This window comes from Spea bombifrons, chromosome 8, assembly GCF_027358695.1.
Source record: "Spea bombifrons isolate aSpeBom1 chromosome 8, aSpeBom1.2.pri, whole genome shotgun sequence".
NCBI lineage: Eukaryota > Metazoa > Chordata > Amphibia > Anura > Pelobatidae > Spea > Spea bombifrons.
Window position 1 is genome coordinate 45,001,056 of NC_071094.1, and position 66,028 is coordinate 45,067,083.

At 48.3% G+C, this 66,028-nt stretch overlaps 3 protein-coding genes across 4 annotated transcripts in view; all 3 read right to left on the bottom strand.

Annotated features, from left to right (window-relative positions):
* Positions 1 to 5,103: 5,103 nt before the first annotated feature.
* AKT2 (AKT serine/threonine kinase 2) lies at positions 5,104 to 16,758 on the bottom strand. Of its 2 annotated transcripts, XM_053473057.1 has the most exons (15): positions 16,628 to 16,747; positions 16,002 to 16,164; positions 13,843 to 13,949; positions 12,396 to 12,530; positions 12,115 to 12,226; positions 11,705 to 11,861; positions 11,475 to 11,606; positions 10,296 to 10,361; positions 9,828 to 9,896; positions 9,595 to 9,717; positions 8,700 to 8,828; positions 8,403 to 8,617; positions 7,971 to 8,058; positions 7,115 to 7,217; positions 5,104 to 6,686 (listed from the first exon to the last, which is right to left on the bottom strand). In XM_053473057.1, exons 3-15 carry the CDS (start codon positions 13,886 to 13,888, stop codon positions 6,607 to 6,609), a joined length of 1,455 nt encoding a protein of 484 aa, XP_053329032.1. In that variant the 5' UTR covers positions 13,889 to 13,949; positions 16,002 to 16,164; positions 16,628 to 16,747; the 3' UTR covers positions 5,104 to 6,606. The 2 variants fall into 2 exon arrangements, with proteins under 2 accessions (XP_053329032.1, XP_053329031.1); XM_053473056.1 differs by lacking the exon at positions 16,002 to 16,164 and having other exon boundaries at positions 16,628 to 16,758.
* Positions 16,759 to 21,105: 4,347 nt separating this feature from the next.
* LTBP4 (latent transforming growth factor beta binding protein 4) lies at positions 21,106 to 54,300 on the bottom strand. The gene is made up of 30 exons (XM_053473561.1): positions 54,022 to 54,300; positions 39,556 to 39,771; positions 38,953 to 39,197; positions 37,849 to 37,951; positions 36,594 to 36,659; positions 35,776 to 35,898; positions 34,947 to 35,111; positions 34,592 to 34,765; positions 34,236 to 34,433; positions 33,828 to 33,953; positions 30,324 to 30,449; positions 29,607 to 29,732; positions 29,354 to 29,482; positions 29,137 to 29,262; positions 28,927 to 29,046; positions 28,638 to 28,763; positions 28,211 to 28,336; positions 27,922 to 28,044; positions 27,654 to 27,785; positions 27,141 to 27,266; positions 26,748 to 26,879; positions 26,167 to 26,310; positions 25,883 to 26,083; positions 25,741 to 25,803; positions 25,526 to 25,654; positions 25,292 to 25,435; positions 22,835 to 22,987; positions 22,160 to 22,696; positions 21,497 to 21,646; positions 21,106 to 21,319 (listed from the first exon to the last, which is right to left on the bottom strand). The coding sequence occupies exons 1-30, from the start codon at positions 54,239 to 54,241 to the stop codon at positions 21,171 to 21,173; spliced, it is 4,698 nt and encodes a 1,565-aa protein (XP_053329536.1). The 5' UTR covers positions 54,242 to 54,300; the 3' UTR covers positions 21,106 to 21,170.
* Positions 54,301 to 61,220: 6,920 nt separating this feature from the next.
* LOC128503944 (latent-transforming growth factor beta-binding protein 2-like) overlaps positions 61,221 to 66,028 on the bottom strand; it is a 10,409-nt gene continuing 5,601 nt past the window's right edge. The window contains exons 2-4 of the mRNA XM_053474139.1: positions 63,408 to 63,478; positions 62,931 to 63,306; positions 61,221 to 61,416 (exon numbers count right to left, since the gene is read on the bottom strand). Of these exons, the coding sequence (XP_053330114.1) occupies positions 61,221 to 61,416; positions 62,931 to 63,306; positions 63,408 to 63,478 (643 nt within the window). The remainder of the gene's footprint in view (positions 61,417 to 62,930; positions 63,307 to 63,407; positions 63,479 to 66,028) is intronic.

A 66,028-nucleotide genomic window follows, 5' to 3' on the forward strand; every position in this document is an offset into this window, starting at 1 on the left:
GGCACTTTATTATGTTTTACTTATATAGCGCCAGCAGTTCCCGCAGCTCCTCTTACAGTCCCTACATTTAAACGGTCTGAGAAAACTAGAAGGGTAAGAGGGCTCGGCTTGTGAGCTTACAATCTATATAAATGCAGGTTTTTACTGATTTCCCCTTTTCTTGCTGAAATGGTGGAAAATGCTTAGTTTGGGCCAAAGCCCAAGATAATCCTCAAAATACCAAAAAGTTGCATTTTTTTCACCTCATTAATTCAGCTTCATACACAGAAGTCAGACATTGAGGCGCGTGATTTACCCCCCCCCGCTCATCGCTCCAATAAAACGCATGAATAACGGTTTCTAGAGATTTGCCCCAAACGCAGAGTCTCTCACCTGAGCCGGAGCCAAACACTTCGTTCACCGGGTTCCACGCATCGGGGATTGTGGGTAATCACCGGCTCCGGGTAAAACGAGGAGCGGATCGCGGATCCTATCACGCCCTATAGGCCCTCCCATTACTCCCTATAGCCCCTCCTACTACTCCATATAGCCCTCCCTTTAACCCCTCCTATTACGCCCAATAATGTGTATAGAAACTGCAGGAAATGGCTTATTTAATTAAATTGGGTAAAAAACAAGAGAATCCAATCAGAATTCAGCTTTTATTACTTAGTAATAAACAGCGTATACATTAACCCCTTAATGACAAAGCCCGTACATGTACGGGCTCAAAATGCATTGTTTTCAATGGGTTTAGGGACCGCCTGTTGTCCTTAAGGGGTTAAACCTACAGATACCCCAGGTGATGTCGATTTGATTTGTATATTTCTTGCTCATAGGTAGGTGGCGCCAGCATACCGGCAATTACCCCCCCATAACATACCAGCCCTGTATAATGTATAGATAAATCAGTGACCAGCCCCTGTATAATGTATAGATAAATCAGTGACCGGCCCCCTGTATAATGTATAGATAAATCAGTGACCGGCCCCCTGTATAATGTATAGATAAATCAGTGACCGGCCCCCTGTATAATGTATAGATAAATCAGTGACCGGCCCCTGTATAATGTATAGATAAATCAGCGAGCCGGCCCCCTGTATAATGTATAGATAAATCGGTGACCGGCCCCCTGTATAATGTATAGATAAATCGGTGACCGGCCCCTGTATAATGTATAGATAAATCAGTGACCGGCCCCCTGTATAATGTATAGATAAATCAGTGACCGGCCCCCTGTATAATGTATAGATAAATCAGTGACCGGCCCCCTGTATAATGTATAGATAAATCAGTGACCGGCCCCTCTATAATGTATAGATAAATCAGTGACCGGCCCCCTGTATAATGTATGGATAAATCAGTGACCGGCCTCCTGTATAATGTATAGATAAATCAGTGACCGGCCCTGTATAATGTATAGATAAATCAGTGACCGGCCCCTGTATAATGTATAGATAAATCAGAGACCGGCCCCTGTATAATGTATAGATAAATCAGTGACCGGCCCCTGTATAATGTATAGATAAATCAGTGACCGGCCCCTGTATAATGTATAGATAAATCAGTGAGCCGGCCCCCTGTATAATGTATAGATAAATCAGTGACCGGCCCCTGTATAATGTATAGATAAATCAGTGACCGGCCCCTGTATAATGTATAGATAAATCAGTGAGCCGGCCCCCTGTATAATGTATAGATAAATCAGTGAGCCGGCCCCCTGTATAATGTATAGTATAGATAAATCAGTGACCGGCCCCTGTATAATGTATAGATAAATCAGTGACCGGCCCCCTGTATAATGTATAGATAAATCAGTGACCGGCCCCTGTATAATGTATAGATAAATCAGTGACCGGCCCCCTGTATAATGTATAGATAAATCAGTGACCGGCCCCCTGTATAATGTATAGATAAATCAGTGACTGGCCCCTGTATAATGTATAGATAAATCAGTGACCGGCCCCCTGTTGTTGCTTTATGTGTTTGTTAACCCCGCCCTCTCCCCCGCTGCAGGTCACCCCAGGAAGCGGCCGTTGGATGTAAAGTCGCTTGGTTTTTCTTTCCTAAATGCAGATATAAAAAATCGTTTAATTACCACGCAAAATATTTATTGCCGGACTTTTGGGGCCGGAGAAATCACAGAGGAGGAGCCGGGAATTTCACTCCTTTTTCTGCCTCCTGCAGTTTTTCTTCCTTCTGTTTTATTCTCTCACTGTCACTTTTCATCTTCTCGCTTATCTTCTGCTCCCCATATATATATTTATACACCCATACCCCACCCCCCAGCGCTGTATACAGTAATATAACCCCCCAGCGCTGTATACAGTAATATAACCCCCAGCGCTGTATACAGTAATATAACCCCCAGCGCTGTATACAGTAATATAACCCCCAGCGCTGTATACAGTAATATAACCCCCCAGCGCTGTATACAGTAATATAACCCCCCAGCGCTGTATACAGTAATATAACCCCCCAGTGCTGTATACAGTAATATACCCCCCAGCGCTGTATACAGTAATATAACCCCCAGCGCTGTATACAGTAATATACCCCCCAGCGCTGTATACAGTAATATAACCCCCAGCGCTGTATACAGTAATATAACCCCCAGCGCTGTATACAGTAATATAACCCCCAGCGCTGTATACAGTAATATAACCCCCCAGCGCTGTATACAGTAATATAACCCCCAGCGCTGTATACAGTAATATAACCCCCAGCGCTGTATACAGTAATATAACCCCCCAGCGCTGTATACAGTAATATAACCCCCAGCGCTGTATACAGTAATATACCCCCCAGCGCTGTATACAGTAATATACCCCCCAGCGCTGTATACAGTAATATAACCCCCAGCGCTGTATACAGTAATATAACCCCCAGCGCTGTATAGAGTAATATAACCCCCAGCGCTGTATACAGTAATATAACCCCCCAGCGCTGTATACAGTAATATAAGCCCCCAGCGCTGTATACAGTAATATAACCCCCAGCGCTGTATACAGTAATATAACCCCCAGCGCTGTATACAGTAATATACCCCCCAGCGCTGTATACAGTAATATAACCCCCAACGCTGTATACAGTAATATAACCCCCCAGCGCTGTATACAGTAATATAACCCCCAGCGCTGTATACAGTAATATAACCCCCAGCGCTGTATACAGTAATATAACCCCCAGCGCTGTATACAGTAATATAACCCCCAGAGCTGTATACAGTAATATAACCCCCCAGCGCTGTATACAGTAATATAACCCCCAGCGCTTTATACAGTAATATAACCCCCAGCGCTGTATACAGTAATATAACCCCCAGCGCTGTATACAGTAATATAACCCCCCAGCGCTGTATACAGTAATATAACCCCCAGCGCTGTATACAGTAATATAACCCCCAACGCTGTATACAGTAATATAACCCCCAGCGCTGTATACAGTAATATAACCCCCCAGCGCTGTATACAGTAATATAACCCCCAGCGCTGTATACAGTAATATAACCCCCAGCGCTGTATACAGTAATATAACCCCCAGCGCTGTATACAGTAATATCACCCCCAGCGCTGTATACAGTGATATAACTCCCAGCGCTGTATACAGTAATATAACCCCCAGCGCTGTATACAGTAATATACCCCCCCAGCGCTGTATACAGTAATATACCCCCCCAGCGCTGTATACAGTAATATAACCCCCAGCGCTGTATACAGTAATATAACCCCCCAGCACTGTGTACAGTAATATAACCCCCAGCGCTGTATACAGTAATATAACCCCCTGCGCTGTATACAGTAATATACCCCCCAGCGCTGTATACAGTAATATACCCCCCAGCGCTGTATACAGTAATATACCCCCCAGCGCTGTATACAGTAATATAACCCCCCAGCACTGTATACAGTAATGTAACCCCCCCAGCGCTGTATACAGTAATATACCCCCCCAGCGCTGTATACAGTAATATACCCCCCCAGCGCTGTATACAGTAATATACCCCCCAGCGCTGTATACAGTGATATAACTCCCAGCGCTGTATACAGTAATATAACCCCCAGCGCTGTATACAGTAATATACCCCCCCAGCGCTGTATACAGTAATATACCCCCCCAGCGCTGTATACAGTAATATAACCCCCAGCGCTGTATACAGTAATATAACCCCCCAGCACTGTGTACAGTAATATAACCCCCAGCGCTGTATACAGTAATATAACCCCCTGCGCTGTATACAGTAATATACCCCCCAGCGCTGTATACAGTAATATACCCCCCAGCGCTGTATACAGTAATATACCCCCCAGCGCTGTATACAGTAATATAACCCCCCAGCACTGTATACAGTAATGTAACCCCCCCAGCGCTGTATACAGTAATATACCCCCCCAGCGCTGTATACAGTAATATACCCCCCCAGCGCTGTATACAGTAATATACCCCCCAGCGCTGTATACAGTGATATAACTCCCAGCGCTGTATACAGTGATATAACTCCCAGCGCTGTATACAGTGATATAACCCCCCAACAGTAAGGTCTGGTTTTTATCTCATTTTGCCCCAATAACCCCCCTTTATCTGCAGACCTGGGGGCCGCCGTCGCTGTCAGTCATGTGATATTTTGGGTGATTTTCCCGGCTCAAACACCGCACTGAGCTGATGCTTTATGGCGACGCTAATGAAGTCCGTTCCTCCATAGCCTTTCATTAGTCAGAGAGTCGGACGGGGTCATTAAGACTGAGCCATTCTATTGTTTCCCACAGGCAGTATGATATGGGGGGGGGTTGTCTAGTAATTCGGGATCGGATAAATGAGCGAGAATCATACAAATAGCGGATATGCAGCTGCCTCAAAATATATTATGGGGCAAAAACTAAAAACATGGGGTGTAAGCCGGTGGATTGGATGATAAGGACTCGGACCCCTTGCACCCGGTTAGGAGAGGGGTTATAGTCCTGGTGCGGAGCGCTGGGGATTTTAATTTTATTTTTTATTTAATTAAGAAATCTATTGCTTGGTCACTCACATCAATCACAGCACGAGGAACCCATTTCATAGCAAATGTCACAACAAGGCAATTCTTAAAATATCGTTTGTTTTTTTATATCCACAAAGACAGCGTAGTGAGGAAAAGCCGTGTATTCATTCAAAACATTTACAAAAAAGAGAATTTCTGACAAAAGAGCGAGGTTCGCCCGCTAAACAGCGCCGGGCATTCTTTAAAGGGCCAGTCCCGGTACAATAATAGCTGTTTTTTATATATTTTTTTTCTCTGTACAATCAGAAGCTGTTTTTTCGTGTTTCGTTTTTGGTTATAAGACTATGTCAGTCTATCCAGGCACAGGTTAAAAGTGTTTTTTTTTCCCTTCCCTTTCATATTTGAACGTTAACTACGAATCTGGAGTACATGATATGCTGAAATTAAGCAAAAAAAGGGTTAAAGGAGAAATTCAAAAAAACTATTAAATTAAATAACAAAAACAAGTTATTTTGAGGAGAGGACACACCTAAGCATATACTAAAAACATAGGTATATATTTCGACCCACTATAGTGGGACTGCCCCTTTAAACACGAACGTCTACATAAAAAGCTGAAACTCCTAGAAATCCCTTAAATTGAAAAAATATATATATTGCTTCAGAAGTAGTTGAGTTGCGCTACGGCCGCCCAGCATGTTTAAAACGATACTGAACGCGAAGAATGAGCATTACCGGGTAATACACTAACGCATGCCCCCCCCCCAACCAGTCAATGGTATGATCCACAGACGACTAAGACTGGTTGGCGGGCGTTATATATCGAGCCACAGCCAATCAGAATACTTTATTTCTTAAAGTCACAAGCCCGAGCTAAGCCGCCGAGCGACAAGTCGGAGTCCTCGAAGCGCAGAATTCATTCTGATTGGTTTAACTAAAATACCCCAGGCTGGGGGCTCAAAAAGGGGGGGGGGCAGGGGCAATAGATAATAGAATGAAAGAAAGAAAAAAAATTGCCTTTTTAATTCCAAAAATCCGGCGTGGGGTCGAAGGTGAAAAGATTCCGTCATTTTCATACCCAAGATCCTGTGGGTGGGGGGCGGATTTTCCGGTTGCACCGCTGTAGTAAAGGAACCATAGAGCTTTATATTATAGCACGGCACTGCAAATAGTACGGGACGCTTTAATTCTCAAACGGGGGCAAAAAAAGGGGAGAAAAAAAGAATTCATTGTTGCCGTGATGTACCAACCGTGGCAGTATTTTTTTTTACTGTACTTCCTCCCCAGTCAGCGAGCGGAGAATCGTTACCCTCCCCGGGGTATCTCAGTACCGTTACAGTCTCTGGCGAGACGGCCCGGGGGAAGGAGAGGCAGACGTTGCAGAGGATTGTGGGATGGCTGGCGTTGCTCGCCCTCCATTGCTATGGCTTACGATCCCGATGACTGCACCAGCAGTAAGAAGGCAAAGAGAAAACATGTTTATCCGCCCCGTGGGGACGCGCTGAGGGCCCGGGGCCCCACGGCAAACAGTCAGAGACGTGCGCAGGATTTCCCCCGCCGGAGGAAAAACGTTTCTACCCCACGGGGGGCGACTCTTTCAGCGGAAAGTCTGTGACGTCCCCTCCGGCTTCTCTTCAGATGGGAAGTTATTCCCGAATGCTGGCCGAGTACGAGAACTGCGGGAAGTGAGCGCGCTGCTCCGAGTCCAACGCGTCCATTTCATCATCTGCCGGGGAAAGGACCGGGGTGAGACGGAAACCGATACATGCACGGATTAACAGCGAGGCGTTTAACGGGTTAAAGAGACAGTCCCGTGTAATGTGATCTAATGACAGCGACGTGTTTAATGGGTTAAAGAGACAGTCCCGTGTAAAGTGACCTAATGACAGCGGCGTGTTTAATGGGTTAAAGAGACAGTCCGTGTAAAGTGACCTAATGACAGCGCCGCGTTTAATGGGTTAAAGAGACAGTCCGTGTAAAGTGACCTAATGACAGCGCTGTGTTTAATGGGTTAAAGAGACAGTCCCGTGTAAAGTGACTGTATGACATCACCGTGTTTAATGGGTTAAAGAGACAGTCCCGTGTAAAGTGACCGTATGACAGCGCCGTGTCTAATGGGTTAAAGAGACAGTCCCGTGTTTAGCGGTTACTCACATCGGTCCGGCGGGGTAACGGTTATCGTTTGAGCCGTGAACTCGTCGTCGAAGTATCTCGTGTCTATCTCCGAGGTGACTTGAGGTTTGAAGGGCGGCGTTAGCTGCGAGAAGTCGGAGAGAAGAGGATTTTAATGAGCGAAACAAACGGCCCACGGAGGGGCCGGAGCCCGGTGACAGACGATTCAAGGAGCTCAAACACGTTTAGAAAGTAAAGATTCTCTCTCATCCTGATTGGCCGGATCTTGTGGATTTTTTTTATATTTTGTTTATCGGTGTAAGGGGTTTGGGGGTAGTTTTATGATTTATATAATTTTATGATTTTTTAGTGGTAGTGGTAGGGCTAAGGGGCACTTTTTAAAATGTGCCTTTTTTTATTGTTTTTGCACGGTTGGCAGTGTGGCTCGAGACCCCCTGAGATTTTTTGATGCCAGTGATCTCTGAGTGTGCAGATTCCTCATTCTGGTTATTCAGTGATGTCATGGTGACATCACTGGCCCCTGATAAATTTCACTTTTTTTATTATTCAATTTAATATTGATCGTTTTTTTCCTCCCTCTCCTGATTTTTCTGCGCTGGTCACAGGGATCTCTATAGCTCTGCATTACTGATCGGGATACACGTGGTCAGCACCGACACCTCCCGGATCGCGGGATCGCGCATGCCTCGTATAACAGGGTACAGGCGCTCGCACCCGTCGCTAAATCCACGGCTCAAGGATCAATACGAATGGAAAAGGCGAGGAGGATACTCGGGCCAAAAGATACCACCCCCCCCCCGACACGGAAATACACGACGGGCAAAGACATCTGCACCCCCCCCCAGGGCAAAATCCCAGACCACCGAACGTTCGTTACCTTTCTCTGGATGACGTCTTGCCAGTTAACAGAACTAAAAAACCGGTGGGCCATCACTTCCTCGGCATCGCTGGGACCCCCTCCTAGCCTGCAAAATACACAGGAAAAGGTTTAGTTAAGAAGCGTCCTAACGATCCATATATATAACGCAATACAAAGCCACAACCTGCAGGCAGATCGGCCCCCGTCCGGCCCGTCTGTCTGTCCTGCTGTAAAGACTCAAACCTTAATCAGTCGTTGGTCTCGTCTTAGATTCAGGAGCCGTATGTCTATCCCGCGCATGTTTAATACCCTCACTGTATTACCCTCTACCACCTCTGCTGGGAGGCTGTTCCACTTATCTACCATGCCACAATCCATCAAGGAGAGCGACTGTCACAATGTAACCAGAAGCGATCCACCGGGGAGAGCGGCTGCCCGCCGACCACCTACCTCTGCTTGGGATCCTTTTTCAAGAGGCCGGCAAGGAGAGACTTGGCTTCGGGAGACAGAGTCCGCGGGAAGCGGATCTCTTCCATCAGGATGAGTTCAAACAGCCTCTCGTGATCCTGGTTGTAGAAGGGGAGCCTCCCGCACATCATCTCGTACATGACGACCCCGAGCCCCCACCAGTCCACCGCCCGGCCGTAGTCATTGTCTTCCAACACCTGGGGGGGACAGGAAGGATCTTTACCCATCGCTCGTTAGAAACCAACGAGATCCCGACACACGGAGGCGCTCGCCGGTTACCTCCGGGGCCAGGTACTCCGGGGTGCCGCAGAAAGTATTCATGGTGGCGCCAGCCGTGACGCCCTCCTTGCACAGACCGAAATCGGTAATCTTCACGTGACCGTCTTTATCCAGCATGAGATTCTCCAGCTGAGAAGGGAATGAAAAACCTGGATTACCCAAGAGCCTGCCGGGCGACCCCCCCCCCAGTATAACCAGTAAGAACAGCGCGTGCGGACATAGCGGGAAGACCCCCGCAATGGACATAGCGGGAAGACCCCCGCAACGTTACAACCTCCGATTCCATTACTGAATCATAAAATGATCCCCCGAACATTGGATCTCATTGAAAAGAAAAGAAAGTGCCTGAATATAAGATGACCCTACGGGGATACATGTTTATGTAGAGTAGGGGGGAGGACTGGGGGGTAATAATGTGGGGTGATAAATTGAATCCATATTTCATGGCTCGGAGACGAGCAGCACATCTTTAGGAACCCGGCCCATGATGGTCAGTCTACCTTAACGCAGCCCGAGGATCATGGGATATGTAGTCCAGCTCCTGTATACAAAAGTGCTATATCTGAGGACCAGGGGTCTGAATTAAAGATGACCTCGATTATAAGGCTAGGTGACTTATATTCAGGCAAATACTAGATTATTATTTATATATTTGCAGCCAGCAGATGAATGGAAGCTTCCGGTGCGACGCGGATCACGGAGCCGGACTCATCCGGGAACCGAAGGAAATGGAAGTTATATTTTTTCTGTTTTTTTAATAATTTTTGGTGAATCTGAAAATTGTTACGTTGGAAAGATAAAGCGCAATACTTTATATATTATATATATATATGTTATGTACACATTATATATACGTTATATACACATTATATACACATTATATACACCCGCGTACCTTAATATCCCGGTATACCACGTTTCGAGAATGGAGGTACTCCAGAGCGGACACGATCTCGGCGCCGTAGAAGCGCGCCCTGTCCTCGGTGAAGACGCGCTCCCGGGACAGGTGGAAGAAGAGCTGGAAGGTAAAGGGGGGGGGGGATTTAATCGAACGGAGGAGCTGGCAGCGGCCCCCGGATAATACGGAGACGAGCGCAGAGGAGAAAAGGTGGGTTTTCTGAAGCTCACCTCCCCGCCGTTGGCGTATTCCATGACAAAGCACAGCCGGTCGCTGGTCTGAAACGCGTATTTCAGCGCCTGAATGGGGAGGAATAAGTCAATATTAAAGAAGAATAAATAAGCGTTTAAAATGATTCTTAAATCTCATTAAAGATAAACTCAGAGAAACAGTCAGAGCTGTAAAAATAACTACTTGCCTGTGGCAGACTCAGCATTTTCTGATCAATTTCCTACTATGAAGTTCTCTCCCTTTCTATACAAAGGCTGCCTAACGGGGAGGAATAATCCTGCAGGTCCCGAGAACAGGTAGTTAAGACAGCTGCTCCCTCGGGTAGATATAAGGGGGTTCCTTACACATCTATATAATGTACGGGGAATCTGCTCGCTTTACATGTTCTGTTTTAATATAATCGTCATATAGGTTATGGGATGAGTGACAGATCCTGTACAGCAGGGGAGGAATAAGAGCGCGGGTACCGTCAGGAAAGGGTGTCGGGTGTTCTGCAGGACTCTGCTTTCTGTAACCGTGTGAGCCACTTCATCCTGAAATCAAACAAAGTCAGTGAGGTGGGATTCACAGACCGGACCCCCGAGCGGCTGCTCACGGGAAAGGGATGGAGAACGCAGTCGTATATACGAGAGAAAGTGTGTATGAGAGAGAGAGAGTGAGAGAGAGTGTGTATGTATGAGAGAGAGAGAGTGAGAGAGAGTGTGTATGTATGAGAGAGAGAGAGAGAGAGAGAGTGAGTGTGTATGTATGAGAGAGAGAGAGTGAGAGAGAGTGTGTATGTATGAGAGAGAGAGAGAGAGAGAGAGTGAGTGTGTATGTATGAGAGAGAGAGAGTGAGAGAGAGTGTGTATGTATGAGAGAGAGAGAGAGAGAGTGAGTGTGTATGTATGAGAGAGAGAGAGAGAGTGAGTGTGTATGTATGAGAGAGAGAGAGAGAGAGAGTGAGTGTGTATGTATGAGAGAGAGAGAGAGAGAGAGAGAGAGAGAGTGTATGTATGAGAGAGAGAGAGAGAGAGAGAGAGAGAGAGTGTGTATGTATGAGAGAGAGAGAGAGAGAGTGTGTATGTATGAGAGAGAGAGAGAGAGAGAGAGAGAGAGTGAGTGTGTATGTATGAGAGAGAGAGAGAGAGAGAGAGAGAGAGAGAGAGAGAGAGTGAGTGTGTATGTATGAGAGAGAGAGAGAGAGAGTGAGTGTGTATGTATGAGAGAGAGAGAGAGTGTGTATGTATGAGAGAGAGAGAGAGAGAGTGAGTGTGTATGTATGAGAGAGAGAGAGAGAGTGTGTATGTATGAGAGAGAGAGAGAGAGAGTGTGTATGTATGAGAGAGAGAGAGAGAGAGTGTGTATGTATGAGAGAGAGAGAGAGAGAGAGAGAGAGAGAGTGAGTGTGTATGTATGAGAGAGAGAGAGTGAGTGTGTATGAGAGAGAGAGAGAGAGAGTGTGTATGTATGAGAGAGAGAGAGAGAGAGAGAGAGTGAGTGTGTATGTATGAGAGAGAGAGAGAGAGAGTGTGTATGTATGAGAGAGAGAGAGAGAGAGAGTGAGTGTGTATGTATGAGAGAGAGAGAGTGAGTGTGTATGTATGAGAGAGAGAGAGTGAGTGTATGTATGAGAGTGCGCGTAGAAATGAAGTGCATCCTCTTGCCTTATCGATGATGACTTTCTTGCGCAGGATCTTCATGGCGTAGTAGCGACCGGACGCTTTCTCCCGGACCAGGATCACCTTCCCGAACGTCCCCTTCCCCAGCAGCTTCAGATAGTCGAAATCATTCATCGTCTGCAGAGAGAGAGAGTCTCAGACCCGAAGTGACAGCCTGCGCAGGATAGAGAGCGAGACCCACAAGCGTATAATCCGTTGCCCGGTAAAATACCCACCACTTTGGGGCGTCCTTTGGACACGGCCACATCCATGTCCGCGGTACTGGGGGCGTCACTGGGAGAGACGCAGTTGAAGTCCATCGTCTCCTCTTCCTCGGCCTCCTGATTCTTCAGGCTGTTGGCCACGGTTTGGATGGCTATCATCCACTCCTCCCTACAACAAAGACGGAGGAACGGGAGGAACGTTACACGGAGACGCCACCTTCCGATCCCGGAGTATTTCCGCCACGACCAACATGGCCACCCGGCGACGTGCAGAGATACGGAGAAGGATAACGTCGCGGCCACGTCCCCTGGAACCCGGACGAACCCATCCATCCCATAATATCTGAGCGACCAGCAGAAAGGGGCACGGCTCGGGAACGCCCAAAATGCCGCGGCGGCCATGTTTAAAATGGGCGAAATACCTTTCCTCCGGGGTATCCACGTGAAACGTCCGCTCGATAACCGTCGTCCATTGCAGGCATCGGATCACAAACGTGTTGGGCCGAGGGCGCTCCGTCTTCATGAGCTGGCATTCTGGGGGAGAGAGAACCAAACGACACAAGATGACCCCAAAATATCCGCACCCCCGGCAAAGACCCCCCGCGCGAGGACCAGCTCCTCCCGATACCCCAAACCCACGAGCCTCTGCCACGCTCCTCCGACGCCGGCGGCCATAACCGCGCAAGCCAAGCGTGCCACTCACCTCCAACGGAGAAGTTATTGAGGGGAGGCAGGGTAGGGCTGTGCTCGGAGGTCTCCGGCTTCTCTTTGTACCCGATGAACGAGCCGTCGCTCTTCAGAAGAAAGTATCGAGGCCTCCATGTTTTTATGTATTCCCCTACAAGAAGAAAGAGAGACTCAACCCCAGAGTAAAGGAGACCCCAATGTCCCCGCCATTACTACCCGGGGGCCCTAGGAGGGGCCGGCCCTTAAACACGTCCCCGCCATTACTACCCGGGGCCCTAGGAGGGGCCGGCCCTTAAACACGTCCCCGCCATTACTACCCGGGGCCCTACGAGGGGCCGGCCCTTAAACATGTCGCTGTCATTACTACCCGGTGGCCCTAGGAGGGGCCGGCCCTTAAACATGTTGCGGTCATTAGCACCCGGTGGCCCTAGGAGGGGCCGGCCCTTAAACATGTCGCTGTCATTAGTACCCGGGGGCCCTAGGAGGGGCTGGCCCTTAAACATGTCGCTGTCATTAGTACCCGGTGGCCCTACGAGGGGCCGGCCCTTAAACATGTCGCTGTCATTAGTACCGGTTGGCCCTATTTGGACGCGGTTTCAGGAGCCAGCAGCTCGCTAGCTGTCCGGGGGGCCCGGGGACGGGCCGGTATAACGAGCGACCCGATTAGTTGCTATCTTGGGAAAGCCGTGTCCGGTTACAGGAGTTGGTCGGCCGCGTGGAAGGTACCAGCAACGGTGGCATTAACCCTTTCTGTGCTTACGATCTGAGCGACGTGTTTTATTTAAATTAGGCGTCTATTCCGGGCTTGTACGGGGAAAGCGGACTTAACCCCCGCACCGCCGGCTTCGCCAGTTGAATCGGGGAACCCTCCGACCCAGGAAGGAGAATAATATTATTATTATCATCGCGGCGGACGCGCTCGCTATCACACGGGAGAGGCTCGCGCCGTGAAATCGGAGCCTCCGGGACGAGGTGCGCTTGGAATCCGGCTCTGGTATTTCAGGAATCCGAGATCGAGATACAAAATATCAGGGGGCCCTGAAGCACAAAAACATCCGAGCCCTCTGATTGGAGCAAACGGGGAGGATTCTTATTGGTTAGGGCGACATCCGACCGACTTACTCAGCCAATAGAGGCTTTGCTCGCACCCGTGGTCCTTCCGACCCCTCCCACCGATGCCCTAATATCACAGCGCCCCCCCTTTAGTCTCCCGTACAGAATGTTTTCTGCCGTCCAACAGCCTGAAGCCGAGAGCTAGAATTCCCTCGCTGGACTTGCCTCTACCACCTCTAATGGAAGGCTGTTCCGCTTATCTACAACCGCCCCAGTAATTGTTGAGAGGGAGGAAAAATTTAACATTTAGCGCCAAACCCTCTCGTTCGGGGAGACGTTACGTCTTTTGCACCCCCGCCATGCTTTTTGCCCCCCCCCACACATTCATACACCACCTACTTCACACTCACCTCTTTTGTGAAGCCATCCTTCCTTAACCACCATCACCTCGTTCATGGTGACGCCGAGAGGAAAGCAATCAATGAGGAAACCGGGGCTTGGAAACGCGGCGGCGGCTCTGGGGAGGAAAAAAGGAAAAAAAAAAGACAGTCAGGAGCGAACATTTATGAAACAGAGATCAGCGGTGTGCGGTTTAGACGGCGACCGGCCCAAATCCGGAGTGTTCTCCCCTTTAAACTCCCCCCCTGCCACGGCAGAACAGAGAGGGACGAGTCTTACAAACACATTTACCCCCCCAGACGCTTAACCCCTTCAGGCCCAGGGGATTTTGGGACCATCGGTAGATAATTAGCTGAGAATTTAGGATGAGAAATTTAGTAAAAACTAGCCAAAATTAGAAAAAACACCAATTTTTCATATATTTCCCGTCTGAACGCTCACTCCTGCACCGCTTAGATTTTTTTGCACAGGGTACGGATTTATTCCGCCCGCCGTCTCAATCCGCAAATCCTTATCTGCCTGGACTCTGCCTCCGAAAAGCATCGATAGTCCGCGCAGGGATCAGGCGCCGGGCGGAGGAGGGATGCCCCGCGGCCCACGCAGAATAAATACTGAGACAAACATTACACTTGGGGTCACCTGATGGTGTTTTTCTCTGTCCAGCCGCTCGGAACAAGCAGACGGGATCATTGGGCACGGAGGGCCGGCGGGGGGGGGGGAGACAGATGGGCGAGCGGAGATAATCCTAATTATTGTTTGGACAGCGGATGAGCAAACAAGCCGATCCGCGCTCTCCTCTCTCACTGGATAGGTGGAAGTGCGGACCCTCTCCTTCGCCGGAGGGGGGTCTATAAACCGTGCAGACGCGAGCCGTAGGGGCCGCCGCGCATGAACCCCATGGCACTGCAGCATGCTTCCCGGGGGCTGGGGGTCACTCACAAGCTCCATAACACACACGGCGCAAACCCCGACATCTTTACGCAACCCGTAGAAAGTATAAATATAAAAAGAAACTTCTGCGGGGGCATCCAAAGCCAGCGACAGAGACCCCCCAACAACAAAAAAACCAAGCACTACGGTATACGATGGCGCTATACAAATAATATCCCTATTTTACCTCTAAGGAAGAAATATAAAGCCACTTATCCCCCCCCAGCAAAGCGTTAGACGCCCCCCTACCCTTGAACTAGATGGTGGTAGTAGATACGCGTGCATGCGCCCTACTATAACACGCGGACTGCACGGGAGAGGAGCCCGAATTAGAAAGGGCCCCGGGAAGACAAGGGCCCCTATGACAGGGGTTACTAGGCTCACCCTGCCCCCGCACCCCCCAGACCAGGGCCGAGGAGGGCCTCAGCGACCGATCCTGTAACCTTCCAAATTCCTGAAATGCCACAGCACAGTTTGCCACGGCAACAGCACCTACTCCTGGGGGCCCCCCGTCTCGGCACCAGGAAGTAAAGGGGTTAATAACGCTAATTATCACAGATTGCTAAATGTGTGGATCTAGGGTGAATCAGGAAGAACACGCGTGTGCGCGGCTAACTAAACTAAAACCCCGCCGCGGAACTGACCCCTGACAGTCCATGAGACCGCCTCGGCCGAGGTCCGCGCGTCACGTAATGCGGTCCCCCAGCGTCTGCATTACAAAAGCAAATAGAATCATAAGACGGGGGGGGGATAAATAAGGGAATAATAATGATAATAACAGAAAGCAACAAATTCTAGATTGCAAGCTCACGAGCCGAGCCCTCTGTACCGGGCCGTCTAAGCCTTTGAATGTAGGGACTGTTAGAAGCGCTGCGGGAATTGTTGGTGCTATATAAATAATAATTTAGATTTTCCTATGGACTCTGGGTCCGGCCGAAACAACAATATCATAATAAAATATATGTCCAGTATCCGGTTTCCATAGTAACGCTTTGTCTTTAAGTCCTCAAGGAAACCCTTGGAGCTCCGCAGACTCTCAAACCGCTCCGTTTCGTTCCCGAGGAGCTCCTGACGGCTTCCCCCGGGGGGGGCACTGAATATTATATAAGAATTGGGCATTAGTTATTATTTATCAATGTATATTATTCTATATTTTATGGGAATATCGAAGAGGTTTAATTCTAAATTATTTTCGGCAATTTATTGAAGGAGACAAAACAAACGGTTAAAAATAAATCACCGGATGATTGGTTGTCTGGTGAAGACGTTCGGTGACACCGTAAATAACACGCCGGCGGCAAAAGGGAGAAAAGGAAGTCCGGTGGGCAGTCAGGGGGCCGGCTACCAAACCGCGCCAAGCGCGTTAACGTCCAGCAGCGGCGGGGAAAATATGATTTAGAAACCTAAAATGGGGTAAGAAATTGGATTTTAGAGAAATTTGTAGGGGAAGCTGTGAGACCAACAACTAACCGGCTCATCACGCGATGAAATACTTATATGCAACCCCCATCACATTCAGCCACCTGCAGTCCACATTATCAGATCCGGCTCACCGGCCGCTGAAGTCTGGATACATTGTATACGGGGGCCGGGAAGGGCCATTATACCCTCCGTGCATGTAGTGGTCACTGGCTGAGTGGCGAGGGCTGCAGCCCTAATCCGCTTTACGGTGCTTGGGCCTTAATGTAGCTGGCCGGGGGGAAGGGTACCCTGTATAGGGCTCGAAGTACAGCTAATACCCCTCCCCGCCCCCACACACAGGCCTCAGGCGGCGTAAACACCCACAGGCCCCTCACAACCGGCTACCGTACCCCACCAGTGGCCCCTCGGACACAGACCGGACCCCCGAGGTGAAGCCCCTCTCACCTGCCGGGCTCAGGCTCCTCTCCGCCAGGCGATTCCCACTCTCATGGCTCAGTCCTCACCAGAGGCGCTACAGGGAATGGAGGCTGCAGGACCCACCTACTTCCGCCGCCAGTAAGCAGATCACCGGAAGCAGAGCGGCCGCCATCTCTACTGAGGGCGAACCAACTCAGGGCTAAAGAGGGACTAAAGGCTGCGGGTATCTCCGCTTCCGTCACACAAGGGAGCAGGAAGGACCGTTGCCGCCATCTTTACTGATGGCAACGCGTTATCGATACATTAAATTGATAAAAGAGGAGAGCTGGTATCGTGTTAGTGTAAAAACACAGGAGAGAAGGAGAGTCACGTTGATACCAAATCCTCTCAGGTCTCTTCCTCAGGCATATTATACCAAAAGACACTTAATTGAGTCACCTGTATTAAAGCAGGGAGATCAGCCATAACATACTGGGATCAAAAGCACCAATTGGGAGCCTTTTATATATTTAATGTAGAGTCTGAATATGTCACCCCGATAATCTGCCCCTTCACCCTGAGATGGGGCAAAAACCCTGAGAGTTCCAAGGCAAATATGCAGTGACCTCCTCCAAACATACGGTTTGCCCCAAGTGTTCCCCCTAGAGCAGTTACTTGCCCCTCTGCTGGAAAACCAACCCGCGCATGCACACAGGAACCCAAGCAGTGCAGGGTCTTATGTCGGTTCACGGGGGGGGTCCCATTACAAGTAAACGCAGAACGTGGGGGCAAAGTCTCTAAGCTAGGGACTGTCCTGAGAAAATCAAGACACGTGGCAACCCTAGATGTTTTATGGTAAACCTCCATTCATTGCCCCCCCTGTTCTGGCACTGGAGAGGTTAATAACAGCGTGCGCTCTCGTATGCCTGGATTGCCTGCGGAGTCTCTCATGTGGCGTCCGCGGACCCCCAGGCGAGGGAAGAGCGCTGTTTGTTGTGTGCTGCTCCCCGCGCCGTGTTTACATCCTGCACACCTGCTCAGGTGTTTGTGTCGCTCTCAGCATGCGCGAGTACTACGCCGGGACACCGCGCCGGCCGCGCCTCCCATTCACACTCCTCACTCCCGGCTTTGTTTTCATTACTCTGCCGGAAAATATTTACCCTGTAGTGTTTCCTACATCCGGAGCGAGCGAGAACGAGCGTGTTTACTCTGTGTGTGATAAGGAGCAAGGTGATCCGGGGAGACCAACACGAGCACAGAGACACAGTGTTTAATGGGTTAAAGAGACAGTGCCGTGTAAAGTGACCTAATGACAGCGACGTGTTTAATGGGTTAAAGAGACAGTGCCGTGTAAAGTGACCTAATGACAGCACCGTGTTTAATGGGTTAAAGAGACAGTCCCGTGTAAAGTGACCTAATGACAGCGACGTGTTTAATGGGTTAAAGAGACAGTCCCGTGTAAAGTGACCTCATGACAGCGACGTGTTTAATGGGTTAAAGAGACAGTCCCGTGTAAAGTAACCTAATGACAGCGCCGTGTTTAAAGGGTTAAAGAGACAGTCCCGTGTAAAGTGACCTAATGACAGCAACCTGTTTAAAGGGTTAAAGAGACAGTCCCTGTGGCTTTTTAATGACTGTAATAAATAAAGAATGCGCGTGGTTGGCATGGTTGGCGCGGTTGGCACGCAGACAGACAGACCGCACTAAAGAAGTAGTAGAGGTCATTACCTTGTTGCACTACACCCAGCAGCATGTGCCCTGTCCGTGCCTCCTCCGTGGCCTGTTGCCCCCGCTCTGCCCGCTTCTCCCGGGGTCACGTCAGTCCTGCTGCCGGGGTCGCTGCCGGTTGGCTGGTGCGGCTGTGTTTCGGGTGATAAACGCGTCGGCCGGGCAGAGGGAGGGGCGAGGGTTGTTTGTTGGCAGATTACCTGAAACGCACCGTGTGCCAGGTGTTACCCTCCTCCTGCCCCGCGCCTCTGTTATTACCCCATATGTGGCCCTTTTATTGTTTCTCGCAACGACCGTATATTTATTTTCCATCCCATTAGGAGCCACAAGGAGCATCCGAGACGTCCTCTTCTCAAGAAAGGGACCTCTGAGGCTTCTCCACTTCTATCATCAATGAAGAATGCGAGGAACTCGTCTGATTGGATACGAGAGATCAGATGCCTGCGGTGGGCAGCAGGGGATGCGCTGAGGTGGGTGCAGCAGGTTCCCGGCGCCCAGGAGCCCCCTGTTACAGAAGCACCCGGCGGGGTCACCACAGCAGTCTCAGCAGCTCTCACGTGGAGTGAAAGGCTTTGCAGGCGAGATGGGCAGATTCTCAGCGTTTTTACCCCAGTCTCGGGGTGCATGGAAAGATTCTAAGCGTCACACAGTCTGATTTAACGCATTTTGTCATTAAGGGGTTAATAAAATCTGAGCTTCCCGGTGTTTTTCTCCCTGCTTTATCACAGCTGGAATCCCTGCTTGAACGCAGGTGACTTCATTCTGAAGTCCCCCCCCCTCGGTTGCCATATTTTTAATGGCTGGCAGATGTAAAGTGCTGCCCCCTGCGGTATGTTGGATGTAAAGCAGGGTAATCCCCCCCCGTTTATACGCCCCGCAGCCTGCAGGGGGCAGCGCGTTACCCGTCAGCAACATCTGGAAACCATGTGTGTCCCGCGAGTCATAACAATGTAATCGGCTACTAAATGGTTAATCCTTTTAATGGAAAGGTCCTGGGTTTTGTGCTTGAGTTTTATTTACGTCATCAGGACAAAAAGGGGTTAATCTTATTAACTCCATAGAAATAGTAACACTGTTTGTTTACGATCTCCTGGTGCATAAAAGGTTAATGCCCTCCAAAGTCTTATATCTCCCATCACTGTCTTATTCCTCCCCGGCAGGTGCCTTGAAATAACATCTAAACGGCTTTTCCCGAAGACGTGTTCAGGATATCCAGGTACTGCGAGGACTGTGCCCGCCCCTTCCCACCTTGTCACACCCCTCAACACAGGTGTGCCAATTAGGACACCTGATATTTGGGGGGGGATCCCCCCCCCCATATAAATGCCAAATCACATAAATATCGGTAGAAAACAGACATTTCCTCAAATACGCCTCCCTTTGTGTCTGAGGGTGATAGGAGTTTAATGCCAGCAAGCAGCCATAGATTGTAAGCTCTTCTCCTTACTGGACGTTCTAACAGCGCTACGGAATCTGCAGGCGCTATATAAAGAAATGGTGGCCGAGCGCACGTCCTGCACGGTATATAAAAGTTCACCTGTCCGTTTCCTATATACCGCTATAGGTTGGGGGCGGAGCCAGCTAATTAATATGCAAGCTTTGCCAGCTAGCGGCCCAGCGGTAGTGTAGATGAGTGAATGTAGTTACGGTGAAAGCCGTGAAGGTGATAATGCCCTCGGAATCAGACAGAACGTTGCCAGGTTACCCCGGCGTTCACAGCAATCGCCACAATCGGTTTTTATAGATATTTTATTTCATTTTATTAACATGGCCTATAAAAAAAGTGTATAAAAAAAAGGCACAATTTGCGTGTAGAACAAAAAAAAAAATCCCCCCAAAAATAAAAATGCTTCTTTTGGAGGAAATAAGTCGACGCGTGTGAAGGCTTGCGTGTGCGCGGAAAAGAGACACGCGAACGGGAATCCGGTCACGCCAGGGGGTCTGCGACGTGTGTCATAGCAGCTGCTGTACGGCGTGATGGCCCCGGCGCGGCAGACATGCGCAGCTGCAGGAAGCTTCGCGGGGTTAAATCCCAAGGTTAATTGCAATATACCCGGGGGGGGGGGTATTTATATATATATATGCAAATACTTTAACCTGTTGCTCTCCAGGCAGGTGGATTAACTAAAAGTCCCACTATCTTCTTCAGCAATTAACTACAACTCCCAGAATGCCCAGCCACCCGCACGTTCAATGAGCTGCTACAGATAAAGAATTCATTCATTTATTCCCAAACTACAAGGTTTTGGGGGAAAAATACTGAATTCCGCATTAAAGAAAGAGCGTTAAATGCTCCGATAGGTGATATGTCAAGTATCGCCCCCCCTGATGATCTATGGGGGGCCGGGGGGGGATCAACACTTTTTAACCCGAATTTGGGGGTTATGAGCTCCGTTATCTCAGCTCCCCTGTCTAAATGGAGAGAATGCTTTGTATTTTGGGGCACAACGACTGATTTTTAGTAGCGGGGGTGGGGTCGATGAAAATCTTTAGAAACCGTTACATATAAAACGCGACTGATGGTTAAAAACAAAGCCCCCCCAGAGAAAACTTTTTGCCCCGTCTCCATCAACGCTATTCCTGCAGCTGCCCCGATGGGGTAACTGCAGCTCCCAAAATGCCCGTGGAGATGGATAATGGCGGAGAGGGGTCCCATATCCCCCCCCAGTTATAAAACATATATATACCGTATTAGATAAAAGGGTTTAACGTATGGGACCCCCCCCCCCGGGGGCGCGCAGCTTCTGCCCCGACTGCCCAAATATCCAGAGAAATAAATACACTGCCCCCCCGTTACGCCCCCGTGGGAAGCCCCTCTCGGCGCAGGATGACGCGCAGGGGGGCCGCGGGGAGTCTGAGGGTCTCAGTGCTGAGAGGGGACGCAGTAGTTGTGCTGACGGGACAAGACGAAGCCGCGGGGGCACACGCACTCGTAGGACCCCTCCGTGTTACGGCACTGACCGTTCACACACAGCAAGGACAGATCCTCCGCTTCGTCGCACTCGTTAATATCTGGAAAAAAGCAAGAAATGGGAAATTTACATTTTCAGACCCCCTATTTTGGCCATCGCTGGACTCGCTGACGTCCCTTGCCAGGCTGCCCGTAGAAGACTCCGGAACGGCAGAGAATCCACCGCGGCGCTGTGGAGACCTCATGATATCCCACGGCGTCACGCAACACGCACTCACCTATACACGCCATGCGCGTCATGTCCAGCCTGTAGCCGTCGTAGCAGTCACACGTGTAGCCCTCGGGGACTCGGATACAGCGGCCGTTCTCGCAGCCGTTGAGGATCCCGCACTCCTCGGCCTGCAGCCCCTCGAACTGCTCGTAGCGGTCTGCGTGAGGAGCACAAAGGGGCACGTTATCTAAACGGCACTTTTACTGATACTTTTTATTATTTTGTAACATTAAACAATTTGCTCATACAGTGAGGGGATTTAAACATGCATGGAACAGCCTCCCAGCAGAGGTGGTAGAGGGTAATACAGTGAGGGTATTAAACATGCATGGGATAGACATACGGCTCCTGAATCTAAGACGAGACCAACGACTGATTAAGGTTTGAGTCTTTACAGCGACAGGGGACTAGACGGGGGCCGGATGGGGCCGATCTGCCGGGACGTTCAGAATTTTGATTATGAGGCTTCTAACCGAAATCGTTTATTTCTAAACTTTGTAGAAGGGACACATTTGTGAATTTTAGAATTCTAGGGATTATAATGGATGGGGGGGGGTAAAACTAGTTAATTTCATCTAAAGACATGAAACGAAGGGTTATTTTTCTTGGAATGTGTAATAATTGATGTGCGTTTAATGATTTCCCGATGGGGAGAAATAATACTCGTTACCGTCGTACGCTTCCCGCAGTCCTGCTCGCCAGTTGGGCTGCGGAGAGAGATATTCGGGATCCCGACCTCCGGGTCTCCAAGGCTGACTCCTGCGCCCGTCCTCCGACCCCAGCCCGGGGCCGCTCACCGGGCTCCTGGGCCGCGACCGGGGTGCCGATGGTTGCACGCGGGGGTCGTAAGCGGGTTCTGTCCTCCTGTAGGGGGGCCTCAAATCTTCGTCCGCGGAAGGGTCCGGGTAGGAAACGTCCGAGTCGAAGTCCGGAGACTCAAACGGGGGGAGACCATACGAGGAGTCCCGCGGGTCGTAGGGCGATGACCTGGAGCCAAAGGGCAGCCCGCCGCCGGGGGCCGCTGGATAGGCGTCGTATCCGGGTCTGGATATTCTGGGAGGTGGGTTGGCGTAAGCGTCAGGACCATATGGAATACCATAGGGGGGGCCGTACTCTGGACCGTACTCGCCGTACGGGTCGGATGGAAGAGAAGCAGGACCCCCGTACCCCGGCGCCCTGAAGACGTTGCACAAGGACTCAAAGTCATCTGAGAAGAGACGGGGGGGGGGTAAAAAAAACACCAACCAATCAGACTAAAACAGCGCTTTATACGCAATAGCGCCCCCGTTCCCTGTCTTCATTCTGCCCCAGACCCCCCCGGCTCGCTGTATCCAGCGCTACTCACCCGAGTCTCTCGCTGGGCACAAAGCGCAGCTCATGCCCCAGGCCTCCCCGTACAAACAGCAGCACTCGGTGTACGTCGTCTGCCGGTCCAGCAGGGGGCGACTGCACAGAAGATTTGCCCCGATCTCCTGCCAGCACAAGGCCAGGTTACTGTCTGGGGGCAAACAGAGGACCACGTTAAAAAAAGGTGTATACACACACATATACACACATTATATATATCTATATATCACACACACATATACACACATTATATATATCTATATATCACGCACACATATACACACATTATATATATATCTATATATCACACACACATTATATATATCTATATATCACGCACACATATACACACATTATATATATCTATATATCACGCACACATATACACACATTATATATATATCTATATATCACACACACATTATATATATCTATATATCACGCACACATATACACACATTATATATATCTATATATCACGCACACACATATACACACATTATATATATCTATATATCACGCACACATATACACACATTATATATATCTATATATCACGCACACATATACACACATTATATATATCTATATATCACACACACATATACACACATTATATATATCTATATATCACGCACACATATACACACATTATATATATCTATATATCACGCACACATACACACATTATATATATCTATATATCACGCACACACATATACACACATTATATATATCTATATATCACGCACACATATACACACACATTATATATATCTATATATCACGCACACATATACACACATTATATATATCTATATATCACACACACATTATATATATCTATATATCACGCACACATATACACACATTATATATATATCTATATATCACACACACTTTATATATATCTATATATCACGCACACATATACACACATTATATATATCTATATATCACGCACACATATACACACATTATATATATCTATATATCACGCACACATATACACACATTATATATATCTATATATCACGCACACATATACACACATTATATATATCTATATATCACGCACACATATACACACATTATATATATCTATATATCACGCACAGACATATACACATATTATATATATCTATATATCACGCACACATATACACACATTATATATATCTATATATCATGCACACATATACACACATTATATATATCTATATATCACGCACAGACATATACACATATTATATATATCTATATATCACGCACACATATACACACATTATATATATCTATATATCACGCACACATATACACACATTATATATATCTATATATCACGCACACACATATACACACATTATATATATCTATATATCACGCACACATATACACACATTATATATATCTATATATCACGCACACATACACACATTATATATATCTATATATCACGCACACAAACACACATTATATATATCTATATATCACGCACACACATATACACACATTATATATATCTATATATCACGCACACATATACACACACATTATATATATCTATATATCACGCACACATATACACACATTATATATATCTATATATCACACACACATTATATATATCTATATATCACGCACACATATACACACATTATATATATATCTATATATCACGCACACATATACACACATTATATATATCTATATATCATGCACACATATACACACTTTATATATATCTATATATCACGCACACATATACACACATTATATATATCTATATATCACGCACACATATACACACATTATATATATATCACGCACACATATACACACATTATATATATCTATATATCACGCACACATATACACACATTATATATATCTATATATCACGCACACATATACACACATTATATATATATCTATTTATCACGCACACATATACACATTATATATATCTATATATCACGCACACATATACACACATTATATATATATCTATATATCACACACACATAAACACACAATATATATATCTATATATCACGCACACATATACACACATTATATATATCTATATATCACGCACACATATACACACATTATATATATCTATATATCACGCACACATATACACACATTATATATATCTATATATCACGCACACATATACACACATTATATATATCTATATATCACGCACACATATACACACATTATATATATCTATATATCACGCACACATATACACACATTATATATATCTATATATCACGCACACATATACACACATCATATATATCTATATATCACGCACACATACACACACATTATATATATCTATATATCATGCACACATATACACACATTATATATATCTATATATCACGCACACATACACACATTATATATATCTATATATCGCGCACGCCCCACGCACCCCTACCTATAGCCTGGCTGGTGTTGGCGACGCATCTCCTCTGGGACGCGTCCAGGACGAGCGGGGGGCTGCACGTGCAGTAATAAGACCCCACGGTATTCACGCAGTGGCCCCCTTCGCACGCCTCCTCTTCTTGGCATTCGTCGTTATCTGTAGATTGGGAAATCGGGTTTAACGAGAGGCACGACGAGAGCCGCGGCACCCGGGAGGCCCCCGGCCCGTAACAGACGAGCCGCTTACCGACGCACTCCATGCGCTGCGCGTCGTAGTAGTAGCCGTTGGTGCAGTAACAGGCGAACAGGGGGGCTTTGTTGATACAGACACCTCCTTTGCACGCCTGGGTCCCGAAGACTTGGCATTCATCGATATCTGATCGGAGAAACTGGTGTTACTGGCCGGAGCGGCTTGGGGGGCCGGTTAGCCGGCGGGGGTTCTAGGTCTCTGTGTCCACTTACCTTTGTACCCTTGCCCCGATGCAATGTACCCCACGCCTTCCGGACACAGAGCCTGGAACTCGGCTGGGAAAACAATACAGGCGCGTTAGTCCCCCCCCGCGATAAAGGGTGCGCTTTGGGGGAAGCGAGACCCCCGTCTTACCCGTGTCGGCTTCGGGGCACCTCTGGATCTGGCAGTTCCTCCCCCACCCTTTGCCGACGCTGCAGCAGCACCCCGCGCGGCTGATGTTCTGCGCCAGGACGTTCTCGCAGACGCGGGGGTCTTCCAGGTTGTAGTAACATTCGTGGAGTCCAGATCCGCCGGTGCGGGGGGGGACGGGGCGGCCGGGGAACGCGGGATCCGCTGCAAGGAAGACAAGCGGACGGCGTTGGTTCGCTGGCTTCGTCGCGGGGGTCCCATCCCGCAGACCTCCGCCGGTTCCTCACCTGAGACGGTCGACGGCAAGCACTTCCCAGACATGGGGTCAAACTCCTCGTTGGCGTTCGGACAGATGCAGACGAAGGAGCCCTCCGTGTTCTGGCACCGAGCGATCCCGCACACGCCTTGGAGCGTCACGCACTCGTTCACATCTGTAAGAACAACAAGAAGAGAGAGAGAGAGAGAGAGAGACAGAGAGAGACAGATGGGATGGGAGAGAAAGAGAGAGGGGATGGGAGAGAGAGACAGAGGAGAGAAGAGAGAGAGAGAGAGGGGATGGGAGAGAGAGAGACAGAGGGGATGATAGAGAAGTGAAAGGGGGTGAGAGAAGAGAGGGGATGGGAGAGAAGAGAGAGAGAGGGGATGGGAGAGAAGAGAGAGAGAGGGGATGGGAGAGAAGAGAGAAGGGATGGGACAGAGAGACGGAGGGGAGAAGAGAGAGAGGGTGGGAGAGAGAGACGGATGAGAGAAGAGAGAGGGGATGGGAGAGAGAGACGGAGGAAAGAGAGGGGATGGGAGACGTTTTACTTTACTGAGAGGGTGGTGGATAGGTGGAACAGCCTCCCAGCAGAGGTGGTTCCCGTCTCACCTCTGCAGTCTCCGGCCGGTGACAGCTGATAGCCGGGGAGACAATCATTAATACACTTGTAGTGCCCTGGGGTGTTCTGGCAGCGCAGAGTCCCGCAGATGGAATTTCCGTATTCCAAACACTCGTCGATATCTGGGAACCGAATGGGGAGGAGGAAGAACTTTTATGCAAAACAGCAAGCCCAGGTATGCAAATGAGCTGGAGATCCGAAACCTACAGGGATCATTAGCTTAGAGGGTTTGTGAAATCCTTAATTGTACGATAAAACGCACCAAAACCCACAGGGAACCCCGCAGGGGGTCCGGATCTAGAACAGCACGATATTTCAAGACCTCGGAGGTCCATTTTCCAGATCTCTTAATAACTAGTGAGTTGGAGACTTGCGTGACGTACCCACGCAGTTTTTCCCATCGCTGGACATCTCGTGGCCGAGGTTACAGGTGCAGCGGTAGGTGCCGATGAGGTTTTCGCACTCCGCGTTCTCCCCGCAGACGGTCGAGTTGGAGCACTCGTCGATATCTGCAAGCGGAATAAACATCGGGAACGTCACTCATCTCCCGTATTCGGGGCAAAATGAGAGACTTTCCCCGGTACATGCGCGCCTACCCGGCCCTTGGACTCAGCCTCATATAATTTTAACGCAAAGGCTCCCATCAGCGGCCTCTGCCACGGAGGGCAAGAAGGGCAACAAACGGGGGGTACTGCCTGCGAACCAGGAATCAATGTTGCCCCCAGTGGCTATATGAAGAATTACAACATTTACCCCCCCCTTCCTGCTCGCTGACACCAAGTCCCCGTTAAATGGTTAATTAATATGATAAAAGACATCGAGTCCAACCATTCCCCGAAGCCGTACTAGTTGGTCCTCCTGTCCTCCAGTCTTAAGGGAAAGGTGGGCAGACGTACCTGCGCAGTCTCCCGACGCGGTGATCCGGTACCCGCTGTCGCACTGGGCGATGCACTTGTAGGATCCCAGGGTATTTTCGCAGCCCTGCGTCCCGCAGACGGTTCCTCCTCTCTCCCGACACTCGTCAATATCTGAGGACGAGAGCAGCGGGGCGAGGCGTTGGTTAATGCCCCGCTCCCCGGGGTATCGCATGCCGGTCGTGCTCCTGGTCTACAAGTACCATCAGTGACCAAAAGCCCCCCCGCCCCCGCCGGTCGGTCCTCTCACCTGCGCAGGTGGCTTTGTCTGCCGTGGCTCGGAATCCGGTGGGACAGGCGCACTGGAAGGACCCCGGCGTGTTGGCGCATCGCCCTCCCTGACACAGGGTCCCCGACTGACACTCATCCTTATCTAACCGGCAACAGGACGGGAAGCAATTATTTGGGGGCGGAGAATCGGCCAACCAATCAGCATGAGCGATCACCACGCTGCAGCCAATGGGAGGGGGAATCTCTGCCTCGCTCGTCTCCCATTGGCTGCCCGATGCGTATAAATACTTCACGCTACGTCGACGTACCGATGCAGGACGTTCCCCCGGGAGACACGGCGTAGCCCTCGGCGCACACACACGTGTAGGAGCCTTCCGTGTTCTGGCACTCGCCGTGCGGGAAGCAGAACTCCCCCTCCAGGCATTCGTTGACATCTGAAAGAAACGTGAATTCGTATTTCCCCCAAAACTAAGAAAAAAACCCCCGGAGCGGATCCTCGCCTCCCTCCAGATGTTGATGAACTTCAAGTCCCATCATCCCTTACATAAAATATCAGGAATTCTCCACCAAAACTCCAGAACGTTCTACCCCAAAATCCTACAACCCCCCCAAAGCCTCCGACCACCACTTATAGAGCTGAGGTTCCGCTGATGATGTCATAGGGTTCGTGGTCCAGGAGACGGAAGCCGGAAAGAGGCCGCCGGCAGGTTCTAGAAGGTTCTAGACTTCTCTTACCCGAGCACCGCGTCCTGTCTCCGCTGAGCCGGAAGCCCGGAAGGCACTCGCACTGAAAGGAGCCGTCGGTGTTGACGCATTTGCCGTGGGGGCCGCAGGTGGGCTCCGTCTGGCACTCGTTGATATCTGGTGAAGGAAGATGGGGAAGCGGTCATGGAGAGGTCCGGGGGCGATGGAGAAAACGCGACCGTGGATCGGGGTTCTGGCGTCTCCCCATCGCAGCCCCGTTTCTGGAGACCCGGAACCCATAGGCAGGGAATGTGGCCCCCGACCATAAGGCGGTACCCACCGACGCAGCGGCGGTTCTGGAGCCGGTACCCCGCTCTGCATTGACGGCAATGGAAGGATCCCAGGGTGTTGACGCATTCCTGCCCCGCGCATGCCCCCGGGTTCTCACACTCATTGATATCTGTCAAGAGAGAGGACTGGCATTATTAGCGATTCCCCCCCCTGTTACCGTGGAGACGGAGACGCGGCTGTCGGGCGCGCCGGTCCTTACCGACGCAGTCATCGCCCTGTGAGGTCATCCTGTATCCAACCGCGCAGGAGCAGCGATAACTGCCGGGCGTGTTCTGGCATCTCCCGGATCCGCAGGGCCGCGGGGTCTGCCGGCACTCGTCCACGTCTGCGTTGGGGGGGAGAGACATATTTGCCACGGGGGCCACGTGTTGACTCGTTACTTACGTTGGGCATCGCGCGTCTCCGCCGTCACTCACCCTGACAGTCCGTGCCCTGGGGGTTCGCGATATACCCCGCCGGGCACACGCACAGGAAGCTGCCGGGGGTATTCTCACAGCGCCCGTTCTGACAGAGTCTCCTCGTGGTCAGGCGGCATTCGTCGATGTCTGAAACGGAGAATAACGTGTTATGGAATGGTGGCCCGGGAAGCCAGACTGTGGAAGGGACTGTACTGACCCCTCCGGGATACTTGGCATGTATGAAACATCATAGAGGTGGACTATACGCTACCGATGCAGCTGGTTCCCTGTGGACTGAGGCTGAAGCCGGGGGGACATGCGCAGCGGTAGCTCCCCGGGGTGTTGTGGCAGACGCCTCCGCCGCAGGGCTGCTGATCACCGCTGCATTCATCGATGTCTGCAAGAGGAGCCAAAAAGGAGTCAAAAAGCGGCCTCTACCCCCTCCGCAATCCAAACGCAACCCGTCGGCCGACAAATTGGATCAAACCAAGTTCAGTAAGCGTGGGAGGAACCAAATATATGATCCCTCCCAATGTTGGAAATGGCCTGAGGGGCAGTTTTGTTTTAGGGGCTTAGAGTGGATAGAGGCATGGCAGGACTTGGTGCCCCATCGCGGGGTATTTGTGTAACAGAGTGGGGCATTTAGAAGAAGAATAATGGAGTTTATTTACCCCATTTAATTTATAAACCCATTTCCTGCTGTTTCTATACACATTATTGGGGCTTTTAGGGCTGTAGAACCCTGCGATCCCCTCATACCCAGCAAACATTCTGCCCTCCTAGAAAAGAGGGGCATCAGGGGAGAGAGGGGGGCATCAGGGGAGGTGATAGGGGCACACACGAAGGGACGGGGCACACACGAAGGGACTGGACAGACTAAACCGGGACACTTGGCAAGTATGATTCTGGCTGACACGGAATATAGGTAAAAGCCCCCCAGGTTTATTCAGTTTGTGGCCGGTAGGATAGGGGCAGTTACGGGTCTGACCTGTACATTCAGTGCCCTGCGGGTTGGTGCTGAATCCGGCCGCGCAGGCGCAGCGGTAACTGCCGACGGTGTTCTCACAGCGTCCGTTGGCACAAGGGCTTGGCCTCTGTCTGCATTCATCCATGTCTGGGGAGGAAAAAGCAACCATTTGTAACAAAAGACCTTTTTCAAAATATAATAATAATATAAAGAATAAGAATTACTCTTTATATACAGCCCCCCCATCCCCCCATCCCCCCCCGTACCTGAAACGCGGCTTCCAAATCGCTTAAAAACATATAAATTAAAAAAACGCAATGCTGTGAATGCCAAGACACAACCACTCCCATCACTCCCAGCATCTGAAACATGCCATTTATGCGGAATATTTGGTTATTTTCCCTGGAAACGAGCTTGATTTTTTTTTCTCCAAATATTTATTTGAAATGTTTGCTTTATTACGAAAAAAAAATGTTTACAAAATTTCAGATTCTTGCGTAATTAAATCAGACGTCTGCGTGCCGAGCGATCGCGACGCGGATAATTCATTTAATGTGTGTTTGGGGGGGGCGGAGAGGAGCCCCGCGGAAGGAGAGCGGAGAGGAGCGCCGTGGAAGGAGAACCGAGAGGAGGGCCGCGGAAGGAGAGCGGTGAGCAGATGTTTCTGGGAGCTGTAAATGTTACGTTGGACCCGTAAGGGTTAATTCCCAAGAAGTCGTTAAGCGTATGCTCAGTAATTAAGTAAACGAGCGAACGCCGCGTCTTTTTCCCATAACACGGAATGTTGGCGGCGCCGACGCGGAATCGGAGAACTCGCTCCTCCACCTCTCAAGGAAACATCGTGTTCCCTCTCCTAATCCGATAAAGGTAATGGATCATACCACTGTATCGAGTGACGAGGGGAGGTGCGATGGGGGGGCCATTGTATAGAGTAACCAACGGGGGGGGACATTTCCATTTAAGCACATTATTGGATTCGCTATGGGGGGGGCAGCGATCACTTTCATTGTAATAAAGTCCGCCATAAGACTTTATATTGAGAACGTTACACTTCTGTCCACAAGGGCCACAGACACCATAATCCGGGGCTTACTTGGCGTTAAAGGGGACAAAAAAACTCTCATGATTCTCAGCCGCCCTTATGATAGACTGCAAGCTCCTACGCTCCTATTATTCCCAGTCCCGTTTGCAGGTTCTGTCGGATCGTTGTGCTGCGCCGTGGAGTATGTTGGTGCCGCGTTAATACCCGCGACTCCCTGCTGAATTGTTGTTGCCGTCTCGTGTTCCGCGCGGACCTCCCGTTCGGGGTTGGTATCGTTCGTCATAGCGATTTCCTCGCAGATATCTAAGGAATGCTTTATGAGCTGGTGCTGAAAGACGATTGGCGGTCGGCGCGGTTACCGGAGCCCAAATTTTGCCCCAACTAGCCCCAGAAACTGCGATTTATTACGCCAGACTCTTAAAGGGGAAGCGTCCCCATTCCAGTGTTCTACATATAATCACTTCACTTATTACAAGTGTTTGGGGAGAAACAAAATCATTTTGCTTTACATATTTTTAATAATTAAATAAATTAAAATAAATAAATGAAATAAAAATAATGCTAATTGTCAATAAAGTATTCCAAAATGTATATTTTCAGTGTGCCCCGAGAATATTATGAATAATAATAATTATAATAGTTAAAATAATTATTAATAACAATTCCATAACATATTATTTGGTGTGTGTTATTTATTAATTATTATTATTATTATTATTATATTTATCTTTTCATTATTTAACGATTTTGGGTCTTTATTAATAATAATAATTATTATTATTATTATAATGGCTTTTGGAATAGCTTATTATAATAATAATAATAATTATTATTATTATTACTAGTAAATAGTTAGAAATGTATTATTAAACTATTTTTTGATGTAGTAACAGAAGTCACGATGTTGCAAATATCCTCGTAAATTCTGGTTTATGTCATCATTATACAAAATACAGATTATTTATTAAAATAAAGTTTTAAAGTCCTGATTGTTACAATTAAAGGCTATTTTTAGGGTAATTAAAGGGACGTTCCGCCCATCGCATATATTTAACGTATATGATAGCTGCGCTGTCCCTTTACATTTTTTGTAGCGTCCCCGAGGGGGGGGGTTGTGCAGAATCAGCGGCATTCTTTTATACAGGGACCGCCCCTTTAAGAGTAACGCACCTTGCAAACAGGTGCAGAGATTGCACGGAATAGGCTCGGTTTGGGGCGTTTTAATGATTTCTCTTTGGTTTGATTCCCGCGGGGAGGAATGCGTCTGACGGCCGGCACGTCCTGCGCTCCGATAAACACTTCCCATGCTTTCTGTCACAGCGCAGCTTAGATAATAAAGCCCTCGTGTCACGCAGGACCCCGAGAACGTGACTTTCCACGCGTCTCTGCGCAGAAGTCACTTCCAAACGTTTATGGTTTTAATTTAAAAGTATTCGTTTGGAGGAGAGAAGAGAGAGAGACGGGGGAGAGAAGAGAGAGAGAGACGGGGGAGAGAAGAGAGAGAGAGAGAGAGAGAGGGACGGGGAGAGAAGAGAGAGAGAGACGGAGGAGAGAAGAGAGAGAGAGAGACGGGGAGAGAAGAGAGAGAGAGACGGGGAGAGAAGAGAGAGAGAGACGGAGGAGAGAAGAGAGAGAGACCGGGGAGAGAAGAGAGAGAGTGACGGGGGAGAGAAGAGAGAGACGGAGGAGAGAAGAGAGAGAGAGACGGGGAGAGAAGAGAGAGAGAGACGGAGGAGAGAAGAGAGAGAGACCGGGGAGAGAAGAGAGAGTGACGGGGGAGAGAAGAGAGAGACGGAGGAGAGAAGAGAGAGACGGAGGAGAGAAGAGAGAGACGGAGGAGAGAAGAGAGAGAGAGACGGGGGAGAGAAGAGAGAGACGGAGGAGAGTAGAGAGAGAGAGAGACGGAGGAGAGAAGAGAGAGAGAGAGATGGAGGAGAGAAGAGAGAGAGAGAGATGGAGGAGAGAAGAGAGAGAGACGGAGGAGAGAAGAGAGAGAGAGACGGGGGAGAGAAGAGAGAGAGAGACGGGGGAGAGAAGAGAGAGAGAGACGGGGGAGAGAAGAGAGAGAGAGACGGGGAGAGAAGAGAGAGAGAGACGGGGGAGAGAAGAGAGAGAGAGGGACGGGGAGAGAAGAGAGAGAGAGACAGGGGACAGAAGAGAGAGATGGAGGAGAGAAGAGAGAGAGAGACGGGGGAGAGAAGAGAGAGAGAGACGGGGGAGAGAAGACAGAAGGGGCATGGTAGAGGACAGAGAGAAGGGATGGGAAAGAGAGAGAGAAATTGTGGTGAGAAGAGAGAGAGAGATGAGAGTAAAGACTCAAACCTTAATCAGTCGTCGGTCTCGTCTTAGATTCAGAAGCCGTATGTCTATCCCGCGCATGTTTAATACCCCCACTGTATTACCCTCTACCACCTCTGCTGGGAGGCTGTTCCGTTTATCTACCACCCTGTCAGTCTAGGTTGCTGCTTGACATCAGATCTCACCGATGCAGTGGGTGCCCTGCGTGCTCAGCCAGTAGCCGTTGTTGCAGACGCAGGTGTAGCTGCCGGATCGGGGGACGCAGCGTCCGGGGCCACAGATCTGCGGGTTCAGCTCACATATATTTGATTCTAAAAAAAAAAATCAAAAAACCAGCGGATTTAACCCGTTTTATAATATATCCCATCCACACAGAATGCTTTATCCCAACACGCCGTTCATGCGCCAATATATACCTCCGCAGGCAAAGCCCACGGCCCCCGGAGCCCCTCATACAAACTCAGCCCCTCTTCTCGTACCCCCACTGTATGCAATACACACGGGGCCCAGGAGAGCCCTTCTGGGGCCAATTATTATTCCTCCCCGTGTGAAGTCGCCATATTGAGACCTACCTTGGGCCGGTGCCTCCACTCCTGTGTCCGTCACCCTCGGCACCTGCGCAGGAGGCTGTCCGTCCCCTCGCGCCTGCGTGGATTCCGTCCTGTCCGGGAGCGGCACTCGGCCCTGGCTCGTGTCCGGGAGCGGCACTCGGCCCTGGCTCGTGTCCGGGAGCGGCACTCGGCCCTGGCTCATGTCCGGTCTCCTCTCTTCCACGTCCACACGTGATCTGACTGATAAACACGCATGACGACAGATCAGGACGGGTTCTACCGGCCCTGAACCCTGCGATGCCCTCATACCCAGCGAAAATTCTGGGCTCATAGGGGCAATGGGGAGGAAAAAGGGGCATCGGGGGGTATGGGGCTACAGGAGGAAGCCTGTCTCTTACCTGTGACCACCTGGCGGGGGGGAGCAAGAGTGGTGAGGGGCAGAAGTCTCCCTCCGGGCTGGCGTTGGACGGGCACCCTGGCATGGTCTTGCCCCACATAACGGGCATTGATGCGCAAATCCGAGGCAGAGTAGTGATACCCCGGCCCTGCGGGGCAGGTCTCCTTAAATCCCTCTGCAAAACGGGGCAAAGAATTAGAGGACTGAGCTGCTGCAGCTTCTACCAAATATTACAAATCTGTCGTCCGGCATCGGGAGGTGACATCGCTGCTCAGCGTTTCTTCCTTCATTCATTGGGTGAGAGGAACCTGAGGTCAGGTAAGTACCGCCGGGGGGGGGGCGCCCTACGATCTCACCTGTGCCGAAGGGGGGGCATCTCTCGCAGCCTCTGCCCCAGGCCTTTCCCACCCGGCTGCAGCAGCAGATCTGCTTCGTGATGTTCCTGAGGATCGGGAGAGAACAACCGCCATCCCGCAATATCCGGAAACACGGGCCCTTGGCCTCCGAGATCACGTGATCGGCTGAGTGACATAGGTGTGGAGATGAGAGTTAATCCACCTAATACACAGACACCGGGACACGCGCCCCTCCTAATACACAGACACCGGGACCCTCGCCCCTCCTAATACACAGACACCGGGACCCTCGCCCCTCCTAATACACAGACACCGGGACCCTCACCCCTCCTAATACACAGACACCGGGACCCTCACCCTCCTAATACACAGACACCGGGACCCTCAGCCCTGCTAATACACAGACACCGGGACCCTCACCCCTCCTAATACACAGACACCGGGACCCTCACCCTCCTAATACACAGACACCGGGACCCTCACCCTCCTAATACACAGACACCGGACACGTGGCCCCTCCTAATACACAGACACCGGGACACGCACCCCTCCTAATACACAGACACCGGGACCCTCACCCCTCCTAATACACAGACACCGGGACCCTCACCCCTCCTAATACACAGACACCGGGACCCTCACCCCCTCCTAATACACAGACACCGGGACCCTCACCCCCTCCTAATACACAGACACTGGGACCCTCACCCCTCCTAATACACAGACACCGGGACCCTCACCCCTCCTAATACACAGACACCGGGACCCTCACCCCTCCTAATACACAGACACAGAGAATGAGATTACAGAGCGATGGATCAGGGCTTACAGATGCAGCTGCTCCGGGACGAGTCCAGCAGGTACCCCTCTCTGCAGACGCACGCGAAGCTCCCTCTAGTGTTGGTGCAATCGCCGTTCTGACACAGAGAGGAATCCTTACATTCATCAATATCTGGAGAACACGAAGAGGGAACATTAAAGAGGAGACCCCGGGGCGAGAATAAACCGGGTTTAAAAGGAGAGAGCGGGGAAAGGGGTAACAACGGGAGCGGGGGGGGGCAAGAAATCCGCTCCAGCTTCGATATACCACAACTCCCATAAGGCTCAGCTCTAAGTGACGCAATTAATCATCAACTTAACAAAAGCCAAAATACCAGAACAATGTAACGATGTAATGATGTAATGTAACCATTTAATGTAACAATGTAACAGTTCTAACAATAAATATTAATCTTATACATCTGGCTTTTAACACGTCCGGCATGTACCACGGCGTCTAGACATGAGAGCCGATAGGAGGTGAAGACAAACAAGGAAGTTACGAGGCCAGACGAAAAGATAAGATTAGGGGGGAAACCGGTACCAAAAATGTATAAAATAATATTTGTTCTTTTGTTAATTTACATTTTTTAGGCCGGTCTGCTTGCAGTAAAAACATCGATAAGCGTTCATATCATTAAATATACAGAAATGTTTATAAATCCCCCGTACGGTCGGCTGAGCCGGCTATGCATCCGACTCCGAGGTGTGATGGACGAGGGGGGCGGGGCCTATCCAGACAAAATGGCTCCGCGCGCGCAGGCCTTAAAACATAAAACTTTGTGTATGGGGGATAGAAAGCGCATGCAGGGGGGTTTGGGGACTCACCGATGCAGGTGTCATTGAGCTTCTCGAATCCTTTGGGGCACGAGGAGTCGGGTAACAGCGCATCTCCTGCGGAGACACAGCGTCGGCGTGAAACCAAACGAGCAGCAACGCATGCCCCCGACCCCCCCTATAACCAGCGCCGAGGGCCGGATCACGGATAACGCATCCATGACACACGGCGACAATTGAAACCAGAAAGACGTGGCCCTGGGACGTGTCTTTCACATTTTATTGGTGACCCTGAGCACCAAGCACATCGTCATCGTCGTCATCATCATCGCTCGCCCACGAACGCAGGCAGCAGCATGAAAGCTTTCTTTGGCAGAGAAAGCGCGTGGAGTCCTTCTCATCCGAGGCGGATTACAGAGCGGACTGAGCGCCAAGGACCTCCCGCAAACCCATTAAACCTTTCCTAACGTTCCTCTGGGGGGTAAGAACCCGAATTCCCTGGTTTTGTAATCATGTTTTATTTATCGCAGATGGACGCGAGATTTCATTGTTTTCGTTGTTGTTTAGGACAGACATGGCAGATGTGCGCTTGGCGCCCCTCGCTCGGCACGGGGACGTGGGTGGATTCTGGAAGACGCGAGGCTTTACCCCGCTTGGGGGTCTTGGCTTTACCCCCCGATCTGATCTCCTGTCACCGTCCCGAGGGGGTGGACATCGATCTGGATTTGATACTTTTGCTTGTTTGGAACAAAGAACTGATTGAAGTTCTTGGTAGGTTTGATATTATGGGGGGCAGTTCAGTCCACGGGGGGCCGTAGGGTCTGGGGTCAACTTTCTTGTGGCGGTGAGCTGAAGCAAAGAAGTCCAAGTCTTGTCCGTGGTGCTGAATGGACCGAAAGCTGCCCCCCCACCCATTGGATACATTGTTACACCCCTCAGCAACTTTGTAACATCAGCCCCCCGCAGTTCCATGCGATGGGGGGGACCCAGGGTCTTAGGGCTTAGGGGGTCATAAGAACGTGGCATTGCTTGCACGAGCAGCCACATATCTCACGACGCTTGTGACACAAAGGATGATGGGATTTTTTTTTCCGCCCCCGGAGACAAAACTCCTAAATTGCGAACGACCAATGGAATCAGTTCTGGTGGAAAGCGTTAAATCTGCCTCCCAAAGGACAGGGGCAATTACCCTCCCTAGGGCACTTACACATATCACTCCTGCGTCACGGTTTTTGTATTGATTGCAAGCTCCCCGGAACTGCCCCCCCACACACTATTAACCCAGGATTAGACGGCGGCCACTTACCATGGTATGAGGTGCAGGGGGTGCAGTCATGGACGCCCCATGCCACCCCAGACCCCCTGCAGCATATCTCCTGGGTCCTCAGGCCGGGGAATGGTGACGCGCACTGAAATCCAAGCAAAAGAGTTAAATCAGACCTCTGGGTGGCGTGCAACTGATTAGACTACTTCTCGAGAGGCCGCAATCAGATTGGTGTCGTATTCCGAGCCGCTGATTGTAATTATAGGAAAGATCGGAGATCCCGCGGGGCAACGCCGTCATCTCATAGACAGCGAGGCATCCCGCTGTCTCTTAACGCTCACTTACGGGGAAGAACAGCAGTCTCTCCCTCAGAGCGACCAGCAGCCAGCTACAGCGATACAGAGTACCACCAACCGGGGTGCGGGGGGCAGGAGCAGTGAAAAACGCGATTTCATAAAACCCCAAATCCTGAACTAAAACCCCCGGATTCACTTCTGTTCTCTCCCTCCTGTCAGCCCGAGCAGGAAGTTGGAAGCCGCTTCCTGTTCTCTCCCATCAGCCCGAGCAGGAAGTTGGAAGCGGCTTCCTGTTCTCTCCCCGCGTTGTTTTAGCGGACGGCGCAGGAGTCTCTAGCGCTAGAGATTGTTTCCGGCCGCGCAGGTCCCTCCGTAACGCTATTATCACAGATATCTCAGGGCGACAGGCAATTTAACCCCGCGATGGGGCAGCAAGATGGCGGCTCCCGCATCCAGCGCAATAGAGATAACCTGTTTATATTAAAACTTCATTAAAGAGGGAGACGCACGGTTAATGGGAGCTATAAATGTGGCGTTAGGGCGGTTCTCGTACAGACAGAGATCATGGAGGAATAGTCAGCTGATCCCCGGGACGGCGTGAGAAGCGGAGGGGATCAGAGCGCCGGGACAAACGAATGACGGCAAAGAGCCTGAAAGGATGAAAGATGGAGAACGAGGTGAACTCCGGGGAGAGGGAGAAAGACTTTAATCCTTCCGACAGACCAGCGCTGGATCGCTGCCGAGACCGCGGGGGTACAGAAAGAGACCGCGGGGGAACAGAGAGAGACCACGGGGGAACAGAGAGAGAGAGAGAGAGAGACCGCGGGGGTACAGAGAGAGACGAGAGTACCTGGCCGCCCTCCAGGCGCCGGAAGCAATAGCCGAAGCCCGAGTTCTCGGTGTAACCGTTGATCCGGGGGCTGCTCTGGGCCTGCACTCTGTACAGAGGGACTCCGTCCTGGACAGGGCTCCGAGACGCCTCCCGACGCGTTCCTCCTGCCTCCTCGCCTCTGCCCTCCACGCGCTCCACCTGGTGGATGCTCACCGAAGCCTCCGGGGGGTGCTGCACATGAACCTTCACCACGGAGATGCCTCCTGGAAATAACGGGACAGACGTGAGCCGGGAACCCCCAGCGCTGTATACAATAATATAACCCCCAGCGCTGTATACAGTAATATAACCCCCAGCGCTGTATACAGTAATATACCCCCTGCACTGTATACAGTAATATAACCCCCAGCGCTGTATACAGTAATATAACCCCCAGCGCTGTATACAGTAATATGGCAGTATGATAAGGAGTCGGGGGGTTTAGTAGATTGGGGGTCAGATAACGGAGCGAGAATCATACAAATGGCTGATATGCAGCTGCCTGAAAACATTATATTATGGGGCAAAAACTACAACTGGGGTAAAAAAGAGCGTTGCTTTCTCTGTCGCCCCGTAACGTACCGTCTTTCTCCGGCCTGTGATTGGCCAGCGGCAGCGTGTAGACCGATTTGGTCATGGTGTTCTGCTCCTCGCTGCCGTTTCTCTGGATCGGAGACGCCGCCTGTCGGTCGCCAGACGCCGGGATCTGACAGAATTTCCCGGTGAAGTTCGGGGGGCAGAGGCATTTGTCTTTTTTGAGGCAGACGCCCCCATTCTGGCACAAGAGGGGGCAAAGAACTGTAAAGAGAAGAGAGAGGGGCAGTTAGAAAGCAACTCAGTGGCCCAAGTCCACCAGATGCCCCCAAACATAAGATGAAGAAACGTCTCAGTTTTCAGTGTTTTCTGCGCATGTTCATTATTTTTTTCTCCTTAAACCCACAATTAAAAAAAATGATATCCCGGGTTATTTCCAAAGCAAATAAATGGTTAAAGATTTCTATATCTATATATCTTTTATATCGCCGTCATATTCTGCAGCGCTGTACAATGTGAGTTATTATTATTTATATATCGCCGTCATACTCCGCAGCGCAGTACAATGTGTTATTATTATTATTTATATATCGCCGTCATATTCTGCAGCGCTGTACAATGTGTGTTATTATTATTTATATATCGCCATCATACTCCACAGCGCTGTACAATGTGTGTTATTATTTATATATCGCCGTCATACTCCGCAGCGCTGTACAATGTGTTATTATTATTTATATATCGCCGTCATACTCCGCAGTGCTGTACAATGTGTGTTATTATTATTTATATATCGCCGTCATACTCCGCAGCGCTGTACAATGTGTGTTATTATTATTTATATATCGCCGTCATATTCTGCAGCGCTGTACAATGTGTGTTATTATTATTTATATATCGCCGTCATACTCCGCAGCGCTGTACAATGTGTTATTATTATTATTTATATATCGCCGTCATACTCCGCAGCGCTGTACAATGTGTGTTATTATTATTATTTATATATCGCCGTCATACTCCGCAGCGCTGTACAATGTGTGTTATTATTATTTATATATCGGCGTCATACTCCGCAGTGCTGTACAATGTGTGTTATTATTATTTATATATCGCCGTCATACTCCGCAGCGCTGTACAATGTGTTATTATTATTTATATATCGCCGTCATACTCCGCAGCACTGTACAATGTGTGTTATTATTATTTATATATCGCCGTCATACTCCGCAGCGCTGTACAATGTGTTATTATTATTTATATATCGCCGTCATACTCCGCAGCGCTGTACAATGTGTGTTATTATTATTATTTATATATCGCCGTCATACTCCGCAGCGCTGTACAATGTGTTATTATTATTTATATATCGGCGTCATACTCCGCAGCGCTGTACAATGTGTTATTATTATTTATATATCGCCGTCATACTCCGCAGCGCTGTACAATGTGTGTTATTATTATTATTTATATATCGCCGTCATACTCCGCAGCGCTGTACAATGTGTGTTATTATTATTTATATATCGCCTTCATACTCCGCAGCGCTGTACAATGTGTTATTATTATTATTTATATATCACCGTCATACGCCGCAGCGCTGTACAATGTGTGTTATTATTATTTATATATCGCCTTCATACTCCGCAGCGCTGTACAATGTGTTATTATTATTATTTATATATCGCCGTCATACTCCGCAGCGCTGTACAATGTGTGTTATTATTATTTATATATCGCCGTCATACTCCGCAGCGCTGTACAATGTGTGTTATTATTTATATATCGCCGTCATACTCCGCAGCGCTGTACAATGTGTTATTATTATTATTTATATATCGCCGTCATACTCCGCAGCGCTGTACAATGTGTTATTATTATTTATATATCGCTGTCATACTCCGCAGCGCTGTACAATGTGTTATTATTATTATTTATATATCGCCGTCATACTCCGCAGCGCTGTACAATGTGTGTTATTATTATTATTTATATATCGCCGTCATACTCCGCAGCGCTGTACAATGTGTGTTATTATTATTATTTATATATCACCGTCATACTCCGCAGCGCTGTACAATGTGTTATTATTATTATTTATATATCGCCGTCATACTCCGCGGCGCTGTACAATGTGTGTTATTATTATTTATATATCGCCGTCATACTCCGCAGCGCTGTACAATGTGTGTTATTATTATTTATATATCGCCGTCATACTCCGCAGCGCTGTACAATGTGTGTTATTATTATTTATATATCGCCGTCATACTCCGCAGCGCTGTACAATGTGTGTTATTATTATTTATATATCGCCGTCATATTCTGCAGCGCTGTACAATGTGTTATTATTATTATTTATATATCGCCGTCATACTCCGCAGCGCTGTACAATGTGTGTTATTATTATTTATATATCGCCGTCATACTCCGCAGCGCTGTACAATGTGTGTTATTATTATTTATATATCGCCGTCATACTCCGCAGCGCTGTACAATGTGTGTTATTATTATTTATATATCACCGTCATACTCCGCAGCGCTGTACAATGTGTGTTATTATTATTTATATATCGCCATCATACTCCGCAGCGCTGTACAATGTGTGTTATTATTATTTATATATCGCCGTCATACTCCGCAGCACTGTACAATGTGTTATTATTATTTATATATCGCCGTCATACTCCGCAGCGCTGTACAACGTGTGTTATTATTATTTATATATCGCCGTCATACTCCGCAGCGCTGTACAATGTGTGTTATTATTATTTATATATCACCGTCATACTCCGCAGCGCTGTACAATGTGTTATTATTATTTATATATCGCCGTCATACTCCGCAGCGCTGTACAATGTGTGTTATTATTATTTATATATCGCCGTCATACTCCGCAGCGCTGTACAATGTGTTATTATTATTTATATATCGCCGTCATACTCCACAGCGCTGTACAATGTGTTATTATTATTATTTATATATCGCCGTCATACTCCGCAGCGCTGTACAATGTGTTATTATTATTATTTATATATCGCCGTCATACTCCGCAGCGCTGTACAATGTATGTTATTATTATTATTTATATATCGCCGTCATACTCCGCAGCGCTGTACAATGTGTGTTATTATTATTTATATATCGCCGTCATACTCCGCAGCGCTGTACAATGTGTGTTATTATTATTATTTGTATATCGCCGTCATACTCCGCAGCGCTGTACAATGTGTGTTATTATTATTATTTATATATCGCCGTCATACTCCGCAGCGCTGTACAATGTGTGTTATTATTATTTATATATCGCCGTCATACTCCGCAGCGCTGTACAATGTGTTATTATTATTTATATATCGCCGTCATACTCCGCAGCGCTGTACAATGTGTTATTATTATTTATATATCGCCGTCATACTCCGCAGCGCTGTACAATGTGTTATTATTATTATTTATATATCGCCGTCATACTCCGCAGCGCTGTACAATGTGTGTTATTATTTATATATCGCTGTCATACTCCGCAGCGCTGTACAATGTGTTATTATTATTTATATATCGCCGTCATACTCCGCAGCGCTGTACAATGTGTGTTATTATTATTTATATATCGCCGTCATACTCCGCAGCGCTGTACAATGTGTTATTATTATTTATGTATCGCCGTCATACTCCGCAGCGCTGTACAATGTGTGTTATTATTATTTATATATCGCCGTCATACTCCGCAGCGCTGTACAATGTATTATTATTTATATATCACCGTCATACTCCGCAGCGCTGTACAATGTGTTATTATTATTATTTATATATCGCCGTCATACTCCGCAGCGCTGTACAATGTGTTATTATTATTTATATATCGCCGTCATACCCCGCAGCACTGTACAATGTGTGTTATTATTATTTATATATCGCCGTCATACTCCGCAGCGCTGTACAATGTGTGTTATTATTATTTATATATCACCGTCATACTCCGCAGCGCTGTACAATGTGTGTTATTATTATTTATATATCGCCGTCATACTCCGCAGCGCTGTACAATGTGTTATTATTATTATTTATATATCGCTGTCATACTCCGCAGCGCTGTACAATGTGTGTTATTATTATTATTTATATATCGCCGTCATACTCCGCAGCGCTGTACAATGTGTTATTATTATTATTTATATATCGCCGTCATACTCCGCAGCGCTGTACAATGTGTGTTATTATTATTATTTATATATCGCCGTCATACTCCGCAGCGCTGTACAATGTGTTATTATTATTATTTATATATCGCCGTCATACTCCGCAGCGCTGTACAATGTGTGTTATTATTATTTATATATCGCCGTCATACTCCGCAGCGCTGTACAATGTGTGTTATTATTATTTATATATCGCCGTCATACTCCGCAGCGCTGTACAATGTGTGTTATTATTATTATTTATATATCGCCGTCATACTCCGCAGCGCTGTACAATGTGTGTTATTATTATTTATATATCGCCGTCATACTCCGCAGCGCTGTACAATGTGTGTTATTATTATTTATATATCGCCGTCATACTCCGCAGCGCTGTACAATGTGTGTTATTATTATTATTTATATATCGCCGTCATACTCCGCAGCGCTGTACAATGTGTGTTATTATTATTATTTATATATCGCCGTCATACTCCGCAGCGCTGTACAATGTGTGTTATTATTATTATTTATATATCGCCGTCATACTCCGCAGCGCTGTACAATGTGTGTTATTATTATTATTTATATATCGCCATCATATTCTGCAGCGCTGTACAATGTGTTATTATTATTTATATATCGCCGTCATACTCCGCAGCGCTGTACAATGTGTGTTATTATTATTATTTATATATCGCCGTCATACTCCGCAGCGCTGTACAATGTGTTATTATTATTTATATATCGCCGTCATACTCCGCAGCGCTGTACAATGTGTGTTATTATTATTTATATATCGCCGTCATACTCCGCAGCGCTGTACAATGTGTTATTATTATTATTTATATATCGCCGTCATACTCCGCAGCGCTGTACAATGTGTGTTATTATTATTTATATATCGCCGTCATACTCCGCAGCGCTGTACAATGTGTGTTATTATTATTTATATATCGCCGTCATACTCCGCAGCGCTGTACAATGTGTGTTATTATTATTTATATATCACCGTCATACTCCGCAGCGCTGTACAATGTGTGTTATTATTATTTATATATCGCCGTCATACTCCGCAGCGCTGTACAATGTGTGTTATTATTATTATTTATATATCGCCGTCATACTCCGCAGCGCTGTACAATGTGTTATTATTATTATTTATATATCGCCGTCATACTCCGCAGCGCTGTACAATGTGTGTTATTATTATTATTTATATATCGCCGTCATACTCCGCAGCGCTGTACAATGTGTTATTATTATTATTTATATATCGCCGTCATACTCCGCAGCGCTGTACAATGTGTGTTATTATTATTTATATATCGCCGTCATACTCCGCAGCGCTGTACAATGTGTGTTATTATTATTTATATATCGCCGTCATACTCCGCAGCGCTGTACAATGTGTGTTATTATTATTATTTATATATCGCCGTCATACTCCGCAGCGCTGTACAATGTGTGTTATTATTATTTATATATCGCCGTCATACTCCGCAGCGCTGTACAATGTGTTATTATTATTATTTATATATCGCCGTCATACTCCGCAGCGCTGTACAATGTGTATTATTATTATTTATATATCGCCGTCATACTCCGCAGCGCTGTACAATGTGTGTTATTATTATTATTTATATATCGCCATCATATTCTGCAGCGCTGTACAATGTGTTATTATTATTTATATATCGCCGTCATACTCCGCAGCGCTGTACAATGTGTGTTATTATTATTATTTATATATCGCCGTCATACTCCGCAGCGCTGTACAATGTGTTATTATTATTTATATATCGCCGTCATACTCCGCAGCGCTGTACAATGTGTGTTATTATTATTTATATATCGCCGTCATACTCCGCAGCGCTGTACAATGTGTTATTATTATTATTTATATATCGCCGTCATACTCCGCAGCGCTGTACAATGTGTGTTATTATTATTTATATATCACCGTCATACTCCGCAGCGCTGTACAATGTGTTATTATTATTTATATATCACCGTCATACTCCGCAGCGCTGTACAATGTGTGTTATTATTATTTATATATCGCTGTCATACTCCACAGCGCTGTACAATGTGTTATTATTATTATTTATATATCGCCGTCATACTCCGCAGCGCTGTACAATGTGTGTTATTATTATTTATATATCGCCGTCATACTCCGCAGCGCTGTACAATGTGTGTTATTATTATTTATATATCGCCGTCATACTCCGCAGCGCTGTACAATGTGTGTTATTATTATTTATATATCGCCGTCATACTCCGCAGCGCTGTACAATGTGTGTTATTATTATTTATATATCGCCATCATATTCTGCAGCGCTGTACAATGGGTAAACAAGACATAAGTGCTTTGCTCAAAGGAGCTTACAATCTAGAGAAACACTTCGCTACATTCGCAACATGTATGTGCTGATCGTTGGTGAGGAGGAAGAAAAGAGTAAAGGGTTAAATAAGGACGGGGTGATAATAAGGGGGACGGAGAGCGGTGGCACCAAAATGTCAAGTAACCGAGTTGGACCCTTTCCGCATAAACTAAGCCCAACTGCCTCGTAGCTCGGGACTTTGGCAATCGGTGTAATTGCTTCGGGGGTTCTTGGTTTTATTTTACTTCAAGGAGACAGACCGGTGGCAGCCCGTGGCAGAGGCAGCATTATCTGATCAATCTCCTGTCCTTACAAAGGCTGCCTCAACCAATCAGAAACAATCAGCAAATTAAATTAATGGGGAGGAATAATCCTGCAGCATAAATTGCTTAATGAAATGGGCTCTGTATGTCACACCTTAGACGCGGGGGTTCTGAATCCCATTACTCAGCGGCATGGGTGATGATGTAATCTGTGATGTCATAGCCTGCCGGATACCAGCTGGAAACAAAAGCATCTTTCAGACGTTATTAAGGAATTAGAAAAATCTCCGTCTGCGATCCCTCAATGTGGAGTTTTACAGCGCAGTAAAGTGTCGAGGTGACCGGCCCACCCGGGCAGCCCCCGCCAGGGGCCACAGGACCCAACGCAACCTCTCTTCCTCCCACGCCGGCCGCGGTGATTGCGAACGCGCCGGTCCCTCGCCGTGACAGTGAGGAGAAGCAGACGGAACCGGTCTCAGACATTCCCGGACCCCTGGACTGCGGCCCGGACGCCCCCTGAAAGCCCCCGCTGCGCTGCAACATCTGACACAAAGCAGACTCGGCCCTGGGGGGGGTGGACCCTTTCACTGCCTGACAAAACTACAACGGATCAAACAAGATTAGTGTATGCGGAAATCTCCCCGGAGAGTGATCCCACTTTACAGATCCCCGGGGAGATCCCCCCTAGAGTATTGTGTTCTGTTATATGGAGCGGACCTCCAGCAGGACACAGAGATCTAGTGATCCCACTTTATAGATCCCTGGAGAGATCTCCCGTAGATTATTGTGTTCCGTTCTATAGAAATGATCCACAGGAGGACACAGAGATCTGGTGATCTCATGTCATAGATCCCTGGTGAGATCTCCCCTAGAGTATTCAGTTGTCCAGTTCTATGGAGAAGATCTCCAGAATGCATAGATCTAGTGATCCTACTTTATAGATCCCTGAGGAGATCTCCTGTAGATAATTGTGTTCTATAGAGAAGATCTCCAGGTGACAGAGATCTAGAGATCCCTGAGGAGATCTCCCCTATATTATTGTGCCCAGTTCTATAGAGAAGATCCACAGGAGGACACAGAGATCTAGTGATCCCACTTTATAGATCTCTGGTAAAACAGGCCAGATTGTTTCAAGCGGTTACTGACAGCAGCAGTTTTGGGCGCAGATTCGTCATTTTGGAAAGGGTTCTGTGTACCGGCCCGTAGAGAAGAGCCTCGCGTGGCTCCTGCGCTCATCACTGGCGGCCAGAGAACCTCAGACAGCGTGGGGGCCGCAAACGATGGGCTTTTAGAATCGGCCCCGAACGCATCCGGCGCAATCCCAGATACAGGAACACGGACGCATTGCCAGCACACAAAGGGTTAATGACTTTGGGCCGTTATGGGGTGGGCGGAAGGAGAGGAATGTTCTAGTGGGGGGGCTTGGAGGGGCAGATTCACCCCCAATCATGCCAGGTGCCCGAGGCAGAGAGCGAGGCCCTCCATCACACCCCTGAACCGCAGCCAAAGCGCGCAGGAGAGAGCGCGGGGAGCGAGGAGCGGGGGCCACACGTCAGAGCCGGCATCGCTCCCGCCCCAGACCCCGCAGATGTTCGGAGCCCCCCGGGGCTGACGAGATCAGAGGTAGCGACGGCTGACCGAGTGCAGACCCCCCGGCGAGAGCAGCCTGACAGCGAGGGGGGCGGCAGCGAGAGGGGCAGATCAGGAGAACGAGACAGACAGAGAGAGGTGAGAGAAAGAGATGACAAAGGGGCAAATGGGGATAGAGGAGGAAGAAGAAAGACGGGAGGGAGAGAGAGAGAGAGAGGAGAGAAGCCATGAAATAGAACAGAAAGAGACAGGAGGGGAATATAGAGAGGAGTGGGAAGAGGGGGGGGGGCAGAAAGAGGAGAAAGGAGAAGAGTGCAAGACACATGGAAGACGGTCAGCGTCAGGGGCAGATACAGCGAGACGGCGACAGGAAGGTAACCGGGAGAGTGCGAGGGAGAGCGAGAGAGGAGAGCACGAGAGTGCAAGTGCGGGAGTGCGAAGGGAGAGTGCGAAGGGAGAGTGTGTGAGGGGAGAGTGCGGGAGCGCGGAGGGAGAGTGCGAGGGGAGAGCACGGGAGTGCGAGGGGAGAGTGCGAGTGGAGAGTGCGAAGTGAGAGTGTGCGAGTGGAGAGTGTGGGAGTGGAAGACGAGAGTGCGAGAGGAAGAGAAAAGGAATGCAAAACGGGCAAAAAAACAGGAAAGTGACCGATAAGCGATGAAAGATTTATCGACGAGATTCTGCAGCCAAATAGTAAAAGAAAGTGCGCAAAAAATGTCAATAATCTCTCCTCGTTTGGCGGGAAATCACATTCTGAACAGGGCGGGGGGGGTCAGCGGGTCACGCGAAATATCTACAACCCCCACCTGCGCAGACCGTGGCTACCCCCATTCTACACTACAGACCGGCCCGTGGCTACCCCCATTATCCACTACAGACCGGTCCGTGGCTACCCCCATTCTGCACTACAGACCGCTCCGTGGCTACCCCCATTCTACACTGCAGACCGGCCCGTGGCTACCCCACTATACAATACAAACCGGTCCGTGGCTACCCCAATTCTACACTACAGACCGGCCCGTGGCTACCCCCATTCTACACTGCAGACCGGCCCGTGGCTACCCCCATTCTACACTGCAGACCGGCCCGTGGCTACCCCACTATACAATACAAACCGGTCCGTGGCTACCCCAATTCTACACTATAGAACGGCCCGTGGCTTTTTATGTCACAGTATAGACCGGCCGGATGTGGCACAGGCCCGTGGCCCCTTCTGTCATTCACTCACACGGTCGTGGCCCCTGTTGCCCTCACGGTGCTTCCGGTCCACGCAGCTTCACAGAGAGTCATAGCGGGGACCGCAGCCAGGACGCTCCCTGCTGAATGTTTATCCTGCACATGGACGCCATTAGGGGGCCCCCTTCACCCCCCCAAAACAGCAGTGGAGGCATTTACTGCGGCCCCTTCCTCCGGCCTCCCTTAACCCCTCGCATGACAAATGATTACAATTTAAAAACGGAAAAAAACACCCAAATCATCCAATTTACGCAGCAGGAGATCTGCCGACAGCGACGTCATTCTGCTTCCCGGCGGCTAATACGGAACAGACCGCGAGCGTGGAGCCTGTCCTGAAGAGCTTACACTCTAATCGCGGAGATAAAGGAGCAGCTACCCCCGGCGCGGGATGTAACGTTACATCGGAACCTTCAGGTTATGAAATTATCGTAAAACAGGATGTTTACGGCCCAGAAATGAAGCTGTTTATTCGCTGTTTGTTATTTTAGAATCTGGGAGGAAAACAATGATTCCAATTCTCACGGCTTCTGCACAAATTCACAACGATGTAACGATGCAACAATGCGACGATGTAACAATGCAACAATGCGACGATATAACAATGCGACGATGTAACAATGTAACGATGCAACAATGCGACGATGCAACGATGTAACGATGCAACAATGTAACAATGTAACGATGTAATAATGCAGCAATGTAATGATGTAATGATGCAACAATGCGACGATGCAACGATGTAACAATGTACCGATGCAACAATGTAAAGATGTAATAATGCAGCAATGCAATGATGTACCGATGTAATGATGTAATGTAAAGGATATTTTCTGGAATTTTATGATTATAACATTAAATAATCATTTCCCGGCTATTGCGGCTTTTAACCCTTTTATAACTAAACGCACCCATTCCCCGTCCTGCTCGATTCCCAGACCCTTCCCAGAAAGAGTTCTTTCATCAAGTCCAACGCTGCCTCGTTCATCATTTTATCACTAAACACTTTGGGGGGATTATGAGACCCCTGTATGCCAATGCCTTTGGCGTTCCCATTGATTTAAGTAGACTGTCACATGCAGGCAGTGATAGGCTGTTGCCATAGCAGCTGAAACAGCTTCTTTAACGTTTCGGGGCTGCTGTAATATTCGCTTAGCAGGCTGGAGGGTGCAATGAAGGGCAAGAGAGGATAATCTGCAGATGCCCCCAAAAGCATTGCGTTAAATGCCCCTGGGCGTGTATCGCAGGAACTGCCCCGCAGACCATACAGTGGGAATGCCTCTTTAGTGTACGGTGCTGCGCTCCGCGCGGACGCATTAATATCATTCCTGAGCGGGGAACATCGAGGCTGCGCCCGGCCAGAAATCCCAGGGTCTGGAATGGATGTGAAAGGACGGGGTCCGGGGTTCATTCCACGAGTCTGACGGCTCCTAATCTCCATGACTAATGGCCGGCCTGATAGCGTCGAGGCGTTTGATTGGCTTGGGAATGCTAGGCACCTGCTCAGTTAACCAGTTACTGTGCACGTTCACATACCTGCCAAGTGTCCCTGTTTCGTCTGGCCAATCCCTCTTTGGCCCCCAAACCCCTCTTTCCCTCTGTCCCCAAACATCAGGACTGTGCCACGAAATCCAGGACTGTTGGCATGTATTCCTTAGGCAACCCCCCCACTCAGAGGGCACCATTGCTGCTGCCACTACCCTGTGGCACCCTGGAACATGGTTAATATAGATGGCTTTGCCGTGAAGGGCAGAAACATGAAAGGGGCATTTCTAGAAGCCTGCCCCGTGTAGAGACTGCGTATCGGGCGTCGGGGCTCTTGGCAGGACGTGTTCTCACACAGTTTATTATTGTTTCCTGAAATAGTCTGTTTAGATATGATGTAATGTCTGCCAGCCGCACCATGCGGCTGCGGGGTCACTGGGGGGCAATCTGAACGTGGTAGCCCCCCATCTCCCCAATCAGATCCAACAGCCCCCCCTTTACTAGAAAGGATTTGCCCCCCGTGTGCTGTAGGATAACCCCCATTAGTCGCACTTCTCACTGAATGAATACTTTGGTTGCCATGAATGCCAGGCTGCGGTTTCTGTGGACTACAACTCTCAGGATTCTCAGGCAGCCAAAGGATTGCCGCGCAGGATATCGCTGCTTCCAAAACACGAAGACGGGACTTGAAACATAATAACAGATCATTAAAATAAAATGGCCCCATATGCAAATACATGCAAATCTGCTCATTTGCATACAGATCCTTGTGCTGATGACATACCGAGAAAGGATTATATTAACCCTTTCAGTGCTGCTGGGAATGCCAGGGGTTATGAAGAGTAAATTTGATGCAAAAGTGGAGCCATATGCCTACCCCACACATGTTTAAACCCCCTCGCTGGATTAGCCACTACCACTTCTGCTGGGAGACCGTTCCACTTCTCTACCACCCTCTCAGTAAAGTAAAACAATCCTTGTATGACACCTAAGCCTCCGGCTCCCATTGTAACTTTTTTACTTTTCACTCTCCCCTTTCCGAGCAGCGCCACGGTATCTGCGGGCGCTATACAGATAAGGGTAATGTAGCAGAGCGGCCGGCATCTTGTTCTGCTTCCCTGTCTCTGCTTGCGATTAGTTTCGCCACCAGCTGGGGGCCCCCGATTTAAATGCCCCCCCCCTGCCGAGAGCCACATGTCTCAGGCGGGTCTGGGACTCGTTAACACGGGGGCATTCCACCCATACCAGCGATTTACTGCCCGCCGGGCGAGTGAGCGAGCGAGCGAGTGAACTCACGGAAAATCGTCCAGCGCGGACTTTCCATGCGGAAGCCTCCGCCCTCCCCAAATATATTGGGTGGAACCCCCAAAGGAACGACGGGTTACAGGGACATAAACCGCTGGCGCTTACCCAGCCGTCCAGGCACCGGCCCCAGCAGACGCTGCTTCCCCTGCGTCATTTCTAACGTGTGGGGTTACATAATAAAGTGTGGGCAGACGCGCATGCACACGCACACGCACACACACACATATATATATATATATAGACACGGAGGGACGGGAGTGCTAATATTATAATTATCATACGCGGAATATCTTCTATGGAATTTCTCTTACCGGAGCCCAGACAATATAAAGCGTCAGAGATCACGTGATAAGATTGTAAGCTCACAAGCCGAGCCCTCTGTACCTAATCGGGTGGTCTTAGTCTGTCGCTTCTAGTTTTGTCAGACCCTTTGAATATAGGGACTGTAAGAAGAGCTGCAGGAATTGTTGGGGCTATAATAATAATAATAATAATAATAATAATAATAATAATGTTATTAAAAAAAATAATAATAATAGTAATAATAATAAATAATAATAATAATAATAATAATTATTCATCCTCTGGTTGGGTAAATAAATACAGAATTTTTTATTATTATTATTATTATTTTACAGTCAGGGCAGTTAAGTTGCGGAATCCGCCGGTTCCGGTGTCTTTCCAGAGTCTTGGGGCTGTAAGAATTTTTTTGACGTTATTGATAACGCTGATATAGAAAGCTATATGTTGATACAAAGAGAGGGTTTTTTTAACCCCTGTTGTACCATATTGGATAAAAACCTTTTTTTTTTGCCCTCTGCTAGATGAGATCACAGAAGGGTAACTCTGTTACTATCCATGACATCATCATCGTTCCGTTATCTCTAGAGCGTCAGCGGCGTTGTTACAAAGTGAATAAAAAATGAGGAATAATATTATTATTATTATTATTATTATTATTATCTGATAATATACAGAATCTCTAATAACGCGAACGCATACACGGCGCAGACACACAGAGCACACGCGTGTAGCCGGCACTCAGAACGGATGCCCCCCCCGTTAACCTGCGCGTGGCCCGCTAATAAACTCTTTAAAACATTTAAGGTTTGACCTTCCCCTGCTCTAAATGAGACTGCAGAACAGCGAGACAGCATAATGAATGAGACTGCCTGGCAATACAGTGACACTGCGTGCAGAATGAGACAGCCCAGCGGCACGGTGAGCGGAATGAGACTGCCCAGCAGTACGGTGAGCTGAATGAGACAGCCCAGCAGTACGGTGAGCTGAATGAGACAGCCCAGCAGTACGGTGAGCGGAATGAGACTGCCCAGCAGTACGGTGAGCGGAATGAGACAGCCCAGCAGTACGGTGAGCTGAATGAGACAGCCCAGCAGCACGGTGAGCGGAATGAGACAGCCCAGCAGTACGGTGAGCTGAATGAGACTGCCCAGCAGTACGGTGAGCTGAATGAGACAGCCCAGCAGTACGGTGAGCGGAATGAGACTGCCCAGCAGCACGGTGAGACCGCATGCTCAGTGAGACTGTCCGGCCGTACATTGAGGCAGTGCGTTGAATGAAACCATACAGAGCAGCGGAGTGCCGATTGAGACCTCCCAGCTGTACAGCGAGACAGCCAGCAAAGAGACACCTCTCACGGGCTCCGTGCTGTCGCCGCCGTGACCTCAGAGTTTGTTACACAGAATTATCCGGATGTTTCTGCCGTTTATTAGATTTTTTGGGTGATAATTGTTCTCATGTCGATCCTTTCCCTCATTCATAATTTTTGCCAGGAACTTAGAATTGTCACGTGACACAAAGGTGTTGCCATAGAAACCGAAAAAGCTCCTCAAAACGAGTTGGTTTTATGCGATTAAACTCTGATTTATTTGATGAAGCTACGATACAATTTACAGGCTTAAGTGGAACTGCAGCTTTACGGACCCCGGATGGGACCGGCTGTAACATCACCGGTGCAGGACTCCGGGGGTCATCATTAGGATTTCATTACAACAGTGTACAATGAATGGTGGATCGGGAGGGTCTGGCCCCCAGGGGCCACAGCCCGGGTGTACTTACATGCTCGGAAGCCATGCTGGTCGCTGTGTCTGGACGGCTCGTCGCTGTACACGGTCGTCATGTTCCCTTTGTCACACTGGTTGACGCAGCGGCCCCCCGCGCACCGCACGCGGCAGATCATGGGTGTGAACATGACCCTGACCTTCTCCACCTGCCCCGAGACCGGGGGCCGTCCGAGACAGCACAGGGACAGAGCGAGAAGCAGCAGCCTCGCCTGCATCCTCTGCCCTCGCTGCCGTCAGATTGCAAGCTCTTGGGGGTAAGAGGGGGCCGGACCGCCGCTGCCTTCGGCTCTCCTGGGAAAGGCTCTTCTGCTTTACTTCTCGCCTCGCAGGAGAAGGGAGAGCGGAAACAAAAACTTGGGGGGGATCGGAAGGATTCGGGCTCCTCTGGGGGTCCGCGTTTCACGTGGGACAGGATCGGAGCCGACCGACGGACCCTCAGAACAAGGGGGGAAAAATCTGTTTTATGAAGAATAGTGTGAGGGAGCGAGAGGGAGGACGGACGGGGGTGTGACTCACAGCGGAGGGCTTACACAGCCAGTTGGCTACGATCTCGGCTAATTAAAAACACTCGCTGGGCAACTTTCCAACAACAATGTTTACAAGGGTATCCCATCAGCCATTAGCAGGGGCCGCTTAACCCTTCCCCTCCCTGCCTGACCGCTAACCACAACAGATCATGGAGTCGTTTGGGGGCATCGATCGGAGCCCCCGGGGCATCCAGTGGCCACGTCTGGTGGTCTGTAACTCCCCGGCGGGGGTGTTTTATGGCATGTTTTATGGCATGTTTTGACCCCCCCCCCCGGCTTACTGCAGCTGAAGCTTGCCGTGTACTCAGCGCTGATCGCACAGCCTTCTGGAGGATTTTCCGTTGTGGCTGGGAAGCCGTTCACTGTAGCTACTACTTCTGTGTCCATAGAGTTCTGGGGGGGGTAAGCGAGCGGAGATATGTATCTGGACTGTTACTAATTACTGCAATCATTCATCTTCTGCCAAAACGGCGCAGCGGGGCGGAACGTGCCCAAAATAAACGCCAGGGATTCGGGGAAGCTTGGAAACTGTTCTTATCACCATAGCAACCGATGGAATACCCCGGCTGATTGGGCCATTCCATAGGTTGCTATGGTAATAACACCACCATTCCGACTTCTTACCATAATGACTGTTTTAATGTTTATTGTTATAGCCGGGGCCAGGGGCCGACATCATCGCATCCTCACCCAATCAGGCGCTAGAGCGTCATGTTGGCCGCGCATGTCCAGCCGTCGGCCACTCTGACGTCACACATTGACACCCTTCAAATGCCAGGGCCTGGTGCCCCCCCTTACAATTGCCCCTCAATCTGCCCCCCGGCAGCTATTTTCTGTTGGCCGAACCCATCTTCGTGCCCGTGATCCGGTTACAGCCACCCAGCTGCAGCGCTGCCGTGACGAACGCCGTGGGTGGGGGGTCTATTGAGACCTCGGTGTCCATAAAACTCCCCCACGGATTTCAGTTGAAGTTCTTTCCTGGCCACTGATTGGCTGCTTCATGTGCCCAATCAAAGGCGAGAATTGTTGGACCAGGGAGGTAGAAGGGCATCTGCAGCTCCAGGGCTGCAGCTTCTACGTAAAATAAATTCTTCACTTTATTTTTTCGTTTCTTAAGTACGAATTCTTCTACAGCGAGAAGTAACGTGACCTAATGACAGCGGCGTGTTTAATGGGTTAAAGAGACAGTCCCGTGTAAAGTGACCTAACGACAGCGAGGTGTTTAATGGGTTAAAGACACAGTCCCGTGTAAAGTGACCTAACGACAGCGAGGTGTTTAATGGGTTAAAGAGACAGTCCCGTGTAAAGTGACCTAATGACAGCACTGTGTTTAATGGGTTAAAGAGACAGTCCCGTGTAAAGTGACCTAACGACAGCGAGGTGTTTAATGGGTTAAAGAGACAGTCCCGTGTAAAGTGACCTAACGACAGCGAGGTGTTTAATGGGTTAAAGAGACAGTCCCGTGTAAAGTGACCTAATGACAGCACTGTGTTTAATGGGTTAAAGAGACAGTCCCGTGTAAAGTGACCTAACGACAGCGAGGTGTTTAATGGGTTAAAGAGACAGTCCGGTGTAAAGTGACCTAATGACAGCGAGGTGTTTAATGGGTTAAAGAGACAGCGCTGTTATGATGTAAATCACATTAGCAGATTTAGTTTTTCCTCCCCTTCATTTACAAACTGTTCCCAAACCCTCGGACCCTTGGGATGCCCCCCGGTGTCGGCTGGGATTCCAAACATTACCGGACCCTCAAAGCGCGGGGAAAACACGAAACCTCAAACGACTCCCGACCCGCGGGCCGGCTGGGACTGATTATCACATCCGGTGGGAGGGGCGGCCGGGGCGTGATGTCATAGGCGGCTGCACAGTATCGCGTCACTCCGGCGCCCGGTGGGCACTCGCCTCGCGTTCTCAGCCCCTCGCAGGGTTAACCCTTTCCTTGACTCAAAATATTTCAGTGCGAAAAGCACACAAAGTGATCACAGGTGCAAAAAAAGCTTTATGCCCCAGAACCCCCCCCCCGATGTTACATCATCTGCCTGAGAATCTGCCCCTCTGCTACCCTTCTCTGCACCGGACAGCCCCCCCTCTGCTAAGGTTCTATACGCAGGGGCCACGGAGAGACCGGCATCCACCCTGAGCTTTTGGCCACGAATTGTAACAAAGATGCAGCCAAACATCGTACAAAATGACAGAACCTGAGTCCGGGGCGGAATAACACACAGACTCTCTAACCCCGCAGGAAGTTCCTATCAATATGAATAATAATTTTACCGGGGCGTTTACACACTCCATATCTATCAGCAGCCAGGAAGAACAATAACCGGACGGGACGGGCAGATAAACCCAACGCTGCCCCCGCACATACCCCTAAGGGGTGTATACAGTAATTACCCCCCCCCAGATCTGTATACAGTAATACCCCCCCAGCGCTGTATACAGTAATATCACCCCCAGCGCTGTATACAGTAATACCCCCCCAGCGCTGTATACAGTAATATCACCCCCAGCGCTGTATACAGTAATATAATCCCCCAGCGCTGTATACAGTAATATAACCCCCCCCAGCGCTGTATACAGTAATATAACCCCCCAGCGCTGTATACAGTAATATAACCCCCCAGTGCTGTATACAGTAATATAACCCCCCCCAGCGCTGTATACAGTAATATAACCCTCCAGCGCTGTATACAGTAATATAACCCCCAGCGCTGTATACAGTAATATAACCCCCAGCGCTGTATACAGTAATATAACCCCCCAGCGCTGTATACAGTAATATAACCCCAGCGCTGTATACAGTAATATAACCCCCAGCGCTGTACACAGTAATATAACCCCCAGCGCTGTATACAGTAATATAACCCCCAGCGCTGTATAAAGTAATAACCCCCCAGCGCTGTATACAGTAATATAACCCCCAGCGCTGTATACAGTAATATAACCCCCAGCGCTGTATACAGTAATATAACCCCCCAGCACTGTATACAGTAATATAACCCCCAGCACTGTATACAGTAATATAACCCCCCAGCGCTGTATACAGTAATATAACCCCCCAGCGCTGTACACAGTAATATAACCCCCAGCGCTGTATACAGTAATATACCCCCCAGCGCTGTATACAGTAATATAACGCCCCAGCGCTGTATACAGTAATACCCCCCCAGCGCTGTATACAGTAATATAACCCCCAAGCGCTGTATACAGTAATACCCCCCCAGCGCTGTATACAGTAATATAACCCCCAGCGCTGTATACAGTAATATAACCCCCAGCGCTGTATACAGTAATATAACCCCCAGCGCTCTATACAGTAATATAACCCCCCAGCGCTGTATACAGTAAAATAAGCCCCCAAGCGCTGTATACAGTAATATAACCCCCAGCACTGTATACAGTAATATAACCCCCAGCGCTGTATACAGTAATATAACCCCCAGCGCTGTATACAGTAATATAACCCCCAGCGCTGTATACAGTAATATAACCCCAGCGCTGTATACAGTAATATAACCCCCCAGCGCTGTATACAGTAATATAACCCCCAGCGCTGTATAAAGTAATAACCCCCCAGCGCTGTATACAGTAATATAACCCCCAGCGCTGTATACAGTAATATAACCCCCAGCGCTGTATACAGTAATATAACCCCCCAGCACTGTATACAGTAATATAACCCCCAGCACTGTATACAGTAATATAACCCCCCAGCGCTGTATACAGTAATATAACCCCCCAGCGCTGTATACAGTAATATAACCCCCAGCGCTGTATACAGTAATATACCCCCCAGCGCTGTATACAGTAATATAACGCCCCAGCGCTGTATACAGTAATACCCCCCCAGAGCTGTATACAGTAATATAACCCCCAAGCGCTGTATACAGTAATACCCCCCCAGCGCTGTATACAGTAATATAACCCCCAGCGCTGTATACAGTAATATAACCCCCCAGCGCTGTATACAGTAATATAACCCCCAGCGCTGTATACAGTAATATAACCCCCAGCGCTGTATACAGTAATATAACCCCCAGCCCTGTATACAGTAATATAACCCCCAGCGCTGTATACAGTAATATAACCCCCAGCGCTGTATACAGTAATATAACCCCCCAGCGCTGTATACAGTAATATAACCCCCCAGCGCTGTATACAGTAATATAACCCCCCAGCGCTGTATACAGTAATATAACCCCCCAGCGCTGTATACAGTAATATAACCCCCAGCGCTGTATACAGTAATATAAACCCCAGCGCTCTATACAGTAATATAACCCCCCAGCGCTGTATACAGTAATATAAGCCCCCAAGCGCTGTATACAGTAATATAACCCCCAGCACTGTATACAGTAATATAACCCCCAGCGCTGTATACAGTAATATAACCCCCAGCGCTGTATACAGTAATATAACCCCCAGCGCTCTATACAGTAATATAACCCCCAGCGCTCTATACAGTAATATAACCCCCCAGCGCTGTATACAGTAATATAACCCCCCCAGCGCTGTATACAGTAATATAACCCCCCAGCGCTGTATACAGTAATATAAGCCCCAGCACTGTATACAGTAATATAACCCCCAGCACTGTATACAGTAATATAACCCCAGCACTGTATACAATAATATAACCCCACAGCGCTGTATACAGTAATATAACCCCCAGCGCTGTATACAGTAATATAACCCCCAGCGCTGTATACAGTAATACCCCCCCAGCGCTGTATACAGTAATATAACCCCCAGCGCTGTATACAGTAATATAACCCCAGCACTGTATACAGTAATATAACCCCCCAGCACTGTATACAGTAATATAACCCCCAGCGCTGTATACAGTAATATAACCCCCCAGCGCTGTATACAGTAATATAACCCCCCAGCGCTGTATACAGTAATATAACCCCCCAGCGCTGTATACAGTAATATAACCCCCCAGCGCTGTATACAGTAATATAACCCCCAGCGCTGTATACAGTAATATAACCCCCAGCGCTCTATACAGTAATATAACCCCCCAGCGCTGTATACAGTAATATAAGCCCCCAAGCGCTGTATACAGTAATATAACCCCCAGCACTGTATACAGTAATATAACCCCCAGCGCTGTATACAGTAATATAACCCCCAGCGCTGTATACAGTAATATAACCCCCAGCGCTCTATACAGTAATATAACCCCCAGCGCTCTATACAGTAATATAACCCCCCAGCGCTGTATACAGTAATATAACCCCCCCAGCGCTGTATACAGTAATATAACCCCCCAGCGCTGTATACAGTATTATAAGCCCCAGCACTGTATACAGTAATATAACCCCCAGCACTGTATACAGTAATATAACCCCAGCACTGTATACAATAATATAACCCCACAGCGCTGTATACAGTAATATAACCCCCAGCGCTGTATACAGTAATATAACCCCCAGTACTGTATACAGTAATATAACCCCCAGCGCTGTATACAGTAATATAACCCCCAGCGCTGTATACAGTAATAACCCCCAGCGCTGTATACAGTAATATAACCCCAGTACTGTATACAGTAATATAACCCCCAGCGCTGTATACAGTAATATAACCCCCAGCGCTGTATACAGTAATAACCCCCAGCGCTGTATACAGTAATATAACCCCCAGCGCTGTATACAGTAATATAACCCCCCAGCGCTGTATACGGTAATATCCCCCCAGCGCTGTATACAGTAATATAACCCCCAGCGCTGTATACAGTAATATAACCCCCAGCGCTGTATACAGTAATATCACCCCCAGCGCTGTATACAGTAATATCACCCCCAGCGCTGTATACAGTAATATAACCCCCAGCGCTGTATACAGTAATATAACCCCCAGCGCTGTATACAGTAATATAACCCCAGTGCTGTATACAGTAATATATAACCCCCAGCGCTGTATACAGTAATATAACCCCCAGCGCTTTATACAGTAATATAACCCCCAGCGCTGTTTACAGTAATATAACCCCCAACGCTGTATACAGTAATATAACCCCCAGCGCTGCATACAGTGATATAACCCCCCAGCGCTGTATACAGTAATATAACCCCCAGCGCTGTATACAGTAATATAACCCCCAGCGCTGCATACAGTGATATAACCCCCAGCGCTGTATACAGTAATATAACCCCCAGTGCTTTATACAGTAATATAACCCCCAGCGCTGTATACAGTAATATAACCCCCAGCGCTGCATACAGTGATATAACCCCCCAGCGCTGTATACAGTAATATAACCCCCAGCGCTGTATACAGTAATATAACCCCCAGCGCTGCATACAGTGATATAACACCCCCCCAGCGCTGTATACAGTAATATAACCCCCAGCGCTGTATACAGTAATATAACCCCCAGCGCTGTATACAGTAATATAACCCCCAGCGCTGTATACAGTAATATAACCCCCCAGCACTGTATACAGTAATATAACCCCCGCGCTGTATACAGTAATGTCTGTTTTTATCTCATTTTACCCCTTTATTCTTGGAGCTGGAGCCGCCGTTGCTGTCAGTCATGTGATATGTTGGTCACATGGATCCAGCGGTTGGCTTCATTTATGTCATCACGCGGCTGCTGGCCTTAAAGTGCCGGGCTGTCTCATCATCCCTGGTCCAGCACTGTGTATTATGCAAGAATTTACTCACCCGATTGGTTGGAATGAATGGCAGATGCTTTATTGGGGGTATTTGGGGTATTTCCAATCAGGTTTATCTTCTGACCCTCTCTGGCCATCTGCTTCATTTGCGCCTCCAGATGTCTGGTCAGTATGGACGCCATCTTGCCTTTGGACGCCAGTCCCTTCCTCTGCAGGATGGACTGAAGTTCCTTCAAACTGCATGAAAACATTAAAAATTATATTAAATTAATTAAAATTAATAATGCGTTATACTTCACAGAAGTGCAGCGCTGCGGAATATGATGGCGCTATATAAAACAATAAATAATAATAGTATTAATAATAATAATAATAATTATAATAAAAATAATGTATTGGATAGATTATATTATTATAATTATAATTAAAAGAATAATTATATTAATAATAAAAATAATGTATTATATTATCATAGATTATTTTTATCATAATATTAATAATTATTTATTATTTATACTATTAGTTATATTATTATTGTTATTAATATTATTATTTCACCATCTCCTCCTGTAATCCGGAAAAAGTGGATTTCCTTCTTTATCCCAAATCTCAGACACCATCGCCCCCTACTGGGCAATAACAGTTATTGTTCTTTCCCAAATCCCCAAAAACTTTGACCAAATATATTATTATTATTATTATTTATCGTGTTATATAGCGCCATCATATTCCGCAGCGCTGTACAGTTTAAATATGGGCTGTTTTGCAAAGACGTTATTGATGGGATGATGCGTTTCAGTCGTTTCAGGAGAATCCGATTGTAGTTTTTATTCTATTCAGTCACAGCTGGTGCTTGATTATAAATAATGAACTATGAAGAGTGATGTAATAATAATAATTATTATTATTTATTATTATTATTATTTATACAGTCCTTCTTTTGGCCCCAAAGGGTATCGCAGGGTTCTACAGCCCTAAAAGCCCCGATAAACGGCTTTATAAATTAAACGGGGGAAATAAACCCCATTATTCTTCTTCTAAATACCCCCCTCAGTTACACAAATAACACACACTCACTCACCCTAACACCATACTCTAACATCCAGCCACACATCCCTGCAAACACCATACACTCACACTCTAACACTATACAGTAATACACACTCACTCTAACACCATACACACTCACTCTAACACCATACACTCACACTATACAGTAATACACACTCACTCTAACACCATACACACTCACTCTAACACCATACACTCACACTCTAACACGATACAGTAATACACTCACTCTAACATCATACACTCACACTCTAACACGATACAGTAATACACTCACTCTAACACCATACACACTCACTCTAACACCATACACTCACACTCTAACACTATACAGTAATACACACTCACTCTAACACCATACACACACTCACGCTCTCCCTCTCCCATCCTCAGTGCACTTCATACAGTTCTCTCTCCCTCTCACCTCACGCAGCCCACAATCTCCATGCGCGCTACTACTGCCGGGTCATGTAACGCGTTATATGTGACCCGTTGGGCACCTCAGTTACCAAGGAGCCTGGGTGCTGCGAACACGCTAAAGCACGCCCTCAGGCCGCAACCCATCGCTCCCTTCTGTCTGTGTCGCCCTCCAGTGGGAGGGGCAGACTCCGCGTTCCATCGCTCCCTTCTGTCTATGTCGCCCTCCAGTGGGAGGGGCAGGTATTTAAGATGGAACTTACGTCAGTGAGTGCCAGCTGAGTGAGGTTGTGCTGTTGGGCGAGTGGATCTGCGTTTTGGGGTTCCTTTGCCGCAGTTTAGCGGGAGGAGCCCTGGTATTGGTCATGGGCTCCTTGGGGCTCACAGCGGGCATGATGACCGAGACAGCTGGAGACTCCATAGAATGGAGAGCGTTAGACTTCTGGTGGTCAGCTTCACATCCAGCGCAGGGTCCAGGAGGTGGAGACGTTGCATTAAGCGCCCTCTCCTGCGTCCGCGCATGCGCAGGGGCCGAGGCATTTCGTGTTTCACACCGAGGCCCCTCAAAGCCCCCTTTACACAAACAAGTCTGCGGTCTTCTGCACACGCCGCCATTTTTACAACGAGGGGAGCACACGGCTGTCAAGATAAAAAAAAAAAAACAAGAGTACATCATCATCATGCGCCACCATGGGGCTAGAACAGGAGCAGTGGCAATGAAGGGGCATTTAAACCCTCACCTCTGGTGCACGCCCCGGTCTTCGGGGCAACCGTCCACCCTGCGCAGCACTGCTCCCCGCAGAGGTTGGGGCTGGAGAGAGAGAACAGAAAACGATGACGATGATGAAAATACCAATCGCTGAAAGAATATTCCGCCAAAGGGGAGGAGCCACTTAACTCGGAGGCAGTAAAGATGGCGGCCCCCATGTTATACACATAAGGTGGGTAAGCACTATTTCCCCCTCTCTTTTCCTTATTCTTTTTTTTTATTATTTCTCTCTCTCATCTCTTTTTCTCTCTCCATCACTTATCTTCATTGCATCTCTACTCCCCATCCCTCCACTCAGCCACACCTTTTATCTGTCACTTGTAAGCCCCACCCACGACCACGCCCTGGACCACACCCCTGACCTGAATGGCTCTGGAAGAGGCGGTAACCCTGCACAGAGATGAGTGGCTGGTGGTGGAGGTCACGTCGGGACAGCGACGGCTGGAAATCCTCCAAGTCCCTCCATATGAGGCCCACATGCGGTGCGGACAGGGGCAGAATTTAATAAAGGGGACAAACTATTCTCCAGGCGAGGGGTCATATCGGGCTCTCCTGGGACAAACCATTTCTTACACAGAGATTATTTCACCCTACAGAGACAGAGGGTGTGATATCAGAGTGTCCTGGGGCAAAACATTATCTTTGAGTCAGGTCACATGATCGTCTAGATCAAGGTATATTGGGGCAAACCATTCCATACACAGGGCATTGAGTCCAGGTGTATCACAACAAGATATACTTGGCCAAACAATTCCTTGCCCAGGGGATCACAACAATGTGCTGGGCCAAACCATTCCTTACATAGGGGTAACCGTATGACAATAAAGTTAATTGGGGAAAACCATTCCATAGAAAGTGGATTACAACAAGGAGAACTGGGACAACCCATTCCTTACACAGAGGGATCACAGCAAGAGGGTCACAACAAAATGTACTGGTGAAAACCATTTCTAACCTTTGCAATACATTCATTACAGAGGGGGTAGCATCGGTACGTATATATATATATATATATATATATATATATATACGGTATATATATATATAGGTCTCTCGCCTCAGTGTATCGCTTCCAACGTCTATTAAAATCGGTTCAAAATGAGTACTTAAAGCTGGAATAATTTGCAGTTGTTGTATAGCAGATAAATCCCTCTCAGCTTGATGGAAATTTGCAATTTTATGAATCTTTTATATTTCTCAGGAATAACCACGACTAGGCCTCCAGCCCTCCCCCGCGCAGGAAGCAGAAGCACAGAAAAGGTTTTATCTCCTAGAGAAGAAAAGTTTATAAAAAGGTGCGATTTTCGCTAAGACTCGAGGTTAAAAATAGACTCTTTGTTTCAGACAATAAGCGAGCCGCGGAGATACGGGGAGAACGCGCTCTCCTGCCCCGCAGGGTGCCGCGCACGTCCCCTCCGCAGCCATTCACGCTTTCTCTCAGCACTCGGCTCCTCGAGCAGAGGTTAGGAGACGCTCCTGACCCGAGAACGGGCGTCCAGACTCCAGACTATAACACAAAACGGGTTCTGTCCCCTGGGCTTTCCGCTGTTATTTTCAGTGCCTCCATTTTGTTGTGGAGTGGCCCCCTTCTCTCCCCCCCCCACTCGGGGTCCGCCAGCCGAAATACTTCCCATTAAAAGATTATAATCCATCTGCACAATCACTTCACCCCCCCCCCGCAGCTCGCGGGAAGCCGCCATGAAAGCTCCTCCATAATGGACTTCCACCCCCTGCCAGACCGTTCCCTCTCCTCCAATCCCCCCTCTCCACTGCTCTGACATTTATTCTCCCCCAAATACCGAAAAAGCACCCAGCCATGCAACACCTGTCCCTTTAACCTTTCCGATGCTGGAGGATTCATGCATTTTTTTCAGATTTCCTGTCTTTTAGCCAAATCTTCACATTATATTAACATTTACAGAAACTGATAAATATTTAACTGCCGGTGATGCCAATACTTGGCAAAAAAAACAAACTTGAATTCGTATCCCCTAAGTGTCCAAAATTAACCGGACTGTCTTGAATAAAGTTTGAATCCTTTACCAAAGCATAGGGGAAAACAATGAAGTTCTCCTTTACTGAGAGGATGGTAGATAACTGGAGCAGCCTCCCAGCAGAAGTGGTAGAGGGTAATACAGTGAGGGGATTAAACATGCATGGGATAGACATACGGCTCCTGAATCTAAGACGAGACCAACGACTGATTAAGGTTTGAGTCGTTACAGCAGGAAACAACGGGGGCCGAATGGGGCCGATCTGCTGACGGGTTCTGAGTTTTTTCTTTTAAAGATATAACAAACCATAAATATTTATCTACATCACAGAAGCATAAATATCGTCCATTACTGTCCCTGAAAGTCATTCCCTTGAATCATCTGCCTCCCGACATCTGTCCGGCAGCGTCCTGGATGGAGAGGAAATTAATGTGACTTCCCACGTAATCTCTCTGAAAATATATAGAGAGAGCGATGTAACTGCATTAACCGACTGCCTCTGTCCCACATGTGACGTGTTTAATGGGTTAAAGAGACAGTCCCGTGTAAAGTGACCTAATGACAGCGACGTGTTTAATGGGTTAATGAGACACTTCTG

What these genes read in the sequence shown, in the direction of transcription:
- AKT2 (XM_053473056.1), bottom strand. Translation starts at nt 13,888, where the DNA reads ATGAACGAGGTGATGGTGGTTAAGGAAGGATGGCTTCACAAAAGAG. An exon ending in GTGGATACCCCGGAGGAAAG is followed by an intron (nt 11,862 to 12,114) that starts GTATTTCGCCCA and finishes TCTTTGTTGTAG; the next exon opens with GGAGGAGTGGATGATAGCCA. An exon ending in AGAAAGTCATCATCGATAAG is followed by an intron (nt 10,362 to 11,474) that starts GCAAGAGGATGC and finishes GTTTGATTTCAG; the next exon opens with GATGAAGTGGCTCACACGGT.
- LTBP4 (XM_053473561.1), bottom strand. Translation starts at nt 54,241, where the DNA reads ATGCAGGCGAGGCTGCTGCTTCTCGCTCTGTCCCTGTGCTGTCTCGGA. An exon ending in CGGGGGAACGTCCTGCATCG is followed by an intron (nt 28,045 to 28,210) that starts GTACGTCGACGT and finishes GTTGCCGGTTAG; the next exon opens with ATAAGGATGAGTGTCAGTCG. An exon ending in CGCGTCGGGAGACTGCGCAG is followed by an intron (nt 27,267 to 27,653) that starts GTACGTCTGCCC and finishes TTCCGCTTGCAG; the next exon opens with ATATCGACGAGTGCTCCAAC.